We start from the raw sequence: 72,089 nt of genomic DNA on the forward strand, positions 1-72,089 counted from the left end.
GGGCTAAGACCCGGAAGACGGCGAACTCCGCTCCGCCCGACCCCAGGGCTCGGACTCGGGCTAAGACCCGGAAGACGGCGAACTCCGCTCCGCCCGACCCCAGGGCTCGGACTCGGGTTAAGACCCGGAAGACGGCGAACTCCGCTCCGCCCGACCCCAGGGTTCGGTCTCGGGCTCAGCCCCAAAAGACGACGAAACTCCGCCTCGCCCGACCCCAGGGCTCGGACTCCGCCCTGGCCTCGGCCGAACGATCTCCGCCTCGCCCGACCCCAGGGCTCGGGCTCTGCCCTGGCCTCGGCCGAACGATCTCCGCCTCGCCCGACCCGGAGGCTCTGGCTCGGCCTCGGCCACGGAAGACAGACTCGACCTCGGCTTCGGAGGAGCTCCCACGTCGCCCGACCTAGGGCACAGGCCCGCCACGTCAACGGGAAGCGCCATCATCATCCTACCCCGAGCCGACTCGGGTCGCGGAGAACAAGACCGGCGTCCCATCTGGCCAGCTCCGCCAGATGGGCAATGATGGCGCCCCACAAGCTCTGTGACGACGGCGGCTCTCAGCTCTCTTACGGAAGCAGGGCAACGTCAGCAAGGACTCGACCGCTCCAACAGCTGTCCCTCCGCCAGGCTCCATCGCTCCTCCAACAGCCACGACATCACGCCAGCAAGGTGCCAAGACCTCTCCGGCTGCCACATTGGCATGTACCCAGGGCGCTAGCTCTCTCTCTCCGCTAGACACGTAGCACTCTGCTACCCCCCATTGTACACCTGGATCCTCTCCTTACGACTATAAAAGGAAGGACCAGGGCCTTCTTAGAGAAGGTTGGCCGCGCGGGACCGAGGACGGGACAGGCGCTCTCTTGGGGCCGCTCGCTTCCCTCACCCGCGTGGACGCTTGTAACCCCCCTACTGCAAGCGCACCCGACCTGGGCGCGGGACGAACACGAAGGCCGCGGGACTTCCACCTCTCTCACGCCCGTCTCCGGCCGCCTCGCCTCTCCCTAATAGTCGCCTAGAGGGGGGGGGGTGAATAGGGCGAAACTGAAATTAACAAATATAAACACAACTACAAGCCGGGTTAGCGTTAGTAATAAAGAAACGAGTCCGCGAGAGAGGGCGCAAAACAAATTCCAAGCGAATAAGCAAGTGAGACCCGGAGATTTGTTTTACCGAGGTTCGGTTCTTGCAAACCTACTCCCAGTTGAGGAGGCCACAAAGGCCGGGTCTCTTTCAACCCTTCCCTCTCTCAAACGATCCACGGATCGAGTGAGCTTTCTCTTCTCAATCACTTGGAACACAAAGTTCCCACAAGGACCACCACAAGATTGGTGTCTCTTGCCTCAATTACAAGTGAGTTTGTTCGTAATGAAAGAATCAAGAAAGAAGAAAGCAATCCAAGCGCAAGAGCTCGAAAGAACACAAGCAAATCACTCTCTCTAGTCACTATGGCGTTGTGTGGAATTTGGAGAGGATTTGATCTATTTGGTGTGTCTAGAATTGAATGCTAGAGCTCTTGTAGTAGTTGGGAAGTGGAAAACTTGGATGCAATGAATGGTGGGGTGGTTGGGGTATTTATAGCCCCAACCACCAAAAGTGGCCGTTGGGAGGCTGTCTGTTCGATGGCGCACCGGACAGTCCGGTGCACACCGGACAGTCCGGTGCCCCCTGCCACGTCATCACTACCGTTGGATTCTAGCCGTTGGAGCGTCTGACTTGTGGGCCCGCCTGGGTGTCCGGTGCACACCGGACAGCTACTGTTCCTTGTCCGGTGCGCCGGAATGGGCGCGCCTGACTTCTGCGCGCGCAGAGCGCGCATTAAATGCGCCGCAGGTAGCCGTTGGCGCGGAGATGACCGTTGCTCCGGAGTCACACCGGACAGTCCGGTGCACACCGGACAGTCCGGTGAATTATAGTGGACTAGCCGTTGGAGTTTCCCGAAGCTGGCGAGTTCCTGAGGCTGCTCCTCCTTGGCGCACCAGACACTGTCCGGTGTACACCGGACAGTCCGGTGAATTATAGCGTGAGTGCCTCTGGAAATTCCCGAAGGTGACGAGTTTGAGCTGGAGTCCTCTGGTGCACCGGACATTGTCCGGTGGTGCACCGGACACTGTCCGGTGTACACCGGACAGTCCGGTGATCCCAGACCAGAGGGCCTTCGGTTCCCACTTTGCTCCTTTGTTGAATACAAAACTTGGTCTTTTTATTGGCTGAGTGTGAACCTTTTACACCTGTGTAATCTATACACTCGGGCAAACTTAGTTAGTCCAAATGTTTGTGTTGGGCAATTCAACCACCAAAATTAATTAGGGACTAGGTGTAAGCCTAATTCCCTTTCAATCTCCCCCTTTTTGGTGATTGATGCCAACACAAACCAAAGCAAATATAGAAGTGCATAATTGAACTAGTTTGCATAATGTAAGTGAAAAGGTTGCTTAGAATTGAGCCAATATTAATACTTACAAGATATGCATGGATTGTTTCTTTCTTATATAATATTTTGGACCACATTTGCACCACGAGTTTTGTTTTTGCAAACTATTTTGTAAATCCTTTTCAAAGTTCTTTTGCAAATAGTCAAAGGTAAATGAATAAGATTTTGCAAAGCATTTTCAAGATTTGAAATTTTCTCCCCCTATTTCAAATGCTTTTCCTTTGACTAAACAAAACTCCCCCTAAAAGAGATCCACCTCTTAGTGTTCAAGAGGGTTTTGATATACCATTTTTGAAATACTACTTTCTCCCCCTTTTGAACACAATAAGATACCAATTGATAAAATATTCAACACTAAGTTTTTGAAATTGGTGGTGGTGCGGTCCTTTTGCTTTGGGCTCATTTCTCCCCCTTTTTGGCATGAATCGCCAAAAACGGAATCATTAGAGCCCTTGAAGTGCTATCTTCCACTTTGGTCATAAATAAATGAGTTAAGATTATACCAAAGGCGAAGTTCGGTCCTTTAGCTTTGGGCGCTTACTCTCTCCCAAAGACGAAGTCCTTTTCTTTGATGCTCATTTCTCCCCAAAGAATAGAGAGTTGCTTGAAGTGATGGCGAAGTATGAGTTACGGAGTGGAAGCCTTTGTCTTCGCCGAAGACTCCAATTCCCTTTCAATATACCTATGACTTGGTTTGAAATAGACTTGAAAACACATTAGTCATAGCATATAAAAGAGATATGATCAAAGGTATATGAATGAGCTATGAGTGCAAGTTAACAAAAGAAATTTCTAGAATCAAGAATATTTAGCTCATGCCTAAGTTTGTTAAAAGATTATTCATCAAGAGGCTTGGTAAAGATATCGGCTAATTGATCTTTAGTGTTGATGTATGAAATCTCGATATCTCCCTTTTGTTGGTGATCCCTAAGAAAATGATACCGAATGGCTATGTGCTTAGTGCGGCTATGCTCGACGGGATTGTCGGCCATTTTGATTGCACTTTCATTGTCACATAGCAAAGGGACTTTGGTTAATTTGTAACCGTAGTCCCGCAGGGTTTGCCTCATCCAAAGCAATTGCGCGCAACAATGACCTGCGGCAATGTACTCGGCTTCGGCGGTGGAAAGAGCGACCGAATTTTGCTTCTTTGAAGCCCAAGACACCAAGGATCTTCCCAAGAACTGGCAAGTCCCCGATGTGCTCTTCCTATTGATTTTGCACCCCGCCCAATCGGCATCCGAATAACCAATTAAATCAAATGTGGATCCCCGAGGGTACCAAAGCTCAAACTTAGGAGTATAAGCCAAATATCTCAAGATTCGTTTCACGGCCGTAAGGTGAGCTTCCTTAGGGTCGGCTTGGAATCTTGCACACATGCATACGGAAAGCATAATATCCGGTCGAGATGCACATAAATAGAGTAAAGATCCTATCATCGACCGGTATACCTTTTGATCCACGGACTTACCTCCCGTGTCGAGGTCGAGATGCCCATTAGTTCCCATGGGTGTCTTGATGGGTTTGGCATCCTTCATCCCAAACTTGCTTAGAATATCTTGAGTGTACTTCGTTTGGCTTAGGAAGGTGCCCTCTTGGAGTTGCTTGACTTGGAATCCTAGAAAATACTTCAACTCCCCCATCATAGACATCTCGAACTTCTGTGTCATAATCCTACTAAACTCTTCACATGTAGACTCGTTAGTAGACCCAAATATAATATCATCAACATAAATTTGGCATACAAACAAGTCATTTTCAAGTGTTTTGGTAAAGAGTGTAGGATCGGCTTTTCCGACTTTGAAGCCATTTGCAATAAGGAAGTCCCTAAGGCATTCATACCATGCTCTTGGGGCTTGCTTGAGCCCATAAAGCGCCTTAGAGAGCTTATAGACATGATTAGGATACTCACTGTCTTCAAAGCCAGGAGGTTGCTCAACATAGACCTCTTCCTTGATTGGTCCATTGAGGAAGGCGCTTTTCACGTCCATTTGATAAAGCTTAAAGCCATGGTAAGTAGCATAGGCCAATAATATACGAATTGACTCAAGCCTAGCTACGGGTGCATAGGTTTCATCGAAATCCAAACCTTCGACTTGGGAGTATCCCTTGGCCACAAGTCGAGCTTTGTTCCTTGTCACCACACCATGCTCATCTTGCTTGTTGCGGAAGACCCATTTGGTTCCTACAACATTTTGATTAGGACGTGGAACTAAATGCCATACCTCATTCCTAGTGAAGTTGTTGAGCTCCTCTTGCATCGCCACCACCCAATCCGAATCTTGGAGTGCTTCCTCTACCCTGTGTGGCTCAATAGAGGAAACAAACGAGTAATGTTCACAAAAATGTGCAACACGAGATCAAGTGGTTACCCCCTTATGAATGTCGCCGAGGATGGTGTCGATGGGGTGATCTCGTTGAATTGCTTGGTGGACTCTTGGGTGTGGCGGCCTTGTTTCTTCATCCTCCTTGTCTTCCTCATTTGCATCTCCCCTTTGATCAATGCCATCATCTTGAGGTGGCTCATTTGCTTGATCTTCTACTTCATCCACTTGAGCTTTATCCTCATTTTGAGTCGGTGGAGATGCTTGCATGGAGGAGGAAGGTTGATCTTGTGCATTTGGAGGCTCTTCGGATTCCTTAGGACACACATCCCCAATGGACATGTTCCTTAGCGCGATGCAAGGAGCCTCTTCTTCACCTATCTCATCAAGATCAACTTGCTCTACTTGAGAGCCGTTAGTCTCATCAAACACAACGTCACATGAGACTTCAACTAGTCCAGTGGACTTGTTAAAGACCCTATATGCCCTTGTGTTTGAGTCATAACCAAGTAAAAAGCCTTCTACAGTCTTAGGAGCAAATTTAGATTTTCTACCTCTCTTAACAAGTATAAAGCATTTGCTACCAAAGACTCTAAAATATGAAATGTTGGGCTTTTTACCGGTTAGGAGTTCATATGATGTCTTCTTGAGGATTCGGTGTAGATACAACCGGTTGATGGCGTAGCAGGCGGTGTTGACCGCCTCGGCCCAAAACCGATCCGAAGTCTTGTACTCATCAAGCATGGTTCTTGCCATGTCCAATAGAGTTCTATTCTTCCTCTCCACTACACCATTTTGTTGAGGTGTGTAGGGAGAAGAGAACTCATGCTTGATGCCCTCCTCCTCAAGGAAGCCTTCGATTTGAGAGTTCTTGAACTCCGTTCCGTTGTCGCTTCTTATTTTCTTGATCCTTAAGCCGAACTCATTTTGAGCCCGTCTCAAGAATCCCTTTAAGGTCTCTTGGGTTTGAGATTTTTCCTGTAGAAAGAATACCCAAGTGAAGCGAGAATAATCATCCACAATAACTAGACAGTACTTACTCCCGCCGATGCTTATGTAGGCTATCGGGCCGAATAGATCCATGTGCAGGAGCTCCAGTGGCCTGTCGGTCGTCATTATGTTCTTATGCGGATGATGGGCTCCAACTTGCTTTCCTGCCTGACATGCGCTACAAATCCTGTCTTTCTCAAAATGAACATTTGTTAGTCCTAAAATGTGTTCTCCCTTTAGAAGCTTATGAAGATTCTTCATCCCAACATGAGCTAGTCGGCGGTGCCAGAGCCAACCCATGTTAGTCTTAGCAATTAAGCAAGTGTCGAGTTCAGCTCTATCAAAATCTACCAAGTATAGCTGACCCTCTAACACTCCCTTAAATGCTATTGAATCATCACTTCTTCTAAAGACAGTGACACCTATATCAGTGAATAGACAGTTGTAGCCCATTTGACATAATTGGGAAACAGAAAGCAAGTTGTAATCTAAAGAATCAACAAGAAAAACATTGGAAATGGAATGGTCAGGAGATATAGCAATTTTACCCAAACCTTTGACCAAACCTTGATTTCCATCCCCGAATGTGATTGCTCTTTGGGGATCTTGGTTTTTCTCATATGAGGAGAACATCCTTTTCTCCCCTATCATGTGGTTTGTGCACCCGCTGTCGAGTATCCAACTTGAGCCCCCAGATGCATAAACCTACAAAACAAGTTTAGTTCTTGACTTTAGGTACCCAAATGGTTTTGGGTCCTTTGGCATTAGAAACAAGAACTTTGGGTACCCAAACACAAGTCTTTGACCCCTTGTGCTTGCCCCCAACATATTTGGCAACTACCTTGCCGGATTTGTTAGTCAACACATAAGATGCATCAAAGGTTTTAAATGAAAGACTATGTTCATTTGATGCAATAGGAGTTTTCTTAGGCAACTTAGCACGGGTTGGTTGCCTAGAACTAGATGTCTCACCCTTATACATAAAAGCATGATTTGGGCCAGAGTGAGACTTCCTAGAATGAATTCTCCTAATTTTGCTCTCAGGATAACCGGCAGGGTATAAAATGTAACCCTCGTTATCCTGAGGCATGGGAGCCTTGCCCTTTACAAAATTAGACAATCTTTTAGGAGGGGCACTAAGTTTGACATTGTCTCCCCTTTGGAAGCCAATGCCATCCTTGATGCCTGGGCGTCTCCCATTATAAAGCATGCTACGAGCAAATTTAAATTTCTCATTTTCTAAGTTGTGCTCGGCAATTTTAGCATCTAGTTTTGCTATATGATCATTTTGTTGTTTAATTAAAGCCATATGATCATGAATAGCATTAACATCAACATCTCTACATCTAGTACAAATAGATACATGCTCAATAATAGATGTAGGGGGTTTGCAAGAATTAAGTTCAACAATCTTAGCATGAAGAATATCATTTTTATCTCTAAGATCGGAAATTGTAACTTTGCAAACATCAAAATCTTTAGCCTTAGCAATTAAATTTTCATTTTCTATTCTAAGGCTAGCAAGAGAAATGTTCAATTCTTCAATCCTAGCAAGCAAATCATCATTATTATCTCTAGGGTTGGAAATTGAAACATTGCAAACATGAGAATCAACCTTAGCTAACAAATTAGCATTTTCATTTCTAAGGTTGTCTATTGTTTCATGGCAAGTGCTTAGCTCACTAGATAATTTTTGACATTTCTCAATTTCTAGAGCATAAGCATTTTTAACCTTAACATGCTTCTTATTTTCTTTAATAAGGAAGTCCTCTTGAGTGTCCAAGAGATCATCCTTTTCATGGATGGCACTAATCAATTCATTAAGTTTTTCCTTTTGTTGCATGTTGAGGTTGGCAAAAAGAGTACGCAAATTATCCTCCTCATCACTAGCATTATCATCACTAGAAGATTCATATTTAGTGGAGGAGTTAGATTTAACCTTTTTCTTTTTGCCGTCCTTTGCCATGAGGCACTTGTGGCCGACGTTGGGGAAGAGAAGTCCCTTGGTGACGGCGATGTTGGCGGCGTCCTCGTCGTCGGAGGAGTCGCTTGAGCTTTCGTCGGAATCCCATTCCCGACAAACATGGGCATCGCCGCCCTTCTTCTTGTAGTACCTCTTCTTCTCCTTTCTTCTCCCCTTCTTGTCTTCGCCTCGGTCACTGTCACTTGATATAGGACATTTAGCAATAAAATGACTGGGCTTACCACACTTGTAGCAAACTTTCTTGGAGCGGGACTTGTAGTCTTTCCCTCTCCTTTGTTTGAGGATTTGGCGGAAGCTCTTGATGACGAGCGCCATCTCCTCATTGTCAAGCTTGGAGGCGTCTATTGGTTGACGACTTGGTGTAGCCTCCTCCTTCTTTTCCTCCGTCGCTTTGAATGCGACGGGTTGAGCTTCGGATGTGGTGGGTTCGTCGAGCTCGTTGATCTTTCTTGAGCCTTCGATCATGCACTCAAAACTTACAAAATGCCCGATTACTTCCTCGGGGGTCATTTTAGTATATCTTGGATTACCACGAATTAATTGAACTTGAGTAGGGTTAAGGAAAATAAGAGATCTTAGAATAACCTTAACCATTTCATGGTCATCCCATTTTACGCTCCCGAGGTTGCACACTTGGTTCACCAAGGTCTTGAGCCGGTTGTACATGTGTTGCGGCTCTTCCCCTTTGCGAAGCCGGAACCGACCGAGCTCCCCCTCGATCGTTTCCCGCTTGGTGATCTTGGTGAGCTCATCTCCCTCGTGCGCGGTTTTGAGTACATCCCAAACCTCCTTGGTGCTCTTCAACCCTTGCACTTTGTTATACTCCTCTCTACTTAAAGAGGCGAGGAGTATCGTTGTCGCTTGAGAGTTGAAGTGCTCGATTTGGGCCACCTCATCCTCATCATAATCCTCATCCCCTACCGATGGTACCTGTGCACCAAACTCAACAACATCCCATATACTTTTGTGGAGTGAGGTTAGATGAAAACGCATTAAATCACTCCACCTAGCATAATCTTCACCATCAAAAGTTGGTGGTTTGCCTAATGGGACGGAAAGTAGAGGTGCATGTTTAGAAATGCGAGAATAGTGTAGGGGAATCTTACTAAACTTCTTACGCTCTTGGCGTTTAGAAGTTACGGAGGGCGCATCGGAGCCGGAGGTCGATGTTGATGAAGTGTCGGTCTCGTAGTAGACCACTTTCCTCATCCTCTTTTGCTTGTCCCCGCTTCGATGTGGCTTGTGGGAAGAAGACTTTTCCTTCTTCTCTTTGTGGTGAGAAGAAGATTTCTTCTCCTTCCCTTTGTTGGAGGAGATCTTCTTCTTCTCCCTCCTCTTGGTGCGGGACTCTTCCGATGAAGTGCTCCCTTGGCTTGTAGTGGGCTTTTCGCCGGTCTCCATTTCCTTCTTGGCGTGATCTCCCGACATCACTTCGAGCGGTTAGGCTCTAATGAAGCACCGGGCTTCTGATACCAATTGATAGTCGCCTAGAGGGGGGGGGGGTGAATAGGGCGAAACTGAAATTAACAAATATAAACACAACTACAAGCCGGGTTAGCGTTAGTAATAAAGAAACGAGTCCGCGAGAGAGGGCGCAAAACAAATTCCAAGCGAATAAGCAAGTGAGACACGGAGATTTGTTTTACCGAGGTTCGGTTCTTGCAAACCTACTCCCCGTTGAGGAGGCCACAAAGGCCGGGTCTCTTTCAACCCTTCCCTCTCTCAAACGATCCACGGATCGAGTGAGCTTTCTCTTCTCAATCACTTGGAACACAAAGTTCCCACAAGGACCACCACAAGATTGGTGTCTCTTGCCTCAATTACAAGTGAGTTTGTTCGTAATGAAAGAATCAAGAAAGAAGAAAGCAATCCAAGCGCAAGAGCTCGAAAGAACACAAGCAAATCACTCTCTCTAGTCACTATGGCGTTGTGTGGAATTTGGAGAGGATTTGATCTATTTGGTGTGTCTAGAATTGAATGCTAGAGCTCTTGTAGTAGTTGGGAAGTGGAAAACTTGGATGCAATGAATGGTGGGGTGGTTGGGGTATTTATAGCCCCAACCACCAAAAGTGGCCGTTGGGAGGCTGTCTGTTCGATGGCGCACCGGACAGTCCGGTGCACACCGGACAGTCCGGTGCCCCCTGCCATGTCATCACTGCCGTTGGATTCTAGCCGTTGGAGCGTCTGACTTGTGGGCCCGCCTGGGTGTCCGGTGCACACCGGACAGCTACTGTTCCTTGTCCGGTGCGCCGGAATGGGCGCGCCTGACTTCTGCGCGCGCAGAGCGCGCATTAAATGCGCCGCAGGTAGCCGTTGGCACGGAGATGACCGTTGCTCCGGAGTCGCACCGGACAGTCCGGTGAATTATAGTGGACTAGCCGTTGGAGTTTCCCGAAGCTGGCGAGTTCCTGAGGCTGCTCCTCCTTGGCGCACCGGACACTGTCCGGTGTACACCGGACAGTCCGGAGAATTATAGCGTGAGTGCCTCTGGAAATTCCCGAAGGTGACGAGTTTGAGCTGGAGTCCTCTGGTGCACCGGACACTGTCCGGTGGTGCACCGGACACTGTCCGGTGTACACCGGACAGTCCGGTGATCCCAGACCAGAGGGCCTTCGGTTCCCACTTTGCTCCTTTGTTGAATCCAAAACTTGGTCTTTTTATTGGCTGAGTGTGAACCTTTTACACCTGTGTAATCTATACACTCGGGCAAACTTAGTTAGTCCAAATGTTTGTGTTGGGCAATTCAACCACCAAAATTAATTAGGGACTAGGTGTAAGCCTAATTCCCTTTCACTCCCCCCTTCGCGCTCGCCCACGCGCTCGACCCATCTGGGCTGGGGCACGCAGCACACTCACTCGTCGGCTCGGGGACCCCCCGGTCTCGAAACGCCGACAGTTGGCGCGCCAGGTAGGGGCCTGCTGCGTGCTGACGAACAGCTCCCCGTCAAGCTCCAGATGGGCAGTCTACAGCAACCTCTCCGGCCCGGGACGGTGCTTCGTTTCGGGAGTCTTGAGTTCATGTCCTTCGACGGCAGCTACGACATGATACTTCTTCCACCGCCGCGCGACAACGACAATGGCGGCCGACAACCCGCCCGCCGGCGGCGGAATCGACGACACCTTCCCCGCGTGGTGGAAGAACAACATTCGAGCTCGCTCCGTTCTCTCCCCCGCCAACGGAGGAGGAGGCGGGGCCATCAAGGCCAAGCGGGAGGCCGCGCTTCGTTGGCCGTCGAGCGAATCGACGCCCCCGACGCCCCGACGGAAGGCACGCCGGACGTCGACCTCGCGTTCGAGACGAAGGCAAGCGCCGTCCCCCGCGACACGCTGACCCCGAGCAAGAAGACGACGCCAGCGCGCTCGCGGAAAGCCTGCAGGACGTCGCCCTCGCACCTGGGATGACGGTGCAACCAGTCCCCGATGTGACTACGTCGCTCCTCGTCGACCAAAAGGTACCGACTAACTCCCATCTTACGTCATTTCGACTCGGCCTCAACCCGCCAAGCGACCTCGCTTTGGCGGGCGCTCTCATCGAGGCGAGTGCAACCCCACTGGGGTTTCGTATGCGGTCGCCTTGGGACCGGTTGACGGACGTCTCAACCTATGGGCCCTCTGGGTCCGAGGAAGATGACGATCCCAGCATCTGTTGGGATTTCTCCGGACTTGGCAACCCCAGTGCCATGCGGGACTTCATGACCGCATGTGACTACTGCCTCTCCGACTGTTCCGACGGAAGCCGCAGCCTAGACGACGAGGGCTGCGGCCCAAGCCGCGAATGTTTCCACATCAAGCTATGGGATCCCTCCGAAGGCAACCATCTCGGCATGCCGGAGGACGGTGATCTTCCTAGGCCGGTGCCTCGCGCCGACATCCCGCGGGAGCTAGCTGTGGTCCTCGCTCCGGCGGGGGGTTACGACCCACAACTCGAGCAAGTCCGCGAGGCGCAGGCCAGGCTCAACGAGGGAACAGGAGCGCTTGAGCCGATCCGTCGGGACGTCGGGCAGGTATGGGCGGGCCAACCCCCGGCCAGAGAAATACGTCACCTGCCCCAAGGTCTCCAGCACCGCGTCGCCAACGATGTCAGGGTCAGGCCGCCGCCCGCATCCAGCGGGGTTGGCCAGAATCTGGCAGCCGCAGCGATGCTCCTCCGCGCGATGCCGGAGCCATCAACCACCGAGGGTCGGCGAATCCAGGGAGAGCTCAAGAATCTCCTGGAAGGCGCTGCGGCCCGATGGGCCGAGAGCACTGCCTCCCGAAGGCAGGGATACCCCTCGGAACCTCATGCCGTGACTTTCCGATTCATGCGGGAAGCCTCGGCCTACACCGGGCGCACGCGCAACACCGCGCCTGCGGCCCCGGGCCACCTCGGCAACGAGCACCATCGACGTGACCGTCGGGCCCACCTCGACGAAAGGGTGCGCCGAGGCTACCACCCCAGGCATGGGGGGCGCTACGACAGCGGGGAGGATCGGAGTCCCTCGCCCGAACCACCCGGTCCGCAGGCCTTCAGTCGGGCCATCCGACGGGCGCCATTCCCGACCCGGTTCCGACCCCCGACTACTATCACGAAGTACTCGGGGGAAACGAGACCGGAACTGTGGCTCGCGGACTACCGCCTTGCCTGCCAACTGGGTGGGACAGACGACGACAACCTCATCATCCGTAACCTCCCCCTGTTCCTCTCCGACACTGCTCGCGCCTGGTTGGAGCACCTGCCTCCGGGGCAGATCTCCAACTGGGGCGACTTGGTCCAAGCCTTCGCTGGCAATTTCCAGGGCACATACATGCGCCCCGGGAATTCCTGGGACCTTCGAAGCTGCCGGCAACAGCCGGGGGAGTCGCTCCGGGACTACATCCGGCGATTCTCGAAGCAGCGCACCGAGCTGCCCAACATCACCGACTCGGATGTCATCGGCGCGTTCCTCGCTGGCACCACCTGCCGCGACCTGGTGAGCAAGCTGGGTCGCAAGACCCCCACCAGGGCGAGTGAGCTGATGGACATCGCCACCAAGTTCGCCTCTGGCCAGGAGGCGGTCGAGGCTATCTTCCGAAAGGACAAGCGGCCCTAGGGCCGCCCATCGGAAGAGGCTCCCGAGGCGTCTACTCCGCGCGGCGCCAAGAAGAAAGGCAAGAAGAAGTCGCAATCGAAACGCGACGCCGCCGACGCGGACCTTGTCGCCGCCACCGAGTACAAGAACCCTCGGAAGCCCCCCGGAGGTGCAAACCTTTTCGACAAGATGCTCAAGGAGCCGTGCCCCTACCATCAGGGGCCCGTCAAGCACACTCTCGAGGAGTGCGTCATGCTTCGGCGCCACTTCCACAGGGCCGGGCCACCCGCCGAGGGTGGCAGGGCCCGCGACGACGACAAGAACGAAGATCACCAAGCAGGAGAGTTCCCCGAGGTCCGCGACTGCTTCATGATCTACGGAGGGCATGCGGCGAATGTCTCGGCTCGGCATCGCAAGCAAGAGCGCCGGGAGGTCTGCTTGGTGAAGGTGGCGGCGCCAGTCTACCTAGACTGGTCCGACAAGCCCATCACCTTCGACCAGGCCGACCACCCCGACCATGTGCCGAGCCCGGGAAAATACCCGCTCGTCGTCGACCCCGTCGTCGGCAACGTTAGGCTCACCAAGGTCCTGATGGATGGGGGCAGCTGCCTCAACATCATCTACGCCGAGACCCTCAAGCTCCTGCGCGTCGATCTGTCCTCCGTCCGAGCAGGCGCTGCGCCCTTCCACGGGATCATCCCTGGGAAGCGCGTCCAGCCCCTCGGACGACTCGACCTCCCCGTCTGCTTCGGGATGCCCTCCAACTTCCGAAGGGAGACCTTGACGTTCGAGGTGGTCGGGTTCCGAGGAACCTACCACGCTGTACTGGGGAGGCCATGCTACGCGAAGTTCATGGCCGTCCCCAACTACACCTACCTGAAGCTCAAGATGCCGGGCCCCAACGGGGTCATCACTGTCGGCCCCACGTACAAACACGCGTTCGAATGCGACGTGGAGTGCGTGGAGTACGCCGAGGCCCTCGCCGAGTCCGAGGCCCTCATCGCCGACCTGGAGAACCTCTCCAAGGAGGTGCCAGATGTGAAGCGCCATGCCGGCAACTTCGAGCCAGCGGAGACGGTTAAGGCCGTCCCACTCGACCCCAGTGGAGACACCTCCAAGCAGATCCGGATCGGTTCCGGGCTCGACCCCAAATAGGAAGCAGTGCTCGTCGACTTTCTCCGCGCAAACGCCGACGTCTTTGCGTGGAGTCCCTCGGACATGCCCGGCATACCGAGGGATGTCGCCGAGCACTCGCTGGATATCCGGGCCGGAGCCCGACCCGTCAGGCAGCCTCTGAGCCGATTCGACGAGGAGAAGCGCAGAGTGATCGGCGAAGAGATCCACAAGCTAATGGCGGCAGGGTTCATCAAACAGGTATTCCATCCCGAATGGCTTGCCAACCCTGTGCTTGTGAGGAAGAAAGGGGGGAAATGGCGGATGTGCGTAGACTACACTGGTCTCAACAAAGCATGTCCGAAGGTTCCCTACCCTCTGCCTCGCATCGATCAAATCGTGGATTCCACTGCTGGGTGCGAAACCCTGTCCTTCCTCAATGCCTACTCAGGGTATCACCAAATCCGGATGAAAGAGTCCGACCAGCTCGCGACTTCTTTTATCACGCCGTTCGGCATGTACTGCTATGTCACCATGCCGTTCGGTTTGAGGAATGCGGGCGCGACGTACCAGCGGTGCATGAACCATGTGTTCGGCGAACACATCGGACGCACAGTCGAGGCCTACGTCGATGACATCGTAGTCAAGACAAGGAAGGCCTCCGACCTCCTCTCCGACCTTGAAGCGACATTCCGATGTCTCAAGGCGAAAGGAGTCAAGCTCAATCCTGAGAAGTGTGTCTTCGGGGTGCCCCGGGGCATGCTCCTGGGGTTCATCGTCTCCGAGCGAGGCATCGAAGCCAACCCTGAGAAGATCGCAGCCATCACCAGCATGGGACCCATCAAGGACTTAAAAGGCGTACAGAGGGTCATGGGATGCCTCGCGGCCCTGAGCCGCTTCATCTCACGCCTCGGCGAAAGAGGTCTGCCTTTGTACCGCCTCTTAAGGAATGCCGAGTGTTTCGCTTGGACCCCTGAGGCCGAGGAAGCCCTCGGGAACCTGAAGGCGCTCCTTACAAAGGCGCCTGTCTTGGTGCCCCCAGCTGATGGAGAAGCCCTTTTGGTCTACGTCGCCGCGACCACTCAGGTGGTTAGCGCCGCGATTGTGGTCGAGAGGCAAGAGGAAGGGCATGCATTGCCCGTTCAGAGGCCAGTCTACTTCGTTAGCGAAGTACTGTCCGAAACCAAGATCCGCTACCCACAAGTTCAGAAGCTGCTGTATGCTGTGATCCTGACAAGACGGAAGTTACGACACTACTTCGAGTCTCATCCGGTAACTGTGGTGTCATCCTTCCCCCTGGGGGAGATCATCCAGTGCCGAGAGGCCTCCGGCAGGATCGCAAAGTGGGCGGTGGAAATCATGGGCGAAGCAATCTCGTTCGCCCCTCGGAAGGCCATCAAGTCCCAGGTGTTGGCGGACTTTGTGGCCGAATGGGTCGACACCCAGCTGCCGACGGCTCCGATCCAACCGGAGCTCTGGACCATGTTTTTCGACGGGTCGCTGATGAAGACGGGAGCCGGCGCGGGCCTGCTCTTCATCTCGCCCCTCGGGAAGCACCTACGCTACGTGCTACGCCTCCATTTTCCGGCGTCCAACAATGTGGCTGAGTACGAGGCTCTGGTCAACGGGTTGCGGATCGCCATCGAGCTGGGGGTCAGACGCCTCGACGCTCGCGGTGACTCGCAGCTCGTCATTGACCAAGTCATGAAGAATTCTCACTGCCGTGACCCGAAGATGGAGGCCTACTGCGATGAGGTTCGACGCCTGGAAGACAAGTTCTACGGGCTCGAGCTCAGCCACATCGCTCGGCGCTTCAACGAGACTGCGGACGAGCTGGCTAAAATAGCCTCGGGGCGAACAACGGTTCCCCCGGACGTCTTCTCCCGGGATCTGCATCAACCCTCCGTCAAGATCGACGACGCTCCCGAGCCCGAGGCACCCTCGACACAGCCCGAGGCGCCCTCGGCGCAGCCCGAGGCACCCTCGGCTCAGTCCGAGGTACCCTCGGCCCCCGAGGGCGAGACACTAGACGTCGAGGAGGAGCAGAGCGGGGCCACGCCTGATCGAGATTGGCAGGCCCCGTACCTGCAATATCTCAGCCGAGGAGAGCTACCCCCCGACCAAGCCGAGGCTCGGCGGGTAGCGCGGCGCGCGAAGTCGTTCGTCTTGCTGGGCGATGAAGAGGAGCTCTACCATCGCAGCCCCTCGGGCATCCTCCAGCGATGCATCTCCATCGCCGAAGGACAGGAACTACTGCAAGAAATACACTCGGGGGCTTGCGGCCATCACGCGGCGCCCCGAGCCCTTGTCGGGAATGCTTTCCGGCAAGGCTTCTACTGGCCAACGGCGGTGGCTGACGCCACTAGAATTGTCCGCACCTGCGAAGGGTGCCAATTCTATGCAAAGCAGACCCACCTGCCCGCTCAGGCTCTGCAGACCATTCCCATCACCTGGCCCTTTGCCGTATGGGGTCTGGACCTCGTCGGTCCCTTGCAGAAGGCGCCCGGGGGCTACACGCACCTGCTGGTCGCCATCGACAAATTCTCCAAGTGGATCGAGGTCCGACCCCTGAACAGCATCAGGTCCGAGCAGGCGGTGGCGTTCTTCACCAACATCATCCATCGCTTCGGGGTCCCAAACTCCATCATCACCGACAACGGTACCCAGTTCACCGGCAAAAAATTCTTGGATTTTTGCGAGGATCACCACATCCGGGTGGACTGGGCCGCCGTGGCTCATCCCATGTCGAATGGGCAAGTAGAGCGTGCCAACGGCATGATTCTACAAGGGCTCAAGCCTCGGATCTACAACGGCCTCAACAAGTTCGGCAAGCGATGGATGAAGGAACTCCCCTCGGTGGTCTGGAGCCTAAGGACGACGCCGAGTCGTGCCACGGGTTTCACGCCGTTCTTCCTGGTCTACGGGGCCAGGCCATCTTGCCCACCGACCTGGAATACGGCTCCCCGAGGATGAGGGCCTACAACGATCAAAGCAACCAAGCTAGCCGAGAAGAATCGCTGGACCAGCTGGAAGAGGCTCGGGACAGGGCCTTACTACACTCGGCGCGGTACCAGCAGTCCCTGCGACGCTACCACGCCCGAGGGGTCCGGTCCCGAGACCTCCGGGTGGGCGATCTGGTGCTTCGGCTGCGGCAAGACGCCCGAGGGAGGCACAAGCTCACGCCCCCCTGGGAGGGGCCATTCGTCATCGCCAAAGTCTGAAGCCCGGAACATACAAGCTGGCCAACAATCAAGGCGAGATCTACGGCAACGCTTGGAACATCAAACAGCTACGTCGCTTCTACCCTTAAGATGTTTTCAAGTTATTCATATACCTCGCACCAACGCAAAGTTTAGTCGTCAAGGAAGGGTCGGCCTCGCCTCGGCAAAGCCCGACCCTCCCTCAAGGGCTAAAAGGGGGGAGACCCCCTCTGCGTCGAATTTTTCCTCGAAAAAGGATCTCTTTTTAGCAGAATTTCTTTCGTGCTTCTTGACTACTTCGGAAAGCGGATCCTGGAAACGACGGAGTACACGTAAGCAGCCAAGGCTGACCGAGCCGAGGGACTCCTACGCCTCCGGGATACGGATACCTCACTCATCACCTTCTGCGATAAGTAACTCGCGTTCGGATAAAGCGACTCCGTGGACCGAACAAGTTTTCACGTTCGGAAGCTCTTCTGCCAAAGTGGTCCCTCAAGCTTTCTCGACTAAGTCGGGGACAGGGCCTCATGGACGGGTGAAAGTACGCGTAAGCGGCAAGGCCGACCGAGCCGAGGGACTCCCACGCCTCCGGGATACGGATACCTCACTCATCACCTTCCGCGAGAAGCAACTCTCGCTCGCGCAAACATCCCCGTTACCGACGGAAAGTCCAGATGCTCGAAACAAGAGGAAAAAAGATGCAGCTTCACAAGCGCAGCGAGGGTGTGTTTTTCTGGCCTCGCGGCCGCAGAAGGCACACGCTACAAGACGATTTGATCCTGTAGGCTCGGGTCTTCACGCTGAAGGGAGCCGAAGCACCCTCGGCATCGACGACGCCTTCAGCGAGGTCCGACCCAGCCTCGGACGGCGACGCGGTCCAGGGACTTCTCCGGGAATCCGGCCCGAGCAGGCGGCTCGGCCGGTTACCCCTGAGGCCTCGGCCAAGCATCTTCCAAGGGCGCCGGCCCGACCCGAGGCCTCGGCTGATCGACTCCGGCGTCGGCTCCGCTGACGGACAACCCGGCTAGGCTCCGGCCGACCAGGTTCCCATTCTCGAGCCAACTCCGCCTCTGTTCGTACTGATATCGCTACCCCTGGCCTCGGCTCATCGAAGAGCGGCCGAGGGGTCTCTTTAACTAAGCTCAAGGAGCCTCAGACAATAAGGCCGATCGAGCCGAGGGATTCCTACGCCTCCGGGATACAGATACCTCACTCGTCACCTTGACACGGGGCGACTCATGCTTGGTGAAGCGGTTCAGATAATCAACAGGCGAGACTTATTGCTCGAAAATGAGGAAAAAACACGGCTCCGTGCCGAAATTACATACATGTTCAGGCCTCGACAGCCACAATGAACAAAACCACTGGCATTCGAAGTGCCATTACAAACGGAACTCCGGTTCCCCCCTCCGCAGGTACGAACAACCCCACTCCGAGGGGGAAGGCCTGCGGAGCAACAGAAGACTGACGAGCGGCCCGCCGCCGCCCGTTCTGATTACGACGACTACACCGTCGGCCGGGATCGCCAAGGCCATCCCCAGCCGGCACCGCCCGCGCAGGGGCCGACCCCAACTCGGCACTCTCCCCTCCCCAGCCTTGGTGATGAAAATCCTTGAGGCTGAGGGAGGGGCAGAGGCCGCAGCCCGGCTCGCTTTCCCCCACCATCAAGCCGGAGGTCGCCATCTCGGGCGATCGCCGGTGGAGGGGTGCAGCCGGGCTGCGTGATGAAAATCCTTGAAGCCGAACGATGGCTGAGAGGTACCAACTCCCATGGAGTTGCGTTCCTCCAACGAGGAGGCGGAAAGGCGGCGGATACCCCCCATCCGGGGGCTTGGAAGATGGAAAGACACGACGCATAAGGGAGGAAGAAGACATGGTTGCCTTCTGAAAGGAGTCTCCCTCCCTTTTAAAGGCAACTCTCCCTATGTGCGCCCCCAGACGCCACGGGCTGAGTCTTCTCCAACACGCTCCAAGGCCCTCCCCTGCGACTCGGGGGCTGGGTCCCGCATGTCATGCAAACCGGCTCAGAGCAGAAGAAGCCAAACCGCCGCGCGTGGTGCGCACAACCGCCCAGCGGTTACAAGCAACCCCCCACTTTTGCCCAGACCAACGGGTGGAAGGGGCGGGCAGCCATGCAGGCGGCATGCAACCGCGCCAGGTGGACGCGCTTCTCCGACTTCTGACACGCCAGCTTGGAGGCCCAGGCCCACGCGTCGCGCAACCAGCGCGCCAGTTGCTGCATGCAACCAACCGCGCCACCACTTGTGCCACTGTCGCGCCTCTTCGGTTGCGGAGCCTATGCCGCGACTCGAGGCGACCAGCGCACGACCCAGCGGCGCCAGCCTGGCACGACGGTCAATGCGGCCGAAAGTGGGCCGGCAGTAATGACGGTGGCAGGCGGGCGGGAGCAGCAGTCACGTCGTCAGCCAGGCTCATGTCCCGTCCGGGGACAGCGAGGGAGCCTCCTCCCACGGCGTGATGACGGTGCACCCGTGACCCGTTCCTCGAACGGATCGCGCACGCGCAACGGCCGCCCCGCCAACCACTCGCCCCGTCGCATTAACTCCGCGGCGGGACAGGCGTCGCTTCTGGCGGGAGAAGCGGACGACGCTTCACCTTCGCCGTAATAACCGCGTCAAAAAAGGTACGCCACGTCGTTCGATTTCGTATCCTTTTTCCTCTTTCTCCATCTCTTGCAACAGGGACCGGGAAAAGGGGATACCTCGAAAAGGATCCTTCTCCGCGAAGGAACCGGGCTCCGAGCCCCCCCTACTGATCAGAGGTTCGAAGACTGGCCCTCCGAGGGGTTCAACAGTCGCCTCAGATTGCGTGGGCCCGACACCCACTACTGGTCAGGGGTTCGAAGGCCAGCCCCCCGAAGGGCTCCATGGCTGCCTCAGACTACTCGGGCTCCGCGCCCATTACTGATCAGGGGTTCGAAGGCTGGCCCCCGAAGGGTTCACAGTCGCCTCAGACGCCGAGCGAGGGATGACCAGGGGTACGTTCGATACATAACCGAGGCTCGGGCTGCGCTCCCGAGGTACCCTAGGACATTTCCGAGACCAGCGGGAACGATCTTGTAACGGAATCCCATCGGAGGGAGGCATCGAGCCCTCGGACCCTGTCGCCAGGGGACCGGGTCCGGCAAATCACCCGCAGGTACTTTTGGGCGTGCCTCTGGGCCCCTAGCCGACCCCTAACGAACGGGGCACGGACGTCCACTCGGATTACCCGCTTGCAGCTCACCGGAGACACCATGTTCGGTGCCCATCGAGGGTAACATGGCGCACTCCCCCCTCCTCCTTGCGGAAAGGCGACGTAGGGGCGTATGTAAAAAGTCGAGTCTGTCCCTGATCGTCCTCTCGCCCTGTGCGGAGGCTCGGGGGCTGCTCTCGCAAACCCGGCTCCGGCCGAACCGTTGACAGCGTCAACATACCAGCCCGAGAGCTTGGGCCTCGACCGTGCACCCGGGCTACGGCCAGTTTGCATGAGGGAACAACCAGACCAGCCGAAGCATTACGCAAGGCATTAAGACCTCGAAGGAGTGAAACCACTCCTCCGAGGCCTCGGGGGCTACACCCGGCGGGTGCGCTCGCGCGCACCCACCGGAACGAAATGCAACCGAGAAAGGCTGGTCCCCTTGCAAAAAAGTGCGACGAAAGCCTCCAAGCGAGTGCTAACACTCCCTTCGAGGCTCGGGGGCTACTGTCGAGGACCATAATTAGGGGTACCCTCAAGACGCCTAATTCTCAGCTGGTAACCCCCATCAGCATAAAGCTGCAAAGGCCTGATGGGTACGATTGAGTCAGGGATCAAGTCCACACGAGTGACTCGATCACGCTTCGTCCGAGCCTAGCCTCGGCCAAGGGCAGCCGACCTCGAGAGACTTCCGTCTCGCCCGAGGCCCCCCTTTTAACGGCGGACACACCTCCGGCTCGCCCGAGGCCTTGGCTTCGCTTAGAAGCAACCCTGACTAAATCGCCGCACCGACTGACCAAGTTGCAGGAGCATTTAACACAAAGGTGGCCTGACACCTCTATCCTGACGCGCGCCCCGGCAGAGCCGAAGTGACCGCCGTCACTCCGCCGCCCCACTGACCAGTCTGACAGAAGGACAGCGCCGCCTGCGCCACTCCGACTGCAGTGCCACTCGACAGAGTGAGTCTGACAGGCAGTCAGGCCCTGCCAAAGGCGCCATGGGAAACTCCGCTCCGCCCGACCCCAGGGCTCGGACTCAGGCTAAGACCCGGAAGACGGCGAACTCCGCTCCGCCCGACCCCAGGGCTCGGACTCGGGCTAAGACCCGGAAGACGGCGAACTCCGCTCCGCCCGACCCCAGGGCTCGGACTCGGGCTAAGACCCGGAAGACGGCGAACTCCGCTCCGCCCGACCCCAGGGCTCGGACTCGGGCTAAGACCCGGAAGACGGCGAACTCCGCTCCGCCCGACCCCAGGGCTCGGACTCGGGCTAAGACCCGGAAGACGACGAACTCCGCTCCGCCCGACCCCAGGGTTCAATCTCGGGCTCAGCCCCAGAAGACGACGAAACTCCGCCTCGCCCGACCCCAGGGCTCGGACTCCGCCCTGGCCTCGGCCGAACGATCTCCGCCTCGCCCGACCCCAGGGCTCGGGCTCCGCCCTGGCCTCGGCCGAACGATCTCCGCCTCGCCCGACCCGGAGGCTCGGGCTCGGCCTCGGCCACGGAAGACAGACTCGACCTCGGCTTCGGAGGAGCTCCCACGTCGCCCGACCTAGGGCACAGGTCCGCCACGTCAACGGGAAGCGCCATCATCATCCTACCCCGAGCCGACTTGGGTCGCGGAGAACAAGACCGGCGTCCCATCTGGCCAGCTCCGCCAGATGGGCAATGATGGCGCCCCACAAGCTCTATGACGACGGCGGCTCTCAGCTCTCTTACGGAAGCAGGGCAACGTCAGCAAGGACTCGACCGCTCCAACAGCTGTCCCTCCGCGAGGCTCCGTCGCTCCTCCAACAGCCACGACATCACGCCAGCAAGGTGCCAAGACCTCTCCGGCTGCCACATTGGCATGTACCCAGGGCGCTAGCTCTCTCTCTCCGCTAGACACGTAGCACTCTGCTACCCCCCATTGTACACCTGGATCCTCTCCTTACGACTATAAAAGGAAGGACCAGGGCCTTCTTAGAGAAGGTTGGCCGCGCGGGACCGAGGACGGGACAGGCGCTCTCTTGGGGCCGCTCGCTTCCCTCACCCGCGTGGACGCTTGTAACCCCCCTACTGCAAGCGCACCCGACCTGGGCGCGGGACGAACACGAAGGCCGCGGGACTTCCACCTCTCTCACGCCCGTCTCCGGCCGCCTCGCCTCTCCCCCCTTCGCGCTCGCCCACGCGCTCGACCCATCTGGGCTGGGGCACGCAGCAAACTCACTCGTCGGCTCGGGGACCCCCCGGTCTCGAAACGCCGACACTTAAGTTCTTGTGTGTGTTTCTACTCTCTCCTTACTCTTGTGCTTTAATTGGGATCATTTGTGCAAGGCGTGAGAGACTCCAACTTGTGGAGATTCCTCACAAAGGGATTTTGATATAAGGAAGAAAACCGTGGTACTCAAATTTGATCTTTGGATCCCTTGAGAGGGGTTTAGTGCAACCCTTGACCAAAGAAGGTCACCACAACATGGAGTACGCATTGGCCGAACCACGAGATAAAATCGCCGTGTCTCTTGTGCATTTCTTTATTGCGATTGTTGTCTTCCAAGAGTTGTCATATTTTACTTGTATTATTGTTCCTAAGTTTAATACACATATCCAAGGAACAATCAAGCGAAGTGTTCTCTTCTCCTCTCCACCTCTACTCATAACAACTTGGTTTTTGTAACACCCTAGGTGTTTATTTCCCATTCGACAATGAGCATGGAATTAATCACGAAATAATGAGTATTTTAGATGTCGAGTCTATGATGTTCGGATCGATCTAGTCTATTGGTGTAGTTTAAAAAAGGGGTTAATTTTATAAACTCGACCACGTTCCATATCCAAGAAAAATAGGACGTAAAATTATTACTTGAATTGATTACTAGCCGAATGTTCAGATAACGACGAAATTCGTTTAGGTTCAACTAAATCGAATGTCTATTAAAATTTCAAATCCAATATCGTTCGGGTTGAGCCATCGACGTCTTGCCCAAACTCTAATCCTTGAAATCGAATCTGGTCTATTTGCTTTTCGTCCAAATCGTAACCCTAGAACTTAAATTAGGTTTTGTGGCTAGTGTCACTTTAATTCGGACCGACGTTAATATCTGAATATAAAATTGAGGTGAATACGAATTATTTAAATCTTTTGTAGTTTAAACTCTAATAAATGCACGTCATAAACAAAAAAAGTTTCTAGAGCCTTTCACGTTCTTACGCTAGTAGATAAAGTGAATCAGAATAATTGAGGATCATGAGAAATATTTACTACTATTAAGGCTGTAAGGGGTAGGCTGCCTCCCCTGGTTCTGCCTTCGGTGAATCTGCATCGTCCCCTCGCTTCCGTAAATCTACACCGTCCGCCCGCCCACGCCCACGTTCGTCCCCCCACCTCCCCCTCCCCCACCCCGCGTGAGCCACCGTCGCCCCGCCTCCCCCCTCCACGGGTCGAGATCGATCCTCCTCCCAAATCAAATCCCCAAACCCTGGGCCACTACTCCGCTCCTCCTCCTTGCCGCCGTGCGGTTGAGCGCCGACGAGCAAGCCCGACGCACCCTATGGCTATGGAGGTCCGTCGCAGGGTTCTGCCGCCGCACGGGAGCGCCCCACGGCGCCAGCAGGCGACCGGCGGCGAGGGGCAGCGGGTGCGTGTGCAGGCGGGGGACGCGCTACCGCTGCCAATCTGGCACACGAACCTCATCTTCTCGGCGCTGTTCGCCGCGCCGCTGGTGTACCTGATGCGGCGGTGGCGGGAGAAGATCCGCGCCTCCACGCCGCTCCACGTGGTCTCCCTCACCGAGATCTTCGCCATCTGCGGCCTCGTGGCATCGCTCATCTACCTCCTCAGCTTCTTCGGGATCGCCTTCATGCAGTCCATCGTCTCCAACAGCGACGACGAGGAGGACTTCATCATCGACTCCCGCCATGGACAGGCGCGGGCGCCGCCGCCGCCCGCACCGGCGGCCCCGTGTGCGCTGCTGGGGAGCCCCCCCGCCGTGCCGGAGAAAATGCCGGAGGAGGACGAGGAGATCGTGGCCGTCGTCGTGGCAGGGAAGATCCCGTCCTACGTGCTGGAGACTAGGCTGGGAGATTGCCGCCGGGCCGCCGGGATCAGGCGGGAGGTGCTGCGCAAGATCACCGGGAGGGAGATGGACGGGCTCCCACTCGATGGGTTCGAGTACGCGTCCATCCTCGGCCTGTGCTGCGAGCTGCCGGTGGGGTTCGTGCAGCTTCCCGTGGGCGTCGCCGGCCCGCTCCTTCTCGATGGCCACCGGCTCTACGTACCAATGGCCACCACCGAGGGCTGCCTCGTCGCCAGCACCAACCGTGGATGCAAGGCCATTGCCGAGTCTGGTGGGGCCTCCAGCGTCGTGCTCAAGGACGGGATGACGCGAGCCCGGGCCGTCCGGTTCCCATCTGTACGCCGCGTCGCCGAGCTCAAGGCCTTCTTGGAGGACCCAGCGAACTTTGACACCCTGGCTATGGTGTTTAACAGGTAAGAACACTAGAGTCTAAATCAACGGCACATTGTCCCTTTCGCTTTCGACCCATGCTCCACGCGCGCTCTTGTGCTTGACAACACATCTCTGTGTATCCATCCTGATCAAAGCAACAGTTGGCATCTGTCAATTTTTAAACCCATAAATTGCCTGTACTGTTGCCCACTTTTTTATAACTTGAGGATTTAGGCTGGGATTATGTGAGATGTGACCGACCTGTTTTGGGAAATATTTGTGCAGGTCTGCTAGCTTTTGTTTATCACATAGACGCAGTTAATGCTTAATCCTTAGAGCTGCATATAACCAAGTGGTGCTTACCTGGATTTGAGGACCTCTGATGCTTGTTTATCTCAAGTGAGCCTTTTGAGTCTTCATGTTTCGTTGAAGAACATCATTACATGCACTATCCATTTGGCAAAATTAATAGCAATTTGTATTTCTTCTCTGTTTTAGGAGTGCTGGTCGGTTCCTGTTGGCTATAAGATATTCAGATAGTGTATGCCTGTCCAACTGAAGTAGGCGTTCACAGAGGAAATACAAATTGCTATTAATTTGTTTCGTTGTTTTTCCCTGATCCGTAATTTGATTTTAGATGCAGTACTCGCAATCCAACCTATTTGGGATGCAGTACTCGCGCAAGCGCTACTTCGTGCTCGAGGACGCCGCGCTTCGCTGCTTCAAGTCTGCGCCGTCCACCAAGGGCGAGGTACCCTATTGCCACCACTGAATAACTACAGGCCCCCTCCAATCATGTTTCGTTGTTTTTCCCTGATCTGTAATTTGATTTTAGTTGTTTTTTGTGCTTCAAGTTTGCGCCGTCCTCCAAGGGCGAGGTACCCTATTGCCACCACTGAATAACTACAGGCCCCCTCCAATCTTGTTTCGTTGTTTTTCCCTGATCCGTAATTTGATTTTAGTTGTTTTTTGTGCTCCGTGATTTGATTTTGGATAGTGAAGATAAACTAATGCATAATCCAGCACTTGATCCGAGGTCGGCTTCTGTCGAGCGACTGATGCACAGACATCTCTGTATCTGAGTCCTTAACATCCTGTAATGGTTTTGACCATTGTTTTCTATTATTGTGTTGTTGAATTGCATCTCTATATTTTTCTTTGTAGTATCTGATGGCGAAACCTCGAAACAATCTTAGAACACATTTCGACACATTGCTAGCAGCACTTTGAGTGATAAGTATATTATTTTCTAATGATGCTGCAATTATGCTTCAATTCTACAAGGTGTGATGGCAGCTGAGCTATGTTTCTTCAACTAACCAAAAGTACGCTCGTGGAAATGAAAATGTGTTTGATGCCTTTTTTTGCTGCGCTACGCGCTGCGCAGGTGGATTCTTTCATGGTGTTCGCAGTCTAAGTTTTGGGGTTGATCTTCAAGAAATAAGGCTGATGGGTGTACTGCAGGTATATGTAATGCGTGTTTCTGTTATGAGCTATGTATTTTGTCCATGGACAAGATAAAACTGGTGTTTGGTAAGTATGTATGTAAAACTGATGCCTCGCATTCTTGATTGCAGATAATTGCAATAGCTTATCTGCTGACCGTCCTCTGTTTGATTTGGATCAGAGGAGATGAAGATGTAGAGTATGGATACGATTTGCTCAAGCGATACCGCTACCAGCTGTGAGTTTAGTTAGACCAAAAGTACTCCCCTTTTTGCACTATGGGAAGGATCACGAGCCATTTTGTTCGTAGGCGCAGTCGTGGCGATCACATACAAGTCCCTGTTGTACGGTACCTATGTTCCTGACTGGGAGTACCAGACATCAGCTCTTGGCTCCACAGAGAAGCATTTCTTTGTAGGTTCTACTTCATCATTTCTTTATGCTAAGAGGTTTTATTACTGATGAGCTTCGAATTCGCAATCTTTCTTACTTAGGTGAAATGTGGAGTAAGAGGTGACACCAGCCCAGGATGCAATGCGGTTGGCATGATCGACCGTAAAGTCCTGGGCATCCAGCATCTCTATGGTCGACCTGTTTATGCACGATCCAAGGTTCTTTTTTGGTTTAATAGCATTTCCATTCCTTTTTCTTCAGGAGACTTCTCTGCCTCTTGTCCGTACGATCTCTGATTTCTGTTCTCTTGTGGCAGCAATGCAGCATCGACTCGCCACAAAATGGGCCCCTTCCTCCTGATGCGCCCTCTTGGTGCCAGGCCCCTTTTGACCCCCATATTACAACGTGGTGGACGAGGAGGACGAGCCGGCGGCGGTGGCGGAAGTCGGTCTCGGGCCGCGATGGCGTCGAGCGCCGGCGGCGTGTTGTCGTCGTTGGGGAAGAACGAGTCCTACCTGTGTGCTAACAAGGTCGACCTCGAGAGCCTAGACATCCAACTGGACAACAGGCGCTGATACTGCTCGCTCACCCTCGGCCCGCTGCCGACCGCCCCAAGGTGCCCGCTGGTGTCTCCGCCAAACGCGCCTTCCCAGGCCCCGCCTAGCGCCCCGTCGCTGCCTGGGCTACCGACGACAAGCAGGCCTTCACCGCCGCGCCGCCGGCCGCCAAGTAAGACCCCGCTTTGATATTCGCCGCAGGCACGCCTTACCGTTTCTGCCCAGAGTTGGACTTGTATGTCATTGCGGGCTGAGCTGACTGATGCGGTGATGTTGATTTGTGCAGAGCGCAGGTGGTGGGATGGCCACCCGTGTAGAACTACCGAAAGAACACCCTCACCGCGAGCTCCTCGAGGAGAAAAGCACCGGCAGAGGACGCCGCGTCCACAACTCAGACCATGTACGTGAAGGTCAGCATGGACGACGCGCCCTACCTCAAGATGGTGGACATCAAGATGTACTCCAGCTATGAGGACCTCTCCATGGCGCTTGAGAAGATGTTCAACTGCTTCATCACTTGTGAGTACTGTTCGGTTCTATGCTTCTGTCTAATGCATTTCCCTCTTGTAAGTACTGTGTCGTCCAATGCCATTTCTGTTAGAGAATTGTCAAGCTACAGGTAATTCTAACAAGTAATTAATGATTTTTATAGAACTTTATATTTGTGGCTTATATATTTCCTTGACTATATAGGGTTTGCAACTAACACCACTTAGTTGACCTAAATATGCATTCATTTTGCATGATTTATTAGCTTATAACGGAAGACTTCTGTTCCACTAACTTGCTTGGATGGTTTTGATGAATCTTTGCTTCCTTCAATAATAGATGATCTCTTCTTTCCTTTTCTTTAAGCGCAATTCATCTATTTGAAATAGCACAATACTGTAGCTCAAATGCTACAAACAACATTCATCAAGCAAGTAGGCTGTTGCTAACCTTTTTTCCTGGACAATTTGTTGCATGATACATAAGAATCTGGTCTCGTCTTTGGTCTCCCTGTAGTGTGAATACTAAAACTTTATTTCAATACTATATTTGTGGCACTTGCGAACTCTCATTTCTTGCAAGCACTCTTTTTTGTGAAATGCTTATTGATTTGAAGGTGCTTTCAGATCATGTTTCCTTCAACACTACAAGGAACCGGTGAAAATTGGACAATGATGAAGACCATTTGTGTCACTGAATATCTAAATTACGAATATCTAAATTACGAAGAAGGTATATGCTATGGATGCTATTCTATTTGTTATTTGCGAATTAATATTTGTCCATTCCATCACGTAAGCTATCAACATTTGCTGAAAACAAAGGTTCTTTACTGTCGAGCATTGGAAGATATGTTTGGCCATTTCCTCAATGTTGATCTTGCACTGCTAGATAATTTAAAAAGGACAGACCCGGTACTGGTGGCTCCCACTAAATGTATATTTTTCTGAGTAATCTCATCATTTGTGTACAAACTGTGTCTATCATCTCTGCAGACTATATGCCGCTGCAACCTCTTGAAGACGAGAATGACACTGTTATCAGTTTCTTATATCCTCTAGAACGCCCGATAAGATTCCTTATTTATTCCAGTGAGTATTACCTAATCGGTGGAAACTGAAATGTAAGGTTGGGGTTGTTTGAAGTTTTCCTCTATTTTGTGAGATTATAATAAATCTGCTCACTGCCTCACTGTGGTTTTCACTTCAAAATTTTTATTAGTTTCTCTTTCCAACATTATTGTATTTGATGCTTCCTAATTTATGCATGCATTTTGATTTCATATAGGTGTAGATTGTTGTCATGCATCACTGTGTTTATTTTCTACTGCTTGTTGGGTTGTAGATTGTTATCATTATAGATTCTTTGATGGGCACGGTAATTCTTATTTATCCTTTTTATGTTGGGTTGTAGGATATATTTATTGACTTTGTGTTATATTATAGGTGAAGCAGGGCAGAACAAGAAGAGGCAGGTTTCAATCTCGAAGTGGACAGCTCTTCGCTGTGGCACTTTTTGATTCGTGATGGTCTCGGATGAAAATCTCGGGATGAGAAGAATGAACGATATATGCAAAAGCTCACAAGGAGCAGGCTGAGAGAGATGTAAGTACATATGCTTTTCATATCCATATCAACTTGATTATGCTTGCTTTAGTCCATGTCCACACTCAAAACAGTCTACACTCTGGTGTTCATTTCAGAGATGAAATAGACCAAGTAACAGCTCACCTTTGATTATAGCATATCTCACCAACATTTGTTATTATCTAAAATTGTTTTCAGCTTTCATATCTCACCACATTTTTAGTCCATGATTACAGCATGCCTTGGTCCTTTAACTACACTTGCTTGGATGCTAACAGCCCACTTGTTTGTTTGTACATTGTGAATTACAGAGAATTGGAGACACTTTAGACTTTGAAATTAAGAGGTGGTCTACTGGAAAACAGGGCAACTTGCGCGCTTTGTTATCAACTTTACAATGTGTGAGTTGATGATACTTTTGGTACTGGAGAATGAAGTGAAACTGCATGTGGTTTCTACCCATGGCTCTGCTGCGCTCTTGTAGATTCGTCCGAGTGACAAGAAGGTAGATTACCAAATCCAGAAGCTCACCAATGCGGCTGACAATGCCACTGCTCGAGAGAAATCAGGAAATGCAGAGGCGAATGGGAAGGATGGGCATTCGAATGAGGAAGACCTCCTGAAGTATAGGCCAAACCCAGATATGATGGACACAGACTGGTCCTGATGGTCAGGTGATGCTTTTCACTTCCTTAATGATTCTATACACTTGTTACATCGCTAAACAGATGCCAGATGCTTCCTTTTGTGCATTCACAAACATCGTACATGAACATTACTTTGTGAAATGACTACAATAATTAATAACTTGTCCGCACTTGCAATATTGGAACATATCAGTTGGTTTAGCGCAAATATCAATAAGTTCTCATATTTGTGTTCGTTCAACTTCTCATCCACCAATCACCTTTGTGGTACACTTGCTACTGTGGCCACTTGAATATGCTAGTTCACTGAACAACCTTCGGTTAACAGGAGTGCTTGCTCGTGTGTACTTGAACATGCAATTCCTGGCGCATTCTTCTGTAAGTATTTAGTAATACATGAGAGTAGCAAAGAGTTTAACCTCTAAGATGTCTTCAGATATGAAAAATGAGTAAAATGGTTATCTATTATTATCCATCTAAAGAATACATGTAATACATGTAAGTGTATGTACTCGTCATACTAAGGCACATGGTATTAGTAGTTGATAGGATAACACTCATTTTAGCTTTTACTAATTGTCTTCAAAACACTGCTGCAGTTAACGAAGCAGAGCACCTGAACTAGCAGTCACGTCTGCAATATACACACCAACAAAACACTCCTGTAACACTAAACAGTTCATGCATATCCTTGACTGAAGACGATGTTGCAAAGGTTTCAGACATCAGCTTTGGCGTTGACAAGAAACAAGATGACGAGTACAATGCTCCTGATGAGTACAACACAGTGTATAAGTTTGCTTTGTACTGCTTGAGACCATCTCTGGAAGACGTTCATATTTTGACGACGATGTGCTCCTATATTTTCCTTTCTGAATACCAAATTCTTTAATGTGTCCTCTTGTGCGGAATCAAGTTCCTAATTTAGATAGAGCAATACTTGAAAAGAGGAATCACAATTAGTTGTTTTCATGTGATTGTATAACAATTTCTCGTAAATTAATATAATGTCGACTAATTTACTGTTTGTGTGAATAGGTGCTGGCAAAATCTTCTAAGATGGTTCCTGACTAATTTTATATGTTCCTGTTGCAACGCACGGGCACTGACCTAGTAGACTAATAAGAGGTTGAGCTCTATAATATCTACGGTGATGTTAGCATTCATATGGAATCAGATTGTTAGACATAATTCGTGGGCCATCTTTCTGGTTCGGCAACAGCAAGGATAATATTCATGAGAGCAGGATTTAAGACCAAGAGTGATACGTAAATCTAGTCCAAAGTGGAATTTAGAGGCTCGTAAATTAAATAGAGAAAATGTCATCTCTTTTCTGTTATCTCCACGTAGCTCTACTTCTGGGAATACTCTTGTATGTTTCCTTTCCTCATATAGAAGCCACCCTTCTCCTTATCCGAATTAGCATCCGATGGACATCTCTATCCATGCGTCAGGAGCTTCTAGTCTCTCTATCCACGCGTCTCAACTCAAGCACGCCAGCCACATTCTGGCTCTGTACTTCTGTAATCTGGTTCTATACGTGGAGGTCTCCTTCATACCACCCCAGCCTTATCTCCTCAAGTGGTACGCGTCTCTCCCTGTCAGCCTTATCTCTCGCTTCCTGTCCACAACAAGCCGCGCCCCAGCCCGTGGCCATCGGCCTCTTCTTCGCCGCATGCTCTCCTTGCTCGAGCTCGCCCACTTCCTGGTGCATCTTCCTCCTCGCCTCCCATCTCAGGATCAGGCTGCTCGGCCACGCCCAGCAGCTCCTTGAACGCGCGCCCCTCCGAGCATCTCGTCCCTTTGTTGGTCGCCATCTTTCCTATCTCCCCAGCGTAGGTGGCTGGCTGTGCCTCCCCTTGCCGGTGTCCTCGTTCTCCCTGCTCGTTGACCCCTAGGGAAAAAACATCTCCCTCACGGCTGCTCCCATGGCTGCCTGCAGCCCTAGCCGAGCTCGCTCTCCCCGCCCAGCAGCAAGCAGCTCCTTTCCCCTCGCCATGAACGTCGTCGATCTCCTACTGCAGTTCCTCCACGTGGTCTGGTCGTCGACCGCGCGCATCACCTACTCGTGGTTATGGAAAACCAGCAAGCCTCTCCTCACGGTGTAGTTTCCTCACGTCATCGTTCAGCCCGATGAGGACCTACTGTCTCCTTGTGTTTATTCCTCGTTAGTACCTGTACCCGACGTCGATTTATTAGATGATAATTATGTGTATGTTTGTGTGTTTGTGGTGGATCTAAATCCTGTGAGATTTAGATGAGAAGAAAGCTTTAGCGAGGCGCTTGCCAAGTGTTTGGTGAATCGCCTCAACCAAATGTGGTTGTCGATCTCGCGGAGTCGAGTCGAGTTTAGTTGTGGTAAGTCGATCCATTGTTTCTGTTGGTCGGATGGATGGATTAGTTGGATGTTTTAATTATGTCGGTCCTCTTGACAGTAGCATGTGTGTGTCATGGTTGTAGGTATAATACGTATTGAAATGCACGAGTCACTTGCAGCGATTTGGTCGCTGTTGTGTCTGTGTATGGAGTTGATGTCCGGCTAGGGGAATCATTATGCTATATGTGGTGATCGATTAGGAGTCTTGACCAAGTGTTGATTGATACTTGAGTATGAAATAGACTAGTTTATATACACAATTAACTAGGTGGTTTTAACTCTAATTTAGGATGATGTGTTAGAATAGTTGAAGTGTCAAGCATATGGTGATTGTAGAGGTTAACTAGGAGCTAAATTGAATTCTTGCTGTTTGGAACTGCATGACCAGTTTTAGTTATGCAGCCAATTCAATAAAGTAAACCATGTTTTCTGTGAAAGTGTTATATAGAAAAGTTGTAGATAACTTCTTTATCTTGCTTGTGTAAAATTTTATGACCATAGGTCTAATAGTTTAAAAGATATGAGTTTCTTAATTCCATTTGTAGAATCTGTACAAATTTTGTACACGTTTCGAAAATTGAAATGTTTGGCTAAGCTAAACTGAGAATAAGCCCTTAGTAATTATAAAAGAATTGTAGTACTTTTCTTAAGCTTTCCAACAAATTTTGGACCACCCTTTTTGGTGATCTATAAGTTAAATTACAGTCGTTTGAAGTGCGATCTCTGAATCTGTCCAAATTTGGACAACAGAGCCTTTCTCATGTTTTCTGACCTTGATATATATTAAATTAACATGAGATGTTTATAAATGAACTGTAGACAATTCTATTAGCTTTCTAAAAAGTCTAGGATCAACTGATTTGGATGCCTGAAACTCCAGTTATGAATTTTTGAACTAAGTAGTCGAATTCTGTCCAAATCTGGACATAATTTACGTTGAGTACTGTTTGACATTTCTAAATGTCGAATCTTGTTGTGATGATAATACAAAAGTTATAGAGGACTTTATAAGATTTTCAGAAAGTCCTAGTTTACTATTTTTGGATGCATAGTTTGTGAGTTATGAATAAAACAATTAACCGTTGTGCTGCTGTCTAGAAAATCTGCATATGTTAAATTGATTGCTTAGTGTCATTTTTGTTTGGCTAGGTAGGATTAGTCAATCCTTGATCCTTGATTGATGACAACTTGTTGCATATGAAGTGTTTACGTGTGAATTTTTCAATGTCATGACATTAGGAGTTTAATTTATTATCGTGCGCCTTTGTTTAGCCTTATGTTATTCATCGTTATAATCATTCATGTGCATCTTGCATATCAAATAGGTACGCTAGATGATTACGCGATATGAAGGGCATGGACCAGACTGGACCACAAGATGATATTGACGGACCAACCACAAGATGGATGATCTGACCCAGTGCCAGGATGGGAGGTGCTCGCCAAGCGAGTATCATCTAACAACACTGACGTAGTGTTATCCTAGGCAAGCCCCGGTGCATTTGCCACCTTCCTTGTGTTTACAAAATTTTATCACTTATATGCTGCATTAGGTGATAGAAGTTGATTGATTAAACACTTGATGCATTATCATTCTTGAAACATTGATTACCATACCTTGTCACCTGTTTTATAAAAGCTAGAGATGCTTAGTCATGCTGATAGACTAAGGAAAATGTTTTTGATCTATGACTCATGTTTTTACAAAAAAGAAAATGGGCTTGGGATAATGAAGGCATCAAGACGTTGATAAATTCATTATCCAGGCATGGCCCCTCTGTCAGGCCCCAAATTTTTGAAATAGTTTAAAATGGGACCAGACGCTGAGCAGGAAAAGTCGCACGTCTGTGTCGATTAAGGACCGTACCGATTGTTGGCCTGCTGATCTAGGACCTTTTATCTGGCCACATACCTCGTCATGGGTAAGCTTGAACCCGGCTATTCCATACATGAAAAGACAATTGCACACTGGGAGTGGAGAGATGGCGAGAGTGGCACGTACCCTCCTGGCAAAGGACCGCCCAAAAGGGGTGGTGTGCTCTCGGGTGGCGCGGACCTGTTCATGTGATGGAGGATCCATGGAAATGGTAGACATATGCAAAAGAGTTAAGGGAAGCATATGTCGTGTGGTTGGAGATCCCTAGCTGGGTATTAATCGATTCGGATCGCTGTTACTTCTCGGTTATGAAGACTAGATCTTCGACCTGCAGCATAGTTAACAAGTATAACAATGTTTTGATTAAAAGCAACCTAGTGTTGGTCAAGTGAATGATCTAGATTAGGCAAACGCTAGATTCAGGCTAGAAGATTCAGGTAATAAACTAACTTGTGAAATAAAACTTGGCTTAAGGACCCACTTCTAGTAAGCTTTTCTGCAAAAAGAGTCTTTGAAACTTGATGAGCTTTACCTTGAATCCCTTTAAGTCAGCATATCCTTGAGAGTCTTTTCTTTAGTCGGGTAAGTCTTGCTGAGTAATTGCATACTCAGGGTTTTATTCCCTATTGTTTTTCAGGTTATAGTTTTGTTCTTTCATGGATGGTGCTAAGTGCCGGTGGGCTCGACCTTCTATATAAGTATATCCCGTCTTTATCTTCTGGATGAGGATTATCACTCAAGCTAGCATGTATTTCAAACTTATGAAAATTTTACATCATTCAAAATGTAATCCTTCTAATTCACTTTTGTAACCACTCCGATCATGTACAATGTAAACTTGTTGTAAACTGATAAAATTTTGTAATAAAAAAATTCCGCTGTAAATTATGGTGTGTGTTTTGTGTTTACTTAATCCTGCGATCTTGGCGGTAAGTGGTTTATCCGGGGTCCTTGGGACACTCGGACATATCCTGTTAAGTTGTTTGGTGCACATGCATAGCCGTTTGAGGTCCTTGGGACAAAGATAGGTGCGTGTGGGCCTAATAACTTGGGAGGTTCTGCCACAGTTTTAGTTTTCACTAACACTTATCATTAAACAAGTTTGTCTTGTTTAGAGCTGATTTTTGCAGGATCACCTATTCACCTCCCCTCTAAGTGGTATCGGAGTCGTTCTCTTCATCAAGGGACTAACCACCCAAAGAGATGGATCCTAAAGGCAAAGGGGTTGTGATCAACGACAAGAAGAAGGAGACCCTCAACATTGAAGAGCCAAAAGGTGATAAGGCCACCGACTTAGGCTCAAACAACAAGAGGAAGGAAGGGAAGAAGAAAAGGTGCATCAAGAAGATCATCTACTACGACAGTAACGCCTCCTCTTCTTCACCAAAGGACGGTGACGGTGATGATTCCTCTACAAAGAAAAGGACGTTGAACCAAAATTATTCTTTTGATTATTCTCAAATTCCGTACAATTCCAATGCTCATTTACTATCTATATCTCTTGGCAAGCCTCCTCATTTTGATGGGGAAACTTACTCTTTTTAGAGTCATAAGATGCATATGCATTTATTTTCTCTTTATCCTAACATTTGGGAAGTAGTAGAAAATGGAATGCATTTTGATAGTAGTGATGATGCCATATTTATTAATGAGCAAATTCATAAAAATGACCAAGCCACTATTGTTCTTCTTGTGGCAGAACTGCCCGAATTATTCCAGCTTAAGTGCCTAAGTCACGCCTCAGGGGTCGCAACACACTTAAATCGGAATAACCCGTCAGTCCCTCAGATCTAGTCTGATAGAGCCACTTAACCAGGATCAAATTCCACAGTCTCACTCGAAGGTGAGTCACAGAAGAAATACAATAAAACAGGAAACCTCAAATTAAGTGCTGAATTATTACATAGATCGGAGTTTTTGAGTAGCAAATAAGAGTTCACAAAATAAAATGCAGCGGAAAATCGTTGTCGTCGGTATCGAGGAAATGGGCATGGCCTAGCCCACTACTCCTCGTGCTCCTCTCCTGCCGGAGCAACATCCCACTCGACCGTCCAACCCGGTGGCAGGGTGGTAGGCCAAGTCACGCCATCAACCATTTCCTGAATGGTACCTGCAAAAATTATGCCACAAGCAAGGCTGAGTATACTAATACTCAGCTAGACTTAACCGGTGTGAGGAGTCTACTCCTCTACCTCTAGACTATGCAGCTGTTTGGCTGAGGGGGTTTGGTTTGCCAAAAGCACTAGCTGTTTCTAAAATCAATTTTTAGCTTTTCAAATTCTATCATCATTAACTTAGCTAGGTTTGCTCCTTCTAAGCATACATGGTAACAAGCATTTCAGGGGTCAAGCAGTCTCATTAGCTGCGAGAAGCAGACGATTCGAATCGAGTTTTAACCTTGCAAGGTAAACCTAAACACACGGCATGTCAGGGTACTCCGACCCCACACATGACAACCGTCCCCATCGATTCCCCGTTCGCGTCCAGGCCTCACCGTCTTGGCATACAATGCTCCACTGACCCCGGCTGCCGCCGTGCAGTGACCACACTTGTACCCACCATAGCTAGCATGGCCGCATGGGAGGCCCAGTCTCAGGTCGCATGAGGGATAAAGTCCGCGCCCGGCTTCACTCAGGTACTAGGTTTACCGGTTACCATTTTTCCCAGCATGTGCTTAGTACGTTCAAAAGCTTGACTCAGGTATCCACACATTAATCCATAATTCCTTTTCCCGTCTCATGGTCAAGGCATCCTCCCTGGATCCAAGTCCATAGACTAACATACCCGTTATCAAGATGAATACAATCAATTCCTGACCTCGCGCGAGTGCTAGAAAAATCACTCGACTTCTACCGAGATCCTGATTAGCAAAGCCTTAGTGAGTTTTGACAAGAATTCAAGTTGGACTCATTGGAGTGAGGTTTATTTCTTCTTTCTTTTTCTTTATTCTCCTTAAGTTTTTGGAGTGGGTTTGAACTACAAGTTGCCTTAATAAAATTCCAAAAATTCTGCAAACATTACAGTGGCTTATTACTGGTGTATAGTTCTCTGTCTCCAAATTTGGGGATCAGAAAGTGAATAGTTTTCTCTGTACAAAATTACCAAATTTTAGGGCAGAAGGGGTGCTTTGAACTACAACTATTATTCAACAGTAGGTAATTCTCTAAAACTTATTTTTGCTGGCTTTTAGGTGCTATAACATGACTTGGCACAAAATTTTAGCCATTAATACCTATTAGTTATTTTACTAGGGTTTTCTCAAGTTTCTAGCCAAAGAGGTGCTTTCTACTACCACTATATTTGAAAAATATTAAACAACAGATTTCTGATTTTTCTTAGCTTCTATTTTGCGCAAGAGCAATTATTCTGAAATATTGGCATCTTTTTGCTTAAGGGAAGGGGTGGTATGCATTAATTGGATTAAATGGACTTTCTTATAAGATATTAGCAATAGGTATTATTTTGCATCATTTCAATGAGTTTGCATTTTTCTCTAGTGGTTTATCTTATTATTGACTTAGCAAAATTTTGGTTGCCCATTATTGCATTATTATTGGTTATTCATGATTTATTTAGAAAATGCCTCATTATCATATTATATTTGTTTACCCTACTTAAAATGTTGGGCTGAGGTGTTCATTATTTTTGCAGTGGGGTTCTGGTGGTTACAAGTCCACTGGATTTTTATTATCAACTTTGGGTCTAGTTTTGTAATTCTAATAATTGATTTCTAGTTGGAATAGTGCTAAATAAAACATTTCATTTTAAAACTGATCTGGACTAAAGGTCTCTTTATTTTTCCTAGGTTCTCTGTTACCTAAGCAAACTAGGAAAAATAATTTCACTCACCGTTCATTAATTTCTAATGCCTTTCTGATTTTTCCTAAGTTTTGGGCAAAATAGCTTTAAATGGATTTCTACACTATATTTTTTAATATTGGGGTTCCTACTATTTTTAAACAGTGTCTAAAAGAGGTTTGAAAATCTACAAATTTTCTTAGGTTCAGCACAGAAGCAAAACTAATTTTCCTTAATTAAACAAGGTTTGGTCAGTTTCTGTTTTTAATATTAAACTCTAAAAATTAGAACAAAAAGCATAGGGTTTATTATTTTTAAATGATAGTTCATAATATTTAGGATCTAGCAAAATTAGTTTGACAACTTTTGATTAAGAATTCATCAAGTTATGGATTTTATAAGTTCTCTGGTTATTTAAAAAGATTAACAGAATTGATTAAATGGAAAACTACTTTGCACTGGGGTCCCTGGCGGGTGTTTTAAGTTTTCCTCACGGATCAGTCCCTGGGCTACTATTCAAATGAGTCACTGACATTGCAGAAAACCCCCGGGTTCTTCTAATCCTAACCCGAGGTCCTTCTCCCAACTTAAACAGTAACCACGGCGGAAGAAAGGGCGGATGGGCTTACCGGTGGCGAGATTACTCCGGTGAGGTGGTCGAGGACGTAGGGGAGGTCTCGGGGATCACAGCGATGTGCGGGTCGCCGTCGGGAATGGTCGGAGTCGGCCGGTCCACGTGCGCAGGCGGAGATGCTCGTCGGCGGCGAGAAGTCCGGCCTACTCACGGCGTGATAGTTCAATTGAACGGGTCAGAGAGCTTCACAGGATGCCAGGGAAGATGTGAGTGCAAGGAATTAGACAAAGACTCACTGGTTAGCTCAGTCCACGCGCGGCGGCGGAAGACTGAAGTCCGGCGACGGTGAAATCGCTTCTCCGGTGAGGCAATGCCTCGGCTCAAGCTTGGAGAAGCTTCACGGCTTCACTGGGAAGCGATCCAGGGGCTAGGGCGAGGCTGGAGTTCAACAGAAAGGGGGTGGCCACGATGGCCGAGCCCGGGCAGGGATGGCGGGTGCCAGTGCTTGCTTTTCACGGCGAACTTTGGTGATCTCTGGCTCTGGCGAGGCTCGGGGTGTGCGGTGCCAACGGCTAAGGCCTCTTGGACGCATTTATAGGTGAGGGCACGACAGAGGCGCGCGGGGCGCGCGCTGCCGCGGCCAGTCTGCGCTCGACCGGTCAGGCAAGCGATCGAACACGTGGCTTTTCACTTCTGCCCGAGTTCAAGCGCCCATAGGTTGAATATCTTCGCGAATTTGAGTTCTGAAAAATAGAGAACAAGATTGATCTTTGAGAGGGGGCTGAAATTCAGATTCTGAATTTCTGAATTTCCCCCAAGTGCACTTGTTTAGGGGCTGTTTTGGGGATTTTAAAAAGTTCAAAAGGCAAAACTTCCTTACTATGTTTTGTTAGTTAATTAGTGAACTAAAACTTTATAATTTGGTTTTCTCTAAAATTGTATTCTTCTCCCAAGGGTTTCTCCCATTTACCCTTTATGCATAAATGGTTCACTTAGGGTTAACTAGGGTTTAAGAGTTTTTCCCTTTTTTTGAATTCATGAAAAGTTTAAGTAGACTTCAACTTAATTATTTGTTCTCATTTTCAATGTTCACCCTTTTATTGAGATTGCATGTGATCAAGGGTTGGGGCTAGCTTAAGGAAGAACCCTAAGTGACACTGGGGTGTCACAGCCTTCCCCCCTTAAAGGAATCTCGTCCCGAGATTCGGGCCAGAGTCCTCCCGGGGTGAAGCGAAGGGTGAGACTTATAGGAAGTGGGTGCTTATTGTTATTATTAGAGTAAACTGCTCTTCGAATGTCATTCTCTTTGCACTTCAGAAGGAAGTCCTTTTTAAGTTTTGTTTCATGATTACTTCATTCTGATTTAAGATCACATTTTTGAAAATTAGATTCGAAGGGCAGGACGAGGGGTTGGGGGTGTGATTACGTACCAGCTTCCATAGGTAGGTAATCGGGGAAGTTGGATCTCAAGAATTCCTCGGTTTCCCAAGTAGCTTCTTCCTCTGAGTGATTACTCCACTGGACCTTGTACATCTTGATCGATTTAGCCCGAGTTGATCTTTCTTTGCAATCCAGAATCATGGAGGGGTACTCTTGGTACGATAGATCTGGCTCTATCTCCAATTCTGGCTCTGCTATGATCTCGGTCGGCAATCGAACACACTTCTTCAACTGAGATACATGGAACACACTGTGAATGGCAGACATTTTTGAAGGTAACTTCAGCTTATATGCCACGGGTCCACATGCTTCTATGATCTCATAAGGTCCAATGTAACGAGGGGCTAGCTTGCCTTTGATCCCAAACCTCTGCACTCCCTTGGTGGGTGATACCTTGAGGTATACAAAACTTCCCACCTCGAACTGGAGAGGTTTCCTTCTTCTATCATGGTAACTCTTCTGCCTGGCCTGAGCAGCTTCTAGATTCTTCCTGATTAGTTTGACCTTCCTTTCGGCTTCAGTCACTAAGTCAGGTCCAAAAACTCCTCTTTCTCTAGGTTGAGACCAATTGAGTGGTGTCCTGCACCTCTTTCCATAGAGAGCTTCGAAAGGCGCCATCCTTAGGCTGGATTGATAACTGTTGTTATAAGCAAACTCTGCCAAAGAGAGGTGCTTATCCTAGTTCTTGCCACAATCGATTGCACAAGCTCTCAGCATATCCTCCAGGATTTGGTTTACCCTTTCCGTCTGACCATCAGTCTGTGGGTGGTAAGCTGAACTTCTGATTAGCTTGGTTCCCAAAGACTCCTGCAGTTGTTCCCAAAATATGGCAACAAATTGGGCTCCTTGGTCAGAAACAATGGTCCGAGGTAATCCGTGCAAACACACGATCCGGTCAATATACAATTATGCATACTTCTGAGCCTTATCAGTGGTGTGCACAGGAAGAAAATGTGCCACTTTCGTCAGTCGGTCCACAATAACCCAAATCGAATCATGATGACGAGAGGTGTTGGGCAGACCCACAATGAAATCCATGCTGATGTCATCCCATTTCCACGAAGGTATAAATAGGGGTTGCAAAGCTCCAGCTGATTTCAAGTGGCTTGCCTTTATCCTCTGACAGGTGTCACATTCTGATACATACTGGGCTATCTCCCTCTTCATTCTGGTCCACCAATACAAAGGCTTCAGGTCATGGTACATTTTGGTGCTTCCCGAATGCATAGAGAATTTAAAGAGATGAGCCTCATCCAAGATTTTCCTCTTGAGGTCCTGGCTTTTAGGAATTACCAATCTGCCTTTGAACCATAACACACCCTTTTTATCTTGGCGGAAACAATTATACTTCTCAACCTTCTGATGGAGATTCTTCTTGATAATCTGCACTCCCTTGTCACTGAGCTGGGCCATGATGATCTGGTCTTGCAAAGCTGGATCAACAGAAATGTGAGACAAAGAACCAGAAGGAATCACTTCAATTTGCATCTTGCTCAACTCATCACACAAGGTGTTAATGCGAGAATCCATCAGAATACAATTGCATTGCAACTTCCGACTCAAGGCATCTGCTACCACATTGGCCTTCCCTGGGTGATAATGTACCTCCAGGTCATAATCCTTGATCAGCTCTAACCATCTTCTCTGCCTCATGTTGAGATCAGCCTGAGTAAAGATGTACTTAAGGCTCTTATGATCAGTGAAGATGTTGCAGTGGGTTCCCATTAAATAGTGCCTCCACATTTTAATGCATGAACCACTGCTGCCAACTCGAGGTCATGAGTGGGATAATTCTGCTCATGAGGCCTGAGTGCTCTTGAGGCATAAGCGATGACTCGGTTGTCTTGCATCAAGACACAACCTAGTCCAGTACCGGAGGCATCGCAATACACATCAAAAGGCTTGCTGTTGTCGGGTTGCGCTAATACTGGTGCTGTGGTCAGATGCTGCCTTAATGCATGGAAGGCATCTTCGCACTTCTGACTCCAAACAAACTTGGCTTCTTTCTTCAGCAACTCAGTTATAGGCTTCGCAATTCGAGAGAAATCAGGAATAAATCTTCGGTAATAACCAACTAATCCTAGAAAACTCTGAATTTGACGGACAGTCGTTGGTGGCTTCCAGTTCATCACCTCTTGCACTTTATCAGGATCAACAGCTATTCCTGCCTGAGAGATAGTGTGACCCAAGAATTTGATTTCCTTTAGCCAAAAATCACACTTGGACAACTTGGCATAAAGGTGGTGCTCTCGCAGACGTTGAAGCACTATATGCAAATGCCCGGCATGCTCTTCTTCGTTCTTTGAGTACACCAAGATATCATCGATGAAAACCACTACGAATTTGTCCAATTCAGGCATGAAAACAGAATTCATCAGATACATGAAATATGCTGGTGCATTTGTCAGCCCGAATGACATCACCAAAAATTCATATAGCCCATATCTGGTTGAGAATGCCGTCTTCGGAATATCGCTTGCTCATATCTTGATCTGATGATAGCCAGAGCGAAGGTCGATCTTGGAAAACACCTTGGCCCCGACCATCTGGTCAAAAAGAACATCAATACGAGGCAAATGATACTTGTTCTTGATAGTTACCGCATTAAGAGGGCGGTAATCTATACACATCCTCAAGCTTTCATCCTTCTTCTTCACAAACAGCGCTGGACATCCCCAAGGCGAAGTACTTGGGCGAATAAATCCCTTATCCATCAACTCTTGCAATTGCTTCTTCAATTCTGCCAACTCAGCGAGTGGCATTCGGTAGGGCCTCTTGGAAATTGGTGCCGTTCCCGGTTGCAACTCGATGGCAAATTCAATATCCCGGTCTGGTGGCATTCCTGGCAATTCATCAGGAAATACATCTGCATACTCGCAGACCACTGGGATCTTCTTCAGAGGTAACTCCGTCATAGAGAAAGCACATGACTGAGTAGAACCTTGACTGGGCAGAATTAAGGTGAAGTTCCCATAGAATGGAGAATTAACTTCCACGGTACGGCTGGCAACATCAAGCACAACTTGGTGCAAGGTCATCCAATTGGCTCCCAGAATAATGTCCACATTTTCCAATCCCAACACAAGAAGAGTGGTTTTGACAATGTGGCTCCCTAGTTGAATAGGCACACTTTGGGTTAATTGATTAGTTGAAATTTTACCCCCAGGTGTGACTATCATAAATGACCCTTTTGAGTGAGAGAATGGCAGTTCACATTTAGCACTGAACTTCTGGCTAATGAAACTATGAGATGCACCAGAATCAAACAGAATTAAAGCAGGTTGATTATGAACTGAAAAGATACCGGTCATGATAGGAGCTCCCTCAGGTACTTCCTCCAGAGTAGTGAAGTTGAGCTTCCCTTGCCTGACTTGTACCTTCTGCTTTCTTCCCTTGTCTTGATTTGGTGCTGGCATCTGCCTTTGCTGGTTCCTGGGACAATTCTTGGCATAGTGGCCCACATTGCCACAAGTGAAACACTTGTTCCCATTGCCCTGGCGGAACTGCTACTGCTGCGGAGGCTGATTGTTCCTTGGCGCAGGAGCTTGAAAGCGGTTGGGTGCCGGCTGCTACTGCGGAGGTGGCCTGATCACCCATCTGCCTACCTGCTGCTGGAAACCCTTGCTCTGATTGTGAGAAACAATCCAGATCCTCTGAGCCTGAGCGGATGGTGCTGCCATTGGTGCCTTTCTCTTCTTCTCTGCCCGGTGAGCTACAATGCAATCCTCCTGGGAGATGGCCATGTTGACCAACTCATTGAAGCTATCAGCCCGGACAGTGTTGAGTCATTCCCGCAGCTTGGTATTGAGACCCCTGCGGAAGCGGTCTCTCTTCTTTTCATCAGAATCAGCATGGTACCCTGCATACTGGCATAAGTCGTTGAAGGCTTGCGCATACTGCAGTACCGTGCGGGTTCCTTGATTAAGGGCCAGAAATTCATTCAGCTTCCGATCAAGAATGCCAGCTGGGATGTGGTGTCCTCTGAAAGCAATCTTGAATTCCTCCCAAGACACTTCACGATTAGCGGAGAGCATAGCACGAAAGTGGTCCCACCAAGTTCGAGCAGGGCCACGAAGCTGCTGTGCGGTGAAGCGAGCCTTGGCTTCATCAGGGCAGTCTCCCGTGAGGAGGGGAAACTTAGACTCGACGACGCGAAGCCATACATCGGCGTCCAACGGATCCTCTGCCTTGGTGAACAAGGGTGGCTGTGTGCTCAGAAACTCCTGGTAGGTTGCCATTGCCGGAGGTCGCTGATGCTGGCCTCCACCATGCTGCTGAGGGTGGGGCTGGCGCTGCAAGAGCTGTCGCAGAATCTCATTCTGCTGGGCCATCAGCTCCTGCACTGTGGGAGCTGGAGGAGGTGGCGGGGGAACCTGCTCGTTATGCCCGCGACGCTGCCTAGCTGCCATCTGAAAACAGAGATTGTCGCCATTGTCATCCCAACTCACAATTTCAAACGACAAGATATCATCTCATATGGAAGGAAAAATGCCATAATCATAATATTAGGTTCGAAATGAAGATAACATGGTGACAAACATCCCACAGATTTCAAAAGTTCACAGGGTTACATCAATCAGGGGAAAGTACCCGTAAGCCTAGTCCAAAATCTGACATTAACTAAGCTCGCATAGGTTTCTATCCGCCTAAAAGTGTCGAAGTGACTGCTTAACCCTGAGCGGTGAAAGCGACACTGGATACGGGTGAAGGAGGCATCGCGGAGGTAGTCCCATGGGCACCAGGGGCTGGTCCTAGCTCCTCGGGAGCCTCTTCTCCCTCGCTTCTGGCTTCATTGGCCTCCATCTCCAGGTGGTGCATGTCCAAGTGGTCATTTGCTTCTTCGAGTTCCCTCTGCACATCGTGGAGCTGGTTCTCCAAGACATCAATGGTGTTGTCTCGGATCTCCACCTGCTGCTCCAAGGTGGTAATGCGCTGGCTCAGCCTTTCCACCTGCAGATCCTTCTCTACCAACTCGGTGGATAGATCGACCACAAATCTTCTCGACTGTCGAGAGTGAGCTTGGCGGTTTGAGCGGTGTTAGCAAGGAGTGCCATAGCGTCGCTCTGAAGGGCCTGAAGGCGGTACAACACACTCATGCACTGAACGGTGACCCTCCCAACCAAGTCAGGATACATTGCCCACACATCCTTCACATGGCTCACGCGGTTACACCACATGGGATCATCCTTCTTCTCAGCAGGGAAGAGTCCTAAGGTGTGCATCACCATCTCTAGGGGATGGTAGCCACAGAAAGTCGTCAGAGTCTTCATGGCTGCTGCTTCAACGGTGTCGTCCGTCCTGAGTCCAATCGTCTCAGAATCAAGAGAACGCCAACCTGGCTGAAGGGGATGAGCCTCCAAAGTCAGCCAGACCCGACAACGAGGTACCCGATGCTCCTCATACAACTTCACCGTGTACAAAGGGGGCGTAGGGTAACCGGCGGAGTTAAGCACTTCCCACAAGATGGAAGGAAAGCCATCGCGAGAAAGGAAGTCAAAACTAAAACGAGTGTCTCCTCCACTGGCGGGGGTGGGTGAATTCATCTACGGAAGGGAACCAAAGGTAAAGATTATGGTGGAAGGAAAAAGAAAAAGAGAGCCCGGATGGTTTTAAAGAAGGTGGGTTAGCTCAAGTTTTTAATTCCTCTTTGTGTTTATAATGCATGCATGCTGAAAGTAACGTTGCCTCTCCAAAAATAGGGTGCTTTTAGGGCATCCTTAAAAATATAAGTACGGGCCCACGGGGCCTAATTAATTAGCCACCTATTTCTCCCTCTATGCCTAAGGCCTTTCGTCCTAGGTCTAGCGGTCTAGTCCTGACGATCCATAGCAGTTTCTAGGCAGGTTTTAGATTTTGAAAATTGGTATTCATGGTTTATTGTCCTTCTCTGTGGTGGAATTTGCTCCGATACCAGCTGTGGCAGAACCGCCCGAATTATTCCAGCTTAAGTGCCTAAGTGACGCCTCAGGGGTCGCAACACACTTAAATCGGAATAACCCGTCAGTCCCTCAGATCTAGACTGATAGAGCCACTTAACCAGGATCAAATTCCACAGTCTCACTCGAAGGTGAGTCACAGAAGAAATACAATAAAACAGGAAACCTCAAATTAAGTGCTGAATTATTACATAGATCGATGTTTTTGAGTAGCAAACAAAATAAAATGCAGCGGATAATCGTTGTCGTCGGTATCGAGGAAATGGGCAAGGCCTAGCCCACTACTCCTCGTGCTCCTCTCCTGTCGGAGCAACATCCCACTCGACCGTCCAACCCGGTGGCAGGGTGGTAGGCCAAGTCACGCCATCAACCATTTCCTGAATGGTACCTGCAAAAATTATGCCACAAGCAAGGCTGAGTATACTAATACTCAGCTAGACTTAACCAGTGTGAGGAGTCTACTCCTCTACATCTAGACTATGCAGCTGTTTGGCTGAGGGGGTTTGGTTTGCCAAAAGCACTAGTTGTTTCTAAAATCAATTTTTAGCTTTTCAAATTCTATCATCATTAACTTAGCTAGGTTTGCTCCTTCTAAGCATACATGGTAACAAGCATTTAGTTCAATCAACAAATTATCTCATGTAACCTCATTTCACTTCTTACTCGATGCAGTACAAGGGGTCAAGCAGTCTCATTAGCTGTGAGAAGTAGACGATTCGAATCGAGTTTTAACCTTGCAAGGTAAACCTAAACACACGACATGTCAGGGTACTCCGACCCCACACATGACAACCGTCCCCATCGATTCCCCGTTCGCGTCCAGGCCTCACCGCCTTGGCATACAATGCTCCACTGACCCCGGCTGCCACCGTGCAGTGACCGCACTTGTACCCACTATAGCTAGCATGGGAGACCCAGTCTCAGGTCGCATGAGGGATAAAGTCCGCGCCCGGCTTCACTCAGGTACTAGGTTTACCGGTTACCATTTTTCCCGGCATGTGCTTAGTACGTTCAAAAGCTTGACTCAGGTATCCACACATTAATCCTTAATTTCTTTTCCCGTCTCATGGTCAAGGCATCCTCCCTGGATCCAATTCCATAGACTAACATAGAACTCGTTATCAAGATGAATACAATCAATTCCTGACCTCGTGCAAGTGCTAGAAAAATCACTCGACTTCTACCGAGATCCTGATTAGCAAAGCAGCTACTCGACCTAGCATACTAGTATTCATCTCAAAAAGGAATCCTAAGTTCATGCAACTAGAGGTTTCAAGCAACTCCTACACTTAAGTGCACATTGCAATCCTACAAGCATTAAGTGTAGTAAAGTAGCATATAATAATACGGTTATGCATATAAACCGGGGCTTGCCTTCAATTGCTGGGGCTGCGGGGAGATCCTCAACAGCAGCCTCAGAAGCTTGCTCCTGGTCCTCCTCTTGGACAGATCCTTGCTCGGGGATGAGCACGTACTCTCCGTCGGCAAGATTACAATCTAATGAATTCAATGCGTAAGATATATGCATGATATGATATGTGCTTTAGAAATTACAACTTTTGACGGTGTATGATCTACTTGAGTTAGACAAGGTTAAACCTTACTTATGTAAGACTTCTGGGTGGTATACTTGGTAAATTGGATCAAACTTAGCTAAGGTAAGTGGTAGGTTTATTTTTGGGGTTCCACTGAATTCCTTTAAAGCCTTAGTGAGTTTTGACAGAAATTCAAGTTGGACTCATTGGAGTGAGGTTTATTTCTTCTTTCTTTTTCTTTATTCTCCTTAAGTTTTTGGAGTGGGTTTGAACTACAAGTTTCCTTAATAAAATTCCAAAAATTCTGCACAAATTACAGTGGCTTATTACTGGTGTATAGTTCTCTGTCTCCAAATTTGGGGATCAGAAAGTGAATAGTTTTCTCTGGACAAAATTACCAAATTTTAGGGCAGAAGGGGTGCTTTGAACTACAACTATTATTCAACAGTAGGTAAATCTCTAAAACTTATTTTTGCTGGCTTTTAGGTGCTATAACATGACTTGGCACAAAATTTTAGCCATTAATACCTATTAGTTATTTCACTAGGGTTTTCTCAAGTTTCTAGCCAAAGAGGTGCTTTCTACTACCACTATATTTGAAAAATATCAAACAACAGATTTCTGATTTTTCTTAGCTTCTATTTTGTGCAAGAGCAATCATTCTGAAGTTTGGCATCTTTTTGCTTAAGGGAAGGGGTGGTATGCATTAATTGGATTAAATGGCCTTTCTTATAAGATATTAGCAATAGGTATTATTTTTCATCATTTCAATAAGTTTGCATTTTTCTCTGGTGGTTTATCTTATTATTGACTTAGCAAAATTTTGGTTGCCCATTATTGCATTATTATTGGTTATTCATGATTTATTTGGAAAATGCCTCATTATCATATTATATTTGTTTACCCTACTTAAAATGTTGGGCTGAGGTGTTCATTATTTTTGCAGTGGGGTTCTGGTGGTTACAAGTCCACTGGATTTTTATTATCAACTTTGGGTCTAGTTTTGTAATTCTAATAATTGATTTCTAGTTAGAATAATGCTAAATAAAACATTTCATTTTAAAACTGATCTGGACTAAAGGTCTCTTTATTTTTCTTAGGTTCTCTGTTACCTAAGCAAACTAGGAAAAATAATTTCATTCACCGTTCATTAATTTCTAATGCCTTTCTGATTTTTCCTAAGTTTTGGGCAAAATAGCTTTAAATGGATTTCTACACTATCTTTTTCAATACTGGGGTTCCTACTATTTTTAAACAGTGTCTAAAAGAGGTTTGAAAATCTACAAATTTTCTTAGGTTCAGCACAGAAGCAAAAACTAATATTCCTTAATTAAACAAGGTTTGGTCAGTTTCTGTTTTTAATTTTAAACTCTAAAAATTAGAACAGAAAGCATAGGGTTTATTATTTTTAAATGATAGTTCATAATATTTAGGATCTAGCAAAATTAGTTTGACAACTTTTGATTAAGAATTCATCAAGTTATGGATTTTCTAAGTTCTGTGGTCATTTAAAAAGATTAACAAAATTGATTAAATGGAAAACTACTTTGCACTGGGGTCCCTGGCAGGTGTTTTAAGTTTTCCTCACGGATCAGTCCCTGGGCTACTATTCAAATGAGTCACTGACATTGCAGAAAACCCCCCGGGTTCTTCTAATCCTAACCCGAGGTCCTTCTCCCAACTTAAACAGTAACCGCGGCGGAAGAAAGGGCGGAGGGGCTTACCGGCGGCGAGATTGCTCCGGTGAGGTGGTCGAGGACATAGGGGAGGTCTCGGGGATCACAGCGATGTGCAGGTCGTCGTCGGGGATGGTCGGAGTCGGCCGGTCCACGTGCGTAGGCGGAGATGCTCGTCGGTGGCGAGGAGTCCGGCCTACTCACGGCGCGATAGTTCAATTGAACGGGTCAGAGAGCTTCACAGGATGCCAGGGAAGATGTGAGTGCAAGGAATTAAACGAAGACTCACTGGTTAGCTCGGTCCACGCGCGGCGGCGGAAGACCGAAGTCCGGCGAGGGTGAAATCGCTTCTCCGGTGAGGCAATGCCTCGGCTCAAGCTTGGAGAAGCTTCACGGCTTCACTGGGAAGCGATCCAGGGGCTAGGGCGAGGCTGGAGTTCAACAGAAAGGGGGTGGCCACGATGGCCGAGCCCGGGCAGGGATGGCGGGTGGCGGTGCTCGCTTTTCACGGCGAACTCCGGTGATCTCTGGCTCGGGTGAGGCTCGGGGTGTGCGGTGCCAACGGCTAAGGCCTCTTGGACGCATTTATAGGCGAGGGCACGACAGAGGCACGCGGGGCGGGGCGACCACGCGCGGGGCGCGCGCTGCCGCGGCCAGTCCGCGCTCGGCCGGTCAGGCAAGCGATCGAACACGTGGTTTTTCGCTTCTGCCCGAGTTCAAGCGCCCATAGGTTGAAGATCTTCGCGAATTTGGGCATGATCGCTGCACAAGATTTGCTCCCCCGACAGAGCTTTGTCGTTTGTGTGTGGAAGTCGAGCGGTTTGGGGCAGTGTACAAAGAGTTGTCGTGTCACAAAGGTGGCAGTGTCACAAGGTGAGTCCCGAGGTAAAACTGCGCCAAAACCGTGTCAAATGAAATTGGTTTGAGTTCAAACTTTTCCAGGGCGTGTTCAAGGGAATTTGGCACAACTTTGATGTTTGGACTTGTTTGATTTGAGTTCTGAAAAATAGAGAACAAGATTGATCTTTGAGAGGGGGCTGAAATTCAAATTCTGAATTTCTGAATTTCCCCCAAGTGCACTTGTTTAGGGGCTGTTTTGGGGATTTTAAAAAGTTCAAAAGGCAAAACTTCCTTACTATGTTTTGTTAGTTAATTAGTGAACTAAAACTTTATAATTTGGTTTTCTCCAAAATTGTATTCTTCTCCCAAGGGTTTCTCCTATTTACCCTTTATGCATAAATGGTTCACTTAGGGTTAACTAGGGTTTAAGAGTTTTCCCTTTTTTTGAATTCATGAAAAGTTTAAGTAGACTTCAACTTAATTCTTTGTTCTCATTTTCAATGTTCACCCTTTTATTGAGATTGCATGTGATCAAGGGTTGGGGCTAGCTTAAGGAAGAACCCTAAGTGACACTGGGGTGTCACACTTCTAGCGTCTCTATGCCGGGATGAATACAACAAAGTGGACAACGCCAAACAAATATGGGACACCCTCAAGATCTCTCATGAGGGTAATGATGCCACGATGATCACCAAGATGGAATTAGTGGAAGGCGAGCTGGGGAGATTCGCCATGAAAAGGGGAGATGAGCCAACTAAAAAGTACAACATGCTGAAGACCCTGGTAAACAGATTACAAGCTATGGAAGCATAAGATGTACAGATCATGACGTTGTTTGCTTCATGTTAAGGTCATTCACTGTAATCGATCCTCATCTTGTTAATTTATTCGCAAAAAGCCTAGGTACACCAAAATGTCGCCCGAGGAAATTCTTGGCAAATTTGTAAGCGGGCGCATGATGGTGAAAGAAGCAAGGTACGTTGACGACATCGCCAATGGACCTCTTCCTATTTATGAGCCACAGCCCGTTGCACTCAAAGCAACGACTAGCACGGAGACGCTCTCAAACAAGGTGGCACGAGTAGAGGCTGCCGAACTTAATGAGGAGGAAATGATGCATGTAATAAATTGCTTCAAGACTGCATTAAAGGGACACAAGGACTACCCCAACAAGAACAAATGAAGGGGAAGCGATCGTGCTTCAAATGCGCTAAGACTGATCATTTTATTGCTCAATGTCCTAATAATGAGAATGACTAGGTACAAGAAAAGAAAGGGAAGAAGGAAAAGAAGAAATTCTATAGAAATACAAAGGGCGAGGCACATATTGGCAAAAATGGGACTTGGACTGCTCCTCATCTAACTCTGATGATGAAGGACCTGCTGCCTCTGCCTTCGATAAGTCCTCCCTCTTCCCCAACGAGCATCACACTTGCCTCATCGCAAAAGAGAAGAAGGCACGTACCCGTGATACCCCTAAGTATACATCTTCTAGTGATGAGGAATGTGATGATGATGTAGACTATAACAATATTTTTAAGGGCTTAGATAGATCTAAGGTACATAACATTAATGAATTAATTGATGCTATTAATGAAAAGGATAGATTGCTAGAAAACAAGAAGATCTACTGTATAAGGAACATGATAAAGTAGTTGAAGTAGAAAAATCTCTTGCGCTAGAAATAAAGAAGAATGAAATGCTTGTTTTTGAATTATCTTCTTGTCATTCCTCTATCACTAGCCTCAAGAGTTTAAATGATGATTTAAATGATAGAATAGAGAAAGTAAATGTTGCAAGTTCTTCAATTGAGCATGTTTCAATTTGTGCAAAGTGCAAAGATCATGATTTTAATGTTTGTAGTAATCATGCTTCTACTATTGTAAAATTAAATGATGAGATTGCTCATTTAAATGTTCAACTTAAAACTTGCAAAAGTGAAGTAGAGAAAGTTAAATTTGCTAGAGATGCTTTTACCATTGGTAGACATCACTCCATTAAGGATGGAATTGGTTTCCAAAAGGGAACTAAGAACACTAAGAGTCAAAAGGACCTCAAATTCACAAAGGAGAAGGGGAAGTCACCTATGACTAATAGTGTGCATTCGGTTCATGAGAAGAGAAACCATGCTTATTTGTATTCTCATGTCAAGAGTACTTCTCATAATGCTTATCATGTTACTTGTAATGGTATTTTTACTTCTCGCACTATGACTGCTTCATCTAGTGATTCTAATAGGAGTAGAACTAGGCGCCATGCTCCTCATGACGTGTCTCATGCGCCTAAGGATAGGAATGCATCTAATGGACCTTCCATTCTATTTCACACTTTTGATGCATCCTATGTAATTCATTATAAAAGTAACAGAATTGTTGCTACAAGTGTGGGACCAAAATGCAAGAAAGGTAAGACTTGCATTTGGGTTCCAAAACCTTATGTAACTAACCTGACAGGACCCAACACAAGTTGGGTACCTAAATCCCAAGCTTAAATACCTTGTAGGTTTATGCAACTGGGGGTTCAAGCTAGATCATTGATGGCAGATGCACAAACCACATGATGGGGGAGAAGAACATGTTCACCTCCTACGTCAAGAACAAGGATTCTCATGACACGATCATCTTTGGAGATGGGAATCAAGGCAAGGTAAAAGGGATTAGTAAAATAGTGATTACTACTGAGCATTCAATTTCTAATGCCTTTTTGGTAGAATCGCTTGGATATAACTTACTTTCTGTTAGTCAGTTATGTCACATGGGTTACAATTGTTTATTTACAAATGTTGATGTAACTGTCTTTAGAAGAAGTGATGGTTCATTCACATTTAATGGTGTATATGATGGCAAGCTTTATTTAGTAGATTTTACTAAAGAAAATGCTGATCTAGATTCATGTTTACTTGCTAAGACCAACGTGGGGTGGCTTTGGCATTGCCGTTTAGCACATGTTGGGATGAAGAACCTTTAGAAGCTTCTAAAGGGAGAACATGTGTTAAGACTAACTGATGTCTGTTTTGAGAAAGACAGACCTTATGCAGCATGTCAATCAGGTAAACAAATGGGAACAAGTCATCCAAGCAAAAATATGATGACGACATCAAGACCATTAAAAGTTCTCCACATGGATCTCTTTGGGCCCGTTGCTTATCTCAGCATTGGTGGAAGCAAGTATGGTCTAGTAATTGTTGATGACTATTCCTGCTTCACTTGGGTATTCTTTTTACAGGATAAATCTGAAACCCAAGAAACTCTCAAATGCTTCCTAATACGGACTCAAAATGAGTTTGAGCTAAAAGTAAAGAAAATAATGAGCGATAATGGATCTAAGTTCAAGAACCTTCAAGTGGAAGAATATCTTGAGAAGGAAGGCATCAAGCATGAGTTCTTCGCTCCCTACACGCCATAACAAAATGGTGTAGTGGAGAGGAAGAATATGACGCTCATTGACATGGAGAGGACGATGCTGGGAAAATACAAGACGCTGGAATGATTTTGGTCAGAAGCCGTGAATACGACTTGACATGCCATAAATCGTCTCTATCTTCATCGCCTCATCAAGAAGACAGCATATGAGCTACTCATCGGTAACAAAACCCAACGTTTCTTACTTTTGTGTATTTGGGAGCAAATGATATATCTTAGTAAAGAAAGGTAGTGAAAGTTGCCTAGAGGGGGGTGAATAGGCAAGTTAAAACTTTTTCAACAAAAACTAGAAGCAAACTGAGTAAAACTGAATTGATCTCGAAATTCACCCATTTAACTTTGGAAATGAGATGTTCTAAATGATCCACAGGGTTCAAAGTAGTAGATCAGAGAAGGGCACTTCTCAAAATCCACACACCAAAAAGATATAAACAATCTTCCACGGAATGATGAGAGAACGAAGAACACTAACAAACACAATGAGCAAGAACACAAGAGACACAAGATTTATCCCAAGGTTCGGTCACACCACAAAAGGTGCCCTACTTCCTCGTTGAGGCGCCCACAAAGAGCCGGGTCTCTTTCAACCCTAATCCTCCCTTTGCCGACCATAAAGGTCAAGCCCACACAATAATCTTTGCTCAAACGAGCGGGTAATACAAACTTTCTTATGGTCTTCCACAAGATTTGGAGACTCACAAGAGACACCTAGTCGTCTAGGAGCTAGAAGCTCCAAGAGTAATGAATCCACAAAGGACTCGATGTAGTACCAAAGCTCGAATCAAGAAGAAGAGCAAGAGAGATTTAGAGATGAAGCACAAAACCGCAGCTCTCAAGCTCACTCAAAGATGTCTCTCCAAAGATTTGAAATGGGAGAGGCAAGAGATGTGTGTGTGAGAGAGAGGGAGGTGTTTCTTGGGTTAGAAATGGAGTTCAAATCGTGCTCACTGCTATGGGGAGAGAGGTAGGAGGTAGTATATATAGGTGGAGCTCAAAACTAGCCGTTGGGCAGATTTTTCTGCCTGAGACCGGTTGAACCGCCCCCTAGGGCGGTTGAACCGCCCCTGGCAGGCCTGGCAGCCTGTCTGCCAGTCTGACTGGCAGACTGACGCGCAGACTGACCGCAGACTGGTCAAAGTTGACCAACACCGGTTGAACCGCCCCTGACAGCTCCTGGCGACCTGTTTGCCAGTCTGACTGGCAGACTGCAGATCAGAGGTCAGAGGGGTCAGAGACCAGCTGAACTGCCCCTCAGGACCAGTTCAACCGGTCTTGACCAGTGAGTTTAGGAGAGAAAACCCCAGCTCAACTGCCCGGAGGCAAGTTCAGCTGGTGTATGGTCAAAGAGGTTCACAGCTGAAGTTGAGTTCAGCTGAAGTTGAGAAAGCTCAACTCAGCTGAAGTTCAGCTCAGCTGAAAAGCTCAGCTGCAGCTGAAGAAGCTCAACTCAGCTGAAGTCAAGTTCAGCTGGAAAGCTCAGCTGCAGTTGAAGAAGTTCAGTTGCTTTTCAGCAAGAACACTCTAGGTTTCTCAACCCTAACCACGGTCAACAATAGAACGTTAAAGAGATTTTTGCTTTTCAAAAATAGCTTTTGAATAGAGAGGTTTGAGCTTTGGCAAACACCAACCTTCTTTTTGGATCCCCCTTTATAGTACGACGATTCCTATACTCAAGTTAAATAAAATATAATGAAGTAAACTCCTTGAGTCATTGGTGTCTCATGTGTGATTTCTCCATGGCATTGCTTCATAAGGATCACAAACATCTTTGTCTCACCTTTTGAAGCAAACTCAAATCAAACCCTGTGACTTGTACCATATCACCTTATATGAGTTCAAATCATGGCTTCAAGTCACCTTACTGATGCATCAACATGTTATAACTCTTCATAGCTGATTAGTTTATCGACTTAGTGCAAGTACTCTCTTCTTCACCTTAGCCATGGTAGCTTGGTCTACAAGCCGTCGCTTGGCCTTCACACCTTCGCTTAGTTCCTCGAAGCCCTTTCCTTGCTATCTTCACCCTATCAAGCCATTCTTGAGTCACATCAAATTGAGCATCCATTGAGAGAATCATTTCTTCAATATTATGAACCTTGCTTGAATGTCTTCTAGATATAACTATCAAGATCAATCAAGCTCTAGTTTGATTCTCATAGAAGCATATATGGACTGACAGTAATATGGTCAAGCCAATTCACGATTCCTCATATCTTATTCTCTTTGGCTTGACCAATCCTCTAAATCACTTTGTCCTCTATTCTGGTCATATGTATGTAGTGATTTCTCAGGTCTTGTCCATATATTCAAACCAATATAGAGATCATATTATATCCATTTGCATTGTCTCATTGGTTATATAACCTCGTGTTGAACCTTTGTTCACTGATCATTATACACTATTCAAGTATGTTCATCATACTGAATTTCCTGTTCAACACTTAGCAAACTCGTTAGACCTTTAAATGTGTTGTTATCCAAATCACCAAAACTCACAAAAGGGATGAATGCACTTTCAATCTCCCCCTTTTTGGTGATTGATGACAACACATTTAAAGCTTACATAAGATTTGATAAATAAGATTTTAAATCCTATGATATAGTTTCCTCCCCCTAAATATGTGCATTTCAGAAAATAACACTTTTGTACTCAAATGCCAAAAGCACATATTTAGGTCAAAGTATGGAGACAACTTATATCATACTATTCATTGGGTGCAGTGTGTCATAAAATAAACGTGATGCTCATGACAAAGAATGCACTTACCAATTTTCTACATCTTATGTTTTTCTTATGATTCCCCTTTTGTTAATTATTTCTCCCCTTTTTAAAAGTCTTCTAACACTTAGTTACATAAGACTAAAGGTAAGCTTTAATACAAAATTTCTCCCCCTTTGTCATAAATCTCCAAAAAGGATACAAAGAATATAAAGGGTAGAAATTATGATTAAGCAAGATGTTAACACACTATCATGAAGAGGGTCCTTAGATGGCACAAAGGTAATGGATAAGTGTCATAAGTTATGTACCTTTGCGTTTTACCTTTTCAAGGGGTTTCCAGACTTGTGTTGGATTTATAATCATTTGCAAGCTCTTGTTGGCATAATTGTGACATAGGTCCAAGATATCAAATGAATATAGTCATACTAAATGAAAGATAAATCTTGATACCTGGAGTCTAGATGTCACCTAGCATTTTCTTATTATAACAAGAGGCAACATGAAAATTGCACAAGTATGGATTATGCAACTAGTGATCATGTATGAAAAATATCAATTGAAAAACACCAATTGATACAATTTGATAGATAAGCAGATCACTAATAGCATATTGCACTAAGTTCTCCTCAAGTTTTAGTGCACACATATATATGAATTCAATTGATATCTATTGAGAGTACTTATTTGCAACTTAAAGTACCATTGGCATAAAAGGAGTATCAATTGAACATAATCATGCAACATAAGAAACATGTGCACTATTTAATCAATTAAGTTCGAGACAGGAGAATCTATAAGCTATGCTACTTCAGATATTTGTAATCCAAAAAGATGTGATGCATATTTACCAATTTTAGATGACGTTGGAGTAGCATATACAAGAGAAACTCATTCTCTTATGAAATGTATAGAAGATACATTTATTGGAGCAAAGAATCTTTGATACCCATCAAAATTTGCAGTGGAAGCTATTGTCTTTGCTTGAAGATTCCTTTCTAATTTGAGACTACACACATAATAGACTTGAAAATGAAGTTAGTCTCAAAGATTCAAATTATAGACCATTCTCCCCCTAAATGTGTGCATACAAGTGATGAATACTTGTTTAGCTTATGCACTTGGACTTGTGAGGCCAGGGGATTAAGTTATACAATTTGAACCTTGGTACAAATAAAGTATGAAATGTGAAATTGTACCAATTGATAGAATGACTCGTACTCAAAAGGTATACTAATAGACATGATATGCAATATTTTAAACCAAGATTCTTGAGAAGTTAGCATGTTTGAGTCATACCTCACTAAGATGACTTAAGACTAACTTATGACATCACCACAAGAGGTATTAATCAAATATCTAGAGATTCTTTAATCGTCACCACAAGTGCAACATTATGATGTGACTTAAGATATTGCATATACATGCATACACTAGCATGTAAGAGCCTAGATACACAAATGTAATACAATAGTTCATGGAGTGACACACCTTTGTTCTATGCCACATGGTCTCCATTATAATCATGAATTTCCATCTTAGCTTTTGATAGGCTTGACATTTCAAAGAGAAACTTATCCTCTTCAAACGATCAAGAGAAATTCATTTTCATTTCTATGGAACCATTCATCCTCATTTGATGTTATCCAAGGTGTGAGACTACACAACATGAACTTGAAAGAAATCATTAGTCTCACAAGATATAGGCTAAACTCTCCCTCAATTTGTGCATGCAAGAGTACACAAAGTACACTTATGCACTTCAACAATACGAGGTTAAAGAAGATGTTTGCACTATATCTTGGTTGAACATAACATGCTTTACATAGATGATGAAAATTAAACCTATTGAAAGTTTAAGAACTAAAAGTATATCAATTGAAATTCTGAAGGGTAAAGCATGCTAATATGAACCTCAAACCTCATAATGAAGGATATCATATAAATATGTCACTACATCTTCATTATTTGGTTGACAAAAAAGTATAACTCCCTTCTTGAAACACTGTGATCTCTTTTCTCTTTATGATTTCATCCAACCAAGTGATCTTGAACATCTTTCATCGTTTCTTGATTCGATCAATTAAAACTCAATGATTGAAACAACCAAGACCCTTTGTAGATTTTGGATTCATCTTCAAAGAACTTGGGAGGACCTTGTTGAAACACTTAGAAAAGAGAGCATTAGAAACACAAGAGAGGGTTTCACAAATGATGATCCTTATATGTGGATGGAAAATGAATCATCATTATTGAAACCCAAAAGGATAGACTAAATTCCTTTAAATTAGTGCACACATATAGTTGATGTCAAAATTATATGCACTATTGAATATTTTATATTGCAAGGAATTTAACCTATACCATGGTACATCCCACTAAGGATAGAATACTAAAACAACTAAAGGATAGGAAGTTTTCATACCTTGGCCTCTTATCAACTTCATCTTACTTTAGTTCAATAATATCCTTTAAACTTGTGATTTATCCAATTTAAAACAAGCACCATCTCTTAACATAGATTTTCTATGGATAAACTCAACACAAGAGATGGCATTAGTAGCACAAGCACTAGTTTCTTATTTAGCAACCCTTTATATGTGGAAGGTAAGCGAGTTGCTAAAATAGAGAAACCTCATAATATGGACTAAATTTCCTTGAACCCTCATGCACAATATATTTTGAATGACATGGATAATATGCATGGTTATTCAATGAAGTCTAAAGGGTTGACTTAATCCATGTTATGGTGAGTGTCTAATAAAGAAGAATCAAATCCAAATTAACTAGATAGAGAATACGTCACATATTTTTGGATTGTTCACCATATGGTAATATTCATTCATCTTCCAATTGGACCTTTATTTCATAATCAACAACTGATGTATATCCTCAAGTGCTTCTTTTCCCTTAGTGGCTACACAAGTCACAAAAGAGATAAGATTTGAAAATAATTTGCACTTGAGATTCAGTTGTTACCACCCTTGCTACTATCTCCAAAGATGATTTATACATTCATTATCGAGCACCCAACTTGATCCATTGAAGGAGTGATCCTGCAAAACAAGTTTAAACCTCATATCTTGGTACCCAATTTGAATTGGGTCCTTTGAGAATAGTAGTAAGAGCCTTGAGTACCCACACAATCTTTATTGTGGCCTTTCTCTTTGTGTAGGCACCCACATATACTTGACAACCATCTTACATGGTTTCAAGTCAATATTTAATCACATAGATAAAAACTAGAGTTAAGAATAGGAGCCTTTTCTCCTTTTATTAATACATCGTTGTGTTGCCTTCTTGATGATGAACCTTCCTTGACTTTGGGTGCACCTAGCTTATCAAGGTTAGTCGCACAAGCATTCATATCATAAAGACAAGTTATGCATGGAATTTACAACATAGTGATCCAATCCTAGTGAAGCATATGGATACCGATTGAAGTAGATTCCTAAGATATCAATTTGTAGGTTTCCAAAATTTAGAGAGTATGGATCACTAATTGCACCTTTTACAGTTTAAAATCATATCCATGTTAGTGCATATGTATGTGATGAATATCAACAAAAAAGGATTCTTATGCACTTTTAGATTTAACGATAAGGGAATTTTAAACTGCATCAAGAGTAGCCATTTAGAAAACAAAGATTACAATCCATATGAATGAGATACAAATTTACCATTTTGGATTGTCTTAGTATAGCTTACTCAAGGGAAACTTATTCTCTATGGCACAAGTTATATAATGTGCTCCCCCAGATATGTGCATGAAGTATTTGAATGACTTGCCAAATGCACTTTCAATTCAGTTAAGAGTCTCATGAGGAGTACATTACATATATTGTTCAAGGCATGATAAATTTGCAATGAATTAACTTATGCCTAAGAATACTTACCACCATATAGAACGTACCATTTGTTATACCAATTTGACAGATCTTACTATCTGTGGTGGTGTCACCTTAGTATTCTTCTTTTCATCATTTGTGGAGACTTCCTTTTTTGTTATCTCCTTTTCCTTTTAAAACTAGTTGATAAAACACTTTGAAAAGGGGTATTAGTAGTCCAAGGAAGTATTTAATGAATGATGATATCTATATATGAATGGCAAACAAACCATCATTTATGAGACATAAAGGCATAAATTAAATTTCTTTTAAATTAATGCACATGGATGAGTGAATTAATATTATGCACCAATTTACAAATTTAAGCCAAAAAGAATTTAACTTTCATATTGACATTTTTTTTTCATAAAATAGATTATTACCAATTGAAAGAATGCCACTTGAAAGGAACAATTATTGGTCACATACCAAATGAAACAGTAAAAGTCTGCAAAAATAAAGCTGAAAAGGTACTGCACATGTTTCTGAAAAGGTGACCTGACGCGACAAAAAAATGACTGAAAAAGTGCTACAAAAGGTGACCTGACGCCTGAAAAAGGTACTGGCGCAGTCTGAAAAGGCGTCTGAAAAAGGGGGCTGACGCGGTCAGTCAAACGGTCAGACTGACGGGCGCCAGCGGCTCAGACTGCACCAGACCGGTTCAACCGGTCCTGGACACCGGTTCAACCGGTTTCAGCCAGGGGGTTTCCTGGTGAATACCAGCCGAGCTGAAGTTCAACTCAGAAGTTCAGCTGGTCTCCCCAGCTGAACTAGAAAGTTCAGCTGGTCAAACCAGTTGAGCTTGGAATGAATTTAAAAATATTTTTTTTCACAATAAACCTCATTTCAAATTTTAAAATGTACGCATAGATTGAATGACACACTCCATTTGAGAAACACATTCTCATGTTGTGAAACTACATAAATCACTTAGATAAAAACATTAGTCTCACAGCTCTAGTCATATAGAGAATTTCCCTTTTGGTAAGTGCTTTAAGAATTTGAATTTCTTACTTAGCACTCTATTCATTTAAGAACATGGGATAATACTCTTTATGTCTAGGTTATGGCAATAATATGATGAATAACTTGAAATATGCCACAAGATACATACAATCAATTTAGAGCATGTAGATTGTCACAATATAAAAATATAAAGTTGCAATCTACCATATAATTAGATCCTTTCCAAAGCAAGGTAAAATCTTTTAAGTTCATTCTCAAGTGCTTCATTTTTCCTATGTGGCTACAAAAGACACAAAGGAATATACCAATTAAAAGCAATGTGCACTTAAGAGTTAATTGTTACCATCCTTTGGATATCACTTGGTTGTAGGCCTTTTGCTTGATTCCTACAAAGGTTAATCCTTATTCCCTACAACACAAGTTCTTGCTAGAGAAGAATATGAAGTTAGTGATATAACAACTCAATTCATCTTTGGGTCAATCTTAAATGATAGACAATGTAAGATTGATAGCTTGAGATAAGAATTGAGTTAAACCGCTCAAGCACCCCAAAGCTTCATATCATCTCTGGGTACCTGCAAAACTTATTAAGTACATTTTGGTACCCATCTCATGATAGGTCCATCAAGGTTAGCCAATGAGGACTTAGGCACCCAAATAGTCTTGGTCCTAGAATGTGGTGAACTCATCACCTTTCTAGCACAAGAGTCAAATTTGGGTCTCCTAAGCATATTTGAATGTATTGACAAGTTAGGCTTAGGAGTTTTACCCTTTGGACAAACCTTGAATAGATGACCTTTTTCACGACAATTGTAGCAAATGCGATGCTTGTCCTTGCAATGCATTTGCCTTTTGCTTTCATCCTTTTTGATGGTCATCTTTCTTGATCGTGCAAGGTCTTGATTCTTCATGTGGGGGCATGAATCAATTTCATGGCCCTTCTCCTTGCATCCATAGCACCTCCTATCGCTTCTCTTTGATCTTTCTTTGTTGAAGCACATAGGTACATCATTAGAGCAAATCATATGAGCATTAATTTTCTCACCATGGGTTTTGCTCATGCCCTTCTTGGAAAGCTTAGTATTCTTTTGAAGGGGTTTTGTGCATGCTACGGTTGTCCCCTTCTCAAGCTTTTTCACCATATTATCATGGTTACCTTGAGAAGGTTGAGCATGACACTTTCCCTTCAAATGAGTTAAGCTCCTTCTTAGCATTCCAATTTCTTCCTTGAGCTCTTTATTTTCTTGTGTGATAGAAATATCACTAATTCCTGAAATGTCTAGTTCAATGGAAGATTGGCTTTCTTGAAAGCAACATTTGTTAGCACATGATAATATAGTTTCTACTTGAGTACATGTGCATATGTGAGGTTGGTATGATTTCAAATTAGTTAACACAACCTCATGAGCCATTTCTAACATGATATGTGAATCCATCAATTTATTATGAGAGCACACAAGCATATCATGTTTTTCTTGCAAAGCTAGATTTTCAATATTTAGCTTTTCTATTGTGTTCTTGAGCACAACATTTTTATTTTCCAATTGAGCAATATATGATGGATGGTTAACAGCTTTAGTTTGCTCAATTGAAATGTGTTCATACCTTTGGACCAAATCATCATGAGAGCACTTTAGCTTCTCATGCTCTTTGGTCAACTTCTCTAAGTCTTCGATTTTTCTAATGAGGAAGTCTTCTTGCTTATGAAGCATTTCTTTTTGTTCTTCCGCTCTTTCCATGAGTTTGAGCAAGCTCATCCGATTTTTCTTGCTTAGTTGAGCGAAGAATTGTTGAAGATCATCCTCATCTTCACTATCACTTTCTTGCTCCTCCTCATCCTCACTTTCGCTTTCACTGTCACTCCCATTAGCGATAAAGCACATATGAGAAGTGGATTTGAAAGACGAACCTTGTGAAGAGGTGGATTCGTCGTTTGGTCTCCATCGATCATTTTCTTCTTCAATCTTGTTCTTGGCCTCATCTTCCTTCATTTTGAGGAACATTCTTTCAGCGATTCTCATGGCAAGATCTATTGCCCTAGGATCAACATCTGCACCAAAAGATAAAGTCGAGGCAACCTCAACTTTTTCAAGCTTAGAAGCACTTTTGTTTCTTAGTCCCCCCGACATGATCTTTTCCTCACGCGGTTAAGCGTTAGAACGAGGATTAGGCTCTGATACCAATTGAAAGTTGCCTAGAGGGGGGGGGGGGGTGAATAGGCAAGTTAAAACTTTTTCAACAAAAACTAGAAGCAAACTGGGTAAAACTGAATTGATCTCGAAATTCACCCATTTAACTTTGGAAATGAGATGTTCTAAATGATCCACAGGGTTCAAAGTAGTAGATCAGAGAAGGGCACTTCTCAAAATCCACACACCAAAAAGATATAAACAATCTTCCACGGAATGGTGAGAGAACGAAGAACACTAACAAACACAATGAGCAAGAACACAAGAGACACAAGATTTATCCCGAGGTTCGGTCACACCACAAAAGGTGCCCTACTTCCTCGTTGAGGCGCCCACAAAGAGCCGGGTCTCTTTCAACCCTAATCCTCCCTTTGCCGACCACAAAGGTCAAGCCCACACAATAATCTTTGCTCAAACGAGCGGGTAATACAAACTTTCTTGTGGTCTTCCACAAGATTTGGAGACTCACAAGAGACACCTAGTCGTCTAGGAGCTAGAAGCTCCAAGAGTAATGAATCCACAAAGGACTCGATGTAGTACCAAAGCTCGAATCAAGAAGAAGAGCAAGAGAGATTTAGAGATGAAGCACAAAACCGCAGCTCTCAAGCTCACTCAAAGATGTCTCTCCAAAGATTTGAAATGGGAGAGGCAAGAGATGTGTGTGAGAGAGAGAGGGAGGTGTTTCTTGGGTTAGAAATGGAGTTCAAATCGTGCTCACTGCTATGGGGAGAGAGGTAGGAGGTAGTATATATAGGTGGAGCTCAAAACTAGCCGTTGGGCAGATTTTTCTGCCTGAGATCGGTTGAACGGCCCCCTAGGGCGGTTGAACCGCCCCTGGCAGCCTGTCTGCCAGTCTGACTGGCAGACTGACGCGCAGACTGACCGCAGACTGGTCAAAGTTGACCAACACCGGTTGAACCGCCCCTGACAGCTCCTGGTGACCTGTTTGCCAGTCTGACTGGCAGACTGCAGATCAGAGGTCAGAGGGGTCAGAGACCAGCTAAACTGCCCCTCAGGACCAGTTCAACCGGTCTTGACCAGTGAGTTTAGGAGAGAAAACCCCAGCTCAACTGCCCGGAGGCAAGTTCAGCTGGTGTATGGTCAAAGAGGTTCACAACTGAATTTGAGTTCAGCTGAAGTTGAGAAAGCTCTACTCAGCTGAAGTTCAGCTCAGCTGAAAAGCTCAGCTGCAGCTGAAGAAGCTCAACTCAGCTGAAGTCAAGTTCAGCTGGAAAGCTCAGCTGCAGTTGAAGAAGTTCAGTTGCTTTTCAGCAAGAACACTCTAGGTTTCTCAACCCTAACCACGGTCAACAATAGAACGTTAAAGAGATTTTTGCTTTTCAAAAATAGCTTTTGAATAGAGAGGTTTGAGCTTTGGCAAACACCAACCTTCTTTTTGGATCCCCCTTTATAGTACGACGATTCCTATACTCAAGTTAAATAAAATATAATGAAGTAAACTCCTTGAGTCATTGGTGTCTCATGTGTGATTTCTCCATGGCATTGCTTCATAAGGATCACAAACATCTTTGTCTCACCTTTTGAAGCAAACTCAAATCAAACCCTGTGACTTGTACCATATCACCTTATATGAGTTCAAATCATGGCTTCAAGTCACCTTACTGATGCATCAACATGTTATAACTCTTCATAGCTGATTAGTTTATCGACTTAGTGCAAGTACTCTCTTCTTCACCTTAGCCATGGTAGCTTGGTCTACAAGCCGTCGCTTGGCCTTCACCTTCGCTTAGTTCCTCGAAGCCCTTTCCTTGCTATCTTCACCCTATCAAGCCATTCTTGAGTCACATCAAATTGAGCATCCATTGAGAGAATCATTTCTTCAATATTGTGAACCTTGCTTGAATGTCTTCTAGATATAACTATCAAGATCAATCAAGCTCTAGTTTGATTCTCATAGAAGCATATATGGACTGGCAGTAATATGGTCAAGCCAATTCACGATTCCTCATATCTTATTCTCTTTGGCTTGACCAATCCTCTAAATCACTTTGTCCTCTATTCTGGTCATATGTATGTAGTGATTTCTCAGGTCTTGTCCATATATTCAAACCAATATAGAGATCATATTATATCCATTTGCATTGTCTCATTGGTTATATAACCTCGTGTTGAACCTTTGTTCACTGATCATTATACACTATTCAAGTATGTTCATCATACTGAATTTCCTGTTCAACACTTAGCAAACTCGTTAGACCTTTAAATGTGTTGTTATCCAAATCACCAAAACTCACAAAAGGGATGAATGCACTTTCAGGTAGGCACTCAAAGTTTGCTCCCAAAGCTGTTGAAGGGTTTTTACTTGGTTATGACACAAATACAAAGGCATATAGAGTCTTTAACAAATCTTCGGGTTTAGTTGAAGTCTCTAGTGATGTTGTATTTGATGAGACTATTGGATCTCAAAGAGATCTTAATGACATAGATGAACATGAGGTTCTTTCGGACGCAATGAGGACTATGGCGATAGGCGATGTGCAACCACATGAACAACTAGTGTAAGATCAACCTTCTTCCTCAAATATGGTGCAGCTCCCAACTCAAGATTGTCACACCCGGTTTTGGAAGGCAAACCGAATGTGAACCATGTACGTGCCAGGATCAGAAACTCACGTACACAGTGATTACATAGTTGGACATCATCACACATTGCTCAAAGTAAATAGCGGAAAGGTACTTTTATTACAATAGGATGTCTAAGACATCCATAGAGTCTAATACATAGCATAGTCATTAATATCATCAAAGTGCGGAAATACGTAACGTAGCAGATAAGGCCTACACAGACAACTGACTGGGGGTTTGCCACTAAGAAAAACTAAAGGTACTCAGGAAAATGGCCCGAGTCCCCTAAATTATCACAAGATCATCATCGGGATAACATCATCGTATCATAAATATTCACATTATGTTCATTGATTAAGTTAAAGCAATAGCATAAAACTAACCATGATAACCTAAAAGGTAAACAAGGATAAGTAAATACAGACTAGTCAATCCTTAGGTTTCAATAATGTAATGCAGGACAGTGAATTATAGAGTAAATATGACATAATAGGTCAGAGGACACTTGCCTTCACCAGGTTGTTGCTCAGGAAGATCTTCGGCAACACACTCAGGAACCACATGCTGGTCGTTGTCTAAATAAAGCGATCATACATTCAATACATTTGGATAACAACAAATGAACAATACACCAAACATAAGCAACCAAGTGGACACAAGTTTGATAGGACATTATAAACTCAAAAGGTAAACCTAAATGCTAGGGATCAGTATATTTTAGAGATTAATGATTCCCTAGGCATTATGGATTACATAACTTAGATCTACTAATTTTAGTGACACACAAAAAATTATACCAGGGATCAATTCACACATGGCATATTATTAATCTCACAAACATTAAACATCTAATTACCATTAGGGTTTCCTTTTCATTTATTTTATTAAACAAATAAATTATTACCTAAACTAACCTATAGTCTAGGTATAAAATTAAAGTGCACAGACTGTGGATGAACACAATTTATTTGAACAAAGAATATTTCTATGAACATTTTGCAATTTGAACCACTCAATTTGGAGTTCATATGAAAAAATATGAAATAAACAAGTTTTGAAGTTTGAAATACAAAATTAAGTCCAAATCTATGATTATTTAAAAGGGCAGGGGTCTGTTTATAAGAGTCCAGGGGCCTGCGTGCAAAATCAAGGGACGGCGGGCTGATTCTTGGAAACCCGAGGGTTTCTTTAGCAAAACCACCACGCGAAGGAGTACGGGGTCTCCTCAGCCGTCAGATCCACGATCAACAACCGAGATTAGACCACGGGCGAGCGTGCGGGCGCGGGCGCGCACTGACCAGCGGGCCAGGCACTACACCAAAATCATACGCTTCCTACGGTTTTCTAACTTCCTACGGCTTTTATAACAAACGTAGGAAATAAATAACTTCCGAGAGGCAACTGGTAGCTCTAGGAAATAAACATAACTTCCTACGGTATTTTATAAAAGCTGTAGGAAGTTAGCTTTCACATGCTGACTCGTGTGTGCGGTCAAGCGATCCGCTAACTTCTTAGAGACGGCCGTAGGAAGTTAGCATGCACAGCTAACTTCCTACGACCTCCTCTAGGAAGTTAGCTTTCAGTTGCTCATCCGTGGGTGCGGTCAAATGAGCCGCTAACTTCTTGCGGCCGCCTCTAGGAAGTTAGCTGCACATGCTAACTTCCTACGGCCTCCTCTAGGAAGTTAGCTTTCAGCTTTTGACTACGAAAAGCTAACTTCCTACGGCCTGCTCTAGGAAGTAAGATTCTCCTGCTAACTTCCTACGGTCTCCTCTAGGAAGTTAGCTTTCAGTTGCTGATCCACGGGTGCGGTCAAACGAGCCGCTAGCTTTCTACGGCTTTACTCTGGGAAGTTATATTTTTATCTTAACCTGCGTATCTACCTAATTTTAACACCCTAGGTGTTTATCTCTCGTTCAACAACAACAATGGATTGAAGCGTGGGATATCAGTAAATAAAATGGACACTAACTTCTAATCATATTTGTTTATCCCGATTTTGATACGTATCTGTCTCTGTCTATCTAAGCCGTCCAAAAATTATAGAGAAGTTTGGATTTTAGAAATCTTTCAAGATGTTGAACCTATGCTATTTGGATCGATGTAGTACGCGAATATGAGAATTCGATTTTATAATTTTGACCACAATTCGTATCAAGAAAACCAGGCGTAGAGTTATAAATTGAGCTGTTTTCTAGTCGAATATTCAGGTAGCGGCGAAATTCGTTTAAGTTCAACTAAATCGAATGTCTATTAAAACATCGAATCCGATATCGTTTAGTTTGATCCGTCAACATCAGACTAAAACCCTAACCTGGTAATAAATCTATTCCTTACCAGATAATTTTTTGTCTGGTTTCTAAGCAAAGCAAAACCTGTCTAAAATATCCTTGTCCATATTAATTTGGTTTGACATGTTTACACTTCGTAAAAACCCAAATCTCATAATCGGGATTTATACATTTGCTCTTGTTAAAAGCAAAACTTGAAGAGGAAAAAGCCATTTTTTCTTTTTCTCCGCTGCCCTTTTCTCCTTGTCTCATGCCGACCAGGCTTTCAGCCTTATCCACCGCACCCATCTCCAGCTCTCTGGAATTTCTTGCCAGCAGGCAGCAGCCCTCTGCCCTTCTTCCTGCAGTAGAGAGCCGTCGGCCCGTCGCCCCTCCCAAATCCCCTTCTCCCTCACGTCTCTTTCTCTCCCCAAGCCGCTCCTCACCAAGCCCATCTCAGCCGCTCGCTCTAGCCCTCACCTCGTCGGCCCTGGCTGCTGGTCGCCGTCGGCCGCGAGCTCTCCAACGCAGGCGGCTGGCTGCGCCTTCCCCTCACCGGTCATCCCTGCTCCCTTGGCTTCCAAACCATGGCTGCCTCTCCTCCATCTCCTCCCTCTCAGCGCCTCCCTCTCTGCTCCTGCGCTCGAAGCCCAGTACTCTAGCTCGCCAGCGCTCCCTCCCTACTCACCGACCACCAGGAAGGTCCGAGCTCGCCCATCCTCTGCTCGGTTTCAACTTCGGTCGTGCTTGCAGACCGCTCCCTTGCTCCTGCAGCTCGCCCCAACCCCTGACTTGTCGTGTCTTGGGCCGTCGCGGCACTCTCATCTTGCGTCGTCGCCTTATTGCAGTTCTGGTGAGGCCATGTAGTTCTTGTCCTACTCATTTCCCTACCGGTATCAAATCCTTACTGTTGTTTATACGTATGTTTTTGTGTGAGTTGGGAGGTGGTGAAGAAAGGAACTCTAGTGCATCACACACCTTGTGCTTGACGAAATGTTTGAATCAGAATTTATCATCGCATCCGCAGTTTGGTTTAATCATGGTGAGACTCGTTGTTCCTTCTCCATTCATTCCCCACCCGGTACCTATAGCTTGAAGTTGTTATTGTGTGTCTGGGTGTAGATCAGAGTTTCGTAGAAAAAAGATTAAATTAAGTGGTATGTCGTTTATGTTTCAGAGTGTTGTTAGGATTAGCTTCGATACGAATTTTTGATGAAATGACTCCTTATATGTCGTGATATGGTTATATGCGTGTTTGATAGGTAGATGTATGATTTGATATAATATTAGATGGGTTATTACAGGATTATGGGATGAATACTCTTGATAGGCATATAGTGTAGTGTTGTGCCGAGGAATGCACAAGGGAGGTAGTGTTATTGCAAGTAAATTAGCCAATTGTTTTATGAAGCTGAAGATCAGTCTTAGTCATCATTATCTTCTATCATGTTGATTAATCAAAGGTTCAAGGTGAATATGGGTTGTTGTCAGGTAATGCTTGTTTCTCTCTTTTTCCTTTTGTCCTTGTGATGGTATGTTGTATGTGATATATTTGGTGAATAGAGAGAGTGACTTTATATGCATAGTGTAATAAAAATGAGTTCTTCTTGGTGATGATATTGTATGGAATGTGCTTGGATGGATATATGTGTATGCATAGTGTACTTAAATTGATTCTTTGTTTGCATAATGTCAGAGTAGGTTTAAAATACTAGATTATGTGAAGTAAATGGATTCATGGCTATAGAATAGCAGAAATCTATATATGCGATTAGAAAGTGTCAAGCACATGATAATTGTAAAAACCAAATAGGAGCTAAATGGAAAGCTTGCTGTTTGGGACTGCATGTCCAGTTTCGTAAGCAGCTAGTTCAATGAAGTAAACCATGTTTTATGTAGAAATGTTATATAGAAAAGTTGTATATAACTTCTTTATCTTACTTGTGTAAAAATTTCATGGCCATAGGTTTAGTAGTTTAGGAGTTATGATTTTCTTAAGTCCAGTTTCAGAATCTGTCCAAATTCTGTACAGGTTTCAAAAATTGGACTGTTTGGCTAAGCTAAACTAAGAATCAGCCCTTACTAATTATAGAATAATTGTAGTACTTTTCTTAATATTTCCAAAAAGTCTTGGATCACCCTTTTTGGTGATCTATAAGTTAAGTGACAGCTGTTTGAAGTGCGATCTCTGAATCTGTCCAAATTTGGACAGCAGAATCTTTCTCATGTTTTCTGACCTTGATATATATTGAATTAACCTGGGATATTTATAAATGAATTGTAGACAATTATATTATCTTTCTAAAAAGTTTAAGATCACCTGATTTGGATGCCTGAAACTCCAGTTATGGATTTTTGAAGTAAGTAGTCGAATTCTGTCCAAATCTGGACAGAATTTATGTTTAGCACTGTTTGACCTTTCTAAAGGTCGAATCTTGTTCTGATTGTAATAAAAAAGATGTAGAAGACTTTATAAGCTTTCCATAAAGTCCTAGTTTACTATTTTTGCATGAATATCTTGTGAGTTATGAGCTAAACGAATAGTTGTTGTTCTGCTGTCCAAAAATCAGCAAGGATTAACTTGATTGTTTGGAGTTTCTTTTCTGTGAGTATGGTAAACTTAGTAATACGAAGGAGCTTTAGTAGACATGTTTACCTAGTGTTTATAAGGGTAATGTAAATGTCTTATGATTAATAACAATGTGATGTTCCCTTTAATGGCATGGTATGCATGATAACCTGGCACACAAATTTGCAGCTGCGATATTAGGTTGCTCTGTATTTGATGCTTCTGTTGTTTATGTCTTAAGGGTTCCATGCCATTTGGGGGAAGCTCTCCTTTTAGCTTTGAAATACCCATAGGTTCTCTGTGGGGTGCTCGGATGTTGGGGCCCTAGAGCAAATGCAGTGGTCTCATAGTACGAGGCTGTACTTTGACTAATGGGTGTCTCATCAATCGCTTCCTCACAGCCTTGTCTCCAATGACCACAACATTCATTATTTGTGTAATTTTATTGGGCCCTGCATTATATGCTTTTCTATTTAGGTGATTTTGTATCTATCTTTCGCATTGTTGAATAGTTTTAGACTATGTTACATATTTGAAAATGTGTTGACACATTGATATGGGCAAGCAAACTGTATTATATACCTGGTTTGTCTTGTTTGAATTCTGTTTTACTAGGTAGTCAATACACTCATGTACGTTTAATTGTTATTCAGTCCTACCCTGTCTTTGTTGCCACAGCAGCAAAGGTTGCCTCGCACGTCGCCATGTCTGTCTGCTCGCAGCAGAGCTGGGTATAGTTTCTGTTTGCAAAAGTGAATCTTCACATTCAAGCTGCAGTACAGGAAACAACAATATACGGAAGGGTATGGAATTACGAATATATTGGATATTGCATTGTTGTAGAACCATACATGGAAGGATTCTATGATGTAGCTGGCTGCTGTTGGCTTATACTTCTTTCTACTAATGGATTGAAGTAGTAATAATTTGAAACATTTTTTATTTGAGGTGTTTGTAGTTCTATGCTCCTTTTGAAATTATATTTATGATGACAAGGGATTTACATGCATATCTCCAGAACTAGCTATTTACCAATTGATGATTGTTAAAGGGCAGACTTAGTGCTGGAGGCTCCCACACAAGTGGGGTATGGTGAAAGAATAAACCGAGGCAAGCCTAGAGGATGCTTCAAACCCGTGACCTGGTGACTCAGTGAGACAGTTCTCACCACTGCACCAGGCCTGCCTTCTCAATTGATGATTGTTAACAAATAAATTATTTATTCGAATAGCAGACTACTATATAGCCCTTGCTTATTTAGCTTGTCTACTTTAGATGTGTCTTATTTTTCATTTTGTCCTTCATATAAATGCACGTCTTATTTGTCAGATGGTATATGCTTTCGCCTAGAAGCAGGCTTTTTAAATGGACTTTTAGAGGTTGGTGCCAGTGCCACAAAAAGTTCAGGTTTTTCCAATTGTCAACTAGGAAATGACGTCTCTTCAGAACAATCAACAACAATTGATATTCTGGAGAAGATGTTCCTTCCATCAAGTGGTCCATGGCATGCGAATAACGAGTTTGTTTCTGCTGCTCTCAAAAAGTTGCCAGAAAATGGTTTGTTCTGCTCCATATTTTCTGTTGTAGAATAGATTTCATG

The 72,089-nt window shown here is 46.2% G+C and overlaps 1 protein-coding gene, 1 long non-coding RNA gene and 1 other non-coding gene across 3 annotated transcripts in view; all 3 read left to right on the plus strand.

The window, feature by feature from the left end:
- Positions 1 to 23,814: 23,814 nt before the first annotated feature.
- On the plus strand, positions 23,815 to 24,756 carry LOC103644955 (3-hydroxy-3-methylglutaryl-coenzyme A reductase-like). The gene has a single exon (XM_008668097.2). It carries the CDS (start codon positions 23,815 to 23,817, stop codon positions 24,754 to 24,756), a length of 942 nt encoding a protein of 313 aa, XP_008666319.1.
- A 945-nt stretch (positions 24,757 to 25,701) lies between these two features.
- On the plus strand, positions 25,702 to 25,799 carry LOC111590766 (small nucleolar RNA snoR31). Its single transcript, XR_004855803.1, has one exon. It is a non-coding gene; the product is annotated as a small nucleolar RNA snoR31 (small nucleolar RNA).
- A 45,819-nt stretch (positions 25,800 to 71,618) lies between these two features.
- LOC103627128 (uncharacterized) overlaps positions 71,619 to 72,089 on the plus strand; it is a 1,110-nt gene continuing 639 nt past the window's right edge. Inside the window, exon 1 of the long non-coding RNA XR_002266746.2 lies at positions 71,619 to 72,046. This is a non-coding gene — a long non-coding RNA (uncharacterized lncRNA). The remainder of the gene's footprint in view (positions 72,047 to 72,089) is intronic.

The sequence above is a fragment of the Zea mays genome, chromosome 1 (genome assembly GCF_902167145.1).
Source record: "Zea mays cultivar B73 chromosome 1, Zm-B73-REFERENCE-NAM-5.0, whole genome shotgun sequence".
Classification (NCBI taxonomy): Eukaryota; Viridiplantae; Streptophyta; class Magnoliopsida; order Poales; family Poaceae; genus Zea; species Zea mays.

Coding starts and splice junctions, on each gene's coding strand:
- LOC103644955 (XM_008668097.2), top strand. CDS start 23,815: ATGGCTATGGAGGTCCGTCGCAGGGTTCTGCCGCCGCACGGGAGCGCC.